At 39.4% G+C, this 63,658-nt stretch overlaps 8 protein-coding genes and 1 non-coding gene across 15 annotated transcripts in view; 4 read left to right on the top strand and 5 right to left on the bottom strand.

Moving 5' to 3' along the window:
- Positions 1 to 3,649: 3,649 nt before the first annotated feature.
- On the bottom strand, positions 3,650 to 19,010 carry LOC135598322 (uncharacterized). 3 transcript variants are annotated; one of them, XM_065091921.1, is made up of 17 exons: positions 18,741 to 19,010; positions 18,053 to 18,182; positions 16,789 to 16,935; positions 16,489 to 16,605; positions 16,334 to 16,418; positions 15,690 to 15,798; positions 15,493 to 15,560; positions 15,239 to 15,364; positions 13,969 to 15,152; positions 13,573 to 13,776; positions 13,425 to 13,485; positions 10,492 to 10,605; positions 8,638 to 8,751; positions 8,462 to 8,551; positions 5,151 to 5,221; positions 4,139 to 4,243; positions 3,650 to 3,994 (listed from the first exon to the last, which is right to left on the bottom strand). In XM_065091921.1, the coding sequence occupies exons 2-15, from the start codon at positions 18,157 to 18,159 to the stop codon at positions 5,195 to 5,197; spliced, it is 2,553 nt and encodes an 850-aa protein (XP_064947993.1). In that variant the 5' UTR covers positions 18,160 to 18,182; positions 18,741 to 19,010; the 3' UTR covers positions 3,650 to 3,994; positions 4,139 to 4,243; positions 5,151 to 5,194. The 3 variants fall into 3 exon arrangements, with proteins under 3 accessions (XP_064947993.1, XP_064947994.1, XP_064947995.1); XM_065091922.1 differs by having other exon boundaries at positions 5,189 to 5,221; XM_065091923.1 differs by lacking the exon at positions 18,741 to 19,010 and having other exon boundaries at positions 3,796 to 3,994; positions 16,789 to 16,922; positions 18,053 to 18,184.
- A 447-nt stretch (positions 19,011 to 19,457) lies between these two features.
- On the top strand, positions 19,458 to 20,548 carry LOC103989745 (uncharacterized). The gene has a single exon (XM_009408694.3). The coding sequence runs from the start codon at positions 19,592 to 19,594 to the stop codon at positions 20,546 to 20,548; it is 957 nt and encodes a 318-aa protein (XP_009406969.3). The 5' UTR covers positions 19,458 to 19,591.
- A 128-nt stretch (positions 20,549 to 20,676) lies between these two features.
- LOC103988927 (large ribosomal subunit protein uL14) lies at positions 20,677 to 23,436 on the bottom strand. Its single transcript, XM_009407620.3, has 4 exons — positions 23,359 to 23,436; positions 22,667 to 22,951; positions 21,060 to 21,101; positions 20,677 to 20,897 (listed from the first exon to the last, which is right to left on the bottom strand). The coding sequence occupies exons 1-4, from the start codon at positions 23,369 to 23,371 to the stop codon at positions 20,815 to 20,817; spliced, it is 423 nt and encodes a 140-aa protein (XP_009405895.1). The 5' UTR covers positions 23,372 to 23,436; the 3' UTR covers positions 20,677 to 20,814.
- On the bottom strand, positions 21,394 to 21,524 carry LOC135599609 (small nucleolar RNA snoR137). The gene has a single exon (XR_010481957.1). It is a non-coding gene; the product is annotated as a small nucleolar RNA snoR137 (small nucleolar RNA).
- An 8,194-nt stretch (positions 23,437 to 31,630) lies between the features above and the next one.
- On the top strand, positions 31,631 to 32,979 carry LOC103988937 (acid phosphatase 1). Its single transcript, XM_009407630.3, has 3 exons — positions 31,631 to 32,062; positions 32,144 to 32,353; positions 32,659 to 32,979. Exons 1-3 carry the CDS (start codon positions 31,671 to 31,673, stop codon positions 32,834 to 32,836), a joined length of 780 nt encoding a protein of 259 aa, XP_009405905.2. The 5' UTR covers positions 31,631 to 31,670; the 3' UTR covers positions 32,837 to 32,979.
- Positions 32,980 to 35,056: 2,077 nt separating this feature from the next.
- On the top strand, positions 35,057 to 42,355 carry LOC103988946 (heterogeneous nuclear ribonucleoprotein 1). Of its 5 annotated transcripts, XR_010481527.1 has the most exons (5): positions 35,057 to 35,391; positions 36,774 to 38,079; positions 38,683 to 38,865; positions 39,328 to 39,408; positions 40,934 to 42,355. XR_010481527.1 is itself a non-coding variant. In XM_009407642.3 (2 exons), the coding sequence occupies exons 1-2, from the start codon at positions 35,170 to 35,172 to the stop codon at positions 37,941 to 37,943; spliced, it is 1,392 nt and encodes a 463-aa protein (XP_009405917.1). In that variant the 5' UTR covers positions 35,057 to 35,169; the 3' UTR covers positions 37,944 to 38,349. The 5 variants fall into 5 exon arrangements, 1 of the variants encoding a protein (XP_009405917.1); XR_672000.3 differs by lacking the exon at positions 39,328 to 39,408; XR_010481526.1 differs by lacking the exon at positions 40,934 to 42,355 and having other exon boundaries at positions 39,328 to 40,561.
- On the bottom strand, positions 40,975 to 44,614 carry LOC103989752 (protein unc-13 homolog). Its single transcript, XM_009408707.3, has 5 exons — positions 43,929 to 44,614; positions 42,894 to 43,787; positions 42,349 to 42,810; positions 42,080 to 42,266; positions 40,975 to 42,008 (listed from the first exon to the last, which is right to left on the bottom strand). Exons 1-5 carry the CDS (start codon positions 44,475 to 44,477, stop codon positions 40,975 to 40,977), a joined length of 3,126 nt encoding a protein of 1,041 aa, XP_009406982.2. The 5' UTR covers positions 44,478 to 44,614.
- A 4,879-nt stretch (positions 44,615 to 49,493) lies between these two features.
- On the top strand, positions 49,494 to 51,174 carry LOC135597985 (3-ketoacyl-CoA synthase 12-like). Its single transcript, XM_065091499.1, has one exon. It carries the CDS (start codon positions 49,663 to 49,665, stop codon positions 51,022 to 51,024), a length of 1,362 nt encoding a protein of 453 aa, XP_064947571.1. The 5' UTR covers positions 49,494 to 49,662; the 3' UTR covers positions 51,025 to 51,174.
- Positions 51,175 to 57,390: 6,216 nt separating this feature from the next.
- The window catches only part of LOC135598321 (glutathione reductase, cytosolic-like), a 15,357-nt gene continuing 9,089 nt past the window's right edge, over positions 57,391 to 63,658 (bottom strand). The window contains exons 8-16 of the mRNA XM_065091919.1: positions 63,015 to 63,102; positions 62,826 to 62,907; positions 61,447 to 61,520; positions 61,047 to 61,154; positions 60,844 to 60,908; positions 58,705 to 58,818; positions 58,269 to 58,368; positions 58,001 to 58,054; positions 57,391 to 57,632 (exon numbers count right to left, since the gene is read on the bottom strand). Of these exons, the coding sequence (XP_064947991.1) occupies positions 57,549 to 57,632; positions 58,001 to 58,054; positions 58,269 to 58,368; positions 58,705 to 58,818; positions 60,844 to 60,908; positions 61,047 to 61,154; positions 61,447 to 61,520; positions 62,826 to 62,907; positions 63,015 to 63,102 (769 nt within the window). The 3' untranslated portion in view covers positions 57,391 to 57,548. The remainder of the gene's footprint in view (positions 57,633 to 58,000; positions 58,055 to 58,268; positions 58,369 to 58,704; positions 58,819 to 60,843; positions 60,909 to 61,046; positions 61,155 to 61,446; positions 61,521 to 62,825; positions 62,908 to 63,014; positions 63,103 to 63,658) is intronic.

Here is a 63,658-nt window from a genome sequence, read left to right as displayed (position 1 = left end):
ATGATGGTTGATAATGAATACTGGAGATGACATTGAAAGCAACGAAATGACCGTAGGTGTGTGAGCATCTTGCCTCGTAAGATTGCTTGTCTCAGGGTGTTTACCTGTGTTGAGAAGGATTTCTCGACCCAATTCCTCTTATGTCCAAGTTAGTAATTTGATATTCCTAAGTCCAGGTTCGAGTGGTCGAGCAAAAAGATCCTTTGTCTTGGGTTTAAGATATGTCTTTATACCTTATTGTAAAGGACAATAAGGAAGCTTGTGATTGTCTTTCTTATCATGATAAACAAGAAGGAAGCTTGTGATTGTCTGTTATGAATCTTCGTTCACGTAAATAGATGGATGGTGGGTGATTTGAATCTCCCGTGGCAATCACATGTTGGATGATGGATAGTTAATAATGTATTCACTATCATTTGTCATCCTCCCCCGAAGGAGTGCTTTAAGGTTCTCGCGAGAGGGGCTCGAAGTGCGTCATTAGTTCATTCGACATGGGAGCCATTTGGGATCTTCTCTTGCGGATTAGGTTTTTTCGACATGCATTTTGAGAAAATTTTCCCCTATGCCTTTGTCGTAGTGGATTTCTACTAGTACGAGTTGGGTTTTCTCGACTTACATACCTCGAGCACATTTTATCCTATGCCTTTGCCATAGTGGATGTTTGCTGGTATGAATTGAGTTTTCCTGACTTATACATCTCGGGCACATTTCGCCTTATGCCTCCACTGCAAGAGATTTCTATTGATACAGGTCAGGGTTTCTTGATTTGCATACCTCAGGCACATTTCGCCATGTGCCTCCATCGCAACGAATTTCTTATGATATAGGGCGAATTATCTAAACTTACATATTTTGGGCACATTTCGCTATGTCTCCGCCATAACGGATTTCTTCTAGCACAGGTCAGGTTTTTCCAAGTCATATGCCTCGAGCACATTTCCCCATGTGTCTTCATCGTAGCGGATTTCTTCTTGCGTGGGACAGGTTTCCTTGACTTACACGCCTCGAAGCACATTTCACCGTGTGCCTTCGTCGTAGTAGATTTCTGTTGGCGTAGGTTGGGTTTTCCCGACTTACATGCCTTGAGTACATTTTGTCCTATGTCTTCCCCATAGTAGATTTCTTCTGGTATGAGTCAAGTTTTCCCGGCTTACAGGCTTCAAGCATGTTTTGCCCTACACCTCTGTCATAGTGGATTTCTTTTGGCATAAGTCAGGTTTTCCTGATTCATATGCCTCAAGCACATTTTGTCATGCACCTTTGCTATAATGGATTTCTACTGGCAAGGGTCAGGTTTTCTCAACTCACACGCCTCCAATATATTTCGCCCTGTGTCTTTGTCATAGCAGATTTCTCTTTCGTTTGTCATAGTAGATTTCAAGTTTGTTCCACACCGTGGCGGGCCTCTTTTGAGTCCTTTCTTCGCCATAGTGGATTTCAGATCCTCCTCTGATGTGGTGGGCTTCAAGACCTTTCTCCATCTTGATGGATTTCAGATCCTCTTGCCATCGGTGCCTATTAGGAATCGTCTCGAAGAGACACTTCTCTTAATCGCAAGAGGAGAGAGATCGACTTCTTGATCGTGACAGAGAGATCAGCGTTCTCCTTATAAATCTCTTTCCCTTGTGGGGGAGAGATTCGTTCTTCCATCTAAGCCACTAGAGACTCCAGAGCCTTAGAAGCTTTCAACCTCATCCATAGAGCCTCCTTAGGAGCGTTCTCCACGTCACCCCAGTTCCTAGTAAGGCGGGTCGATCTTCGTGTCTCTCGTTTTGGGGTCAATTCTACAACAAACCAATTAGTCATCCTGCTCTTCCGCCTCAAGTTGGGATGTTTTTCCTTTCTTGCACAAGTTCTTCTTAATCTTATGGTCGTTAGTCGATCAAAGTCTATGCTCCATCTTTGGACAGTCCAAGGGCGGAGAAGGTTGCATCCTCCCCATCATTAGAGGAGGTATCTCCTGTGAGCCCAAAGGTTCTTTGGGAATTAGAATTTATGAAAATTTCGCATGACTGTAATTCATTGGTGAGCGTGCCTCTCCCAGATCATTTGCGAACTAGGTATTGTATCCCGTCCAAGTTTGATCTACAAGTACCTCAACTCGGTCAATGCCCTTTCAATCGCACTATTGGGTTTTTCTGTTTATCTTACGATGTCCTTGAGGCAAGTCTCCATCTTTCCCTCCATCTAGTGATAGTATCTTGCCGATAGTGAGAGAGATATTGTCTTCTTAAATGACATCCAACTTGTGGTGCTACTTAATAGTGTTTATCAAGGAGTGCCGACATGATGGTATTACTTCGACACGCACCCTTTTCGTTGCTTGTTTTCGGTTGTACAAGGGGAGAAGTGACTACTACCTAGTCGCTCATGAATGTTTCAAAGTCAATGGTGCCCCTTCCAACCACATGATGGAAAGTGCACTACTTTCTTGTGAGTTCAAGTCGAGATTGGGGATTCAACCTAACATGGTCGACACATTGCATTGACAACACCCTTCCCTTCTTGTCGGACGAGGAGGCGGGTCAAGTGCTTCGACTGAGGGATATACTCTCTTCCTCCGAGACAATACAGAAGATGGACGAGAACTGGCTGATCAATTCAGGTCTCAGTCCAACTCCTCGAGGTACTACCCGAACCTCCCATCACTATCCTTCACCTCTCTTTTCAATCTTCAACCTCATGATTCAATTATTCTATAAGCATGAATCTACACTCTTTGAAGAGGAAGTCGCATAGCTCCTCGTCGAGTCCAATGGAACTTTGTTCGACTCAGGCTCCTGTTCACGAGCTATCGGTAGAAGCACTGGACTCGCCTCAGTCTAGTCATCATGACGAACCTCGAGCAAGACTACTCAAGTCAATCATTTCTTCTTCATTATGGTAACCTCAAAGTTGGGGCTGATGATAGTTGCTCCTACCTCAACCTTTTGCATCTCCTCACGCTTAATTGAGACTATTTCCTCTACGACAATGTATCAATTGGCTCTCTAGAGCATCTCAAGTACCGTTGCCAGTTACCTCTCCACCAACGACCAAAAACAACGAGAGAGTTTGAGCCCTATCATGAAAGCTTATGTCACAAGCGATGGATGAGCCTCTTGCATGCCTTGGATCTTGTTAGTGAATCGAGCGACGAAGTCAAAGAGTGTTTCTTTCCCCTATCCCTTGCTTGAGTCCGAGAAGCATTACTGTCGATGGTCTTGGAAGTGCATTCCCAGGAAAATAGAGAGCTCAAACTCTTTTGTGAGCTAAGCAAAGGAGCTGATCAAAAATGAGTTCAAGCGGGTATATCATTCTAGTGTCGAGCCTCTTAGCATTGTCAAAAAGGTATAAAACATCATAACATCGGAGATGTCGTGCAACAACATCTAAGATCGATCAGGTTTTCTCCTCTGGATTATTGAAACTCTCTATCATATCTTTTCTAGGCATTAATGCAATTGTTGTAGTTGGATAGTATTGCCTCGAAATGCACACCAATGCCCGTAAGGAGAATAATATTTTTGACAAATCATAGGCTTTCCTACAAAGCAAAAAGAGGATGAGGGAATGCTAAAGAAACTCTCGACAGCCGGGGACAAAGCCCTTTTCTGCATAGGGCTCACGGTGTCAGCAATCTGTAGTATTTATTATACAGAGCGATCTCTCAAAGCTAAAACCAAATGTATAGCATAAAAATCAATTTCATGGCACCATCTGGTTTCCGAGTTGTCATCTAAAATGAAAAAAAAATAAAAATCTATCAATGACAAGAGAGCACAGATATCCATGCTCAAATTTAACTGCAGCATATGACAGCATATACCTACATATATTGGATGCATATAGCTTACAGGACCTCTAGATGAATTTTCTGGTGCATTTGCAATCATACAGCAAATTATGGTAACATATCTGGCCCTTGTGGACTCTTGCAGCCTTGTGCAACCTAGTGACGGTGTCTCTCCTTCCATCTTCATTAATCAATTTCACTTGAAAACTTGTTGACCAGCTGATGGCAATACGAAGTCAATCACTTCACCATGACCAACAAAACCTAGAGGGCTCAAACCCCGACGAATCGGGGCTTTAGCCTCCATACCTACTCTCAAAAAGCAAATTCACTTCCTAGTGTCACAGGGTTAAGGTAACTTACCAAGTCTCAAACATCACTTGAAAGAACATCTGCCGCATGATCTGTCTGAGTTCAATTACAGGTGGTTCTGACGTCTACGCTATATCTTGGAGTGAATTCAACATGCTGCAATCCATGTTTTCAATAATAAGTGAGCAAAGCGCATGCAGCTAGAACCAAGATCTAAGCATTTATTTTATAAGTTTTGATCAGAAACAAGTCACAGAAAAAACAAAGTAAAAGGGGACTCGGAATTGATACTTCGTAACTAGTCTATGTCCAAGGTCTTGTGATACTAATTATTTGTCTGCCAAAAAGGTATTTGTCGTTGGGACCTTACATGGATCAAGGTACATCAGGTGATATGCCCTGTATGGAACTTGAACCATCTGGCATAAGACAATACAGACCATTTACCGGGTAACTTTTTTATTTGTCGACTGTTATCAGGGTTTTGTGAAACCCAGTATGTGCTGACATACTGAGACTGATACAGTACCAGTCTGAGCCTTCATCGGTTCACTACCTGCATACATAATTACGAACATTGACCCTAGTGTAATTTGTACAATTGAAATAGTATATAACAGACAACAAAAGAACGAGGAAAATGCCTATGATGTAGACAAACGCTATTCATCATTACAGAAACATACAAAGTCACCACTTCAATAACTTCCACCTCAAGTTCGAATTATATACTACATGCCATTTAAATTGCAATCACCAAAATGTAACATCAAAGTAAGCATTGTATATATATATATATATATATATATATATATATATATATATATATATATATATATATATATATATATATATATATATATATATATATATATATATATATATATATATATATATATATATATATATATATATATATATATATATATATATATATATATATATATATATATATATATATAACTCTAGATGAACTCTAGATGCTTTAAGAGCTAATAGAAACATTGGACATTCACTAAAAAGCAAAGGAACCAACAAGTAAAAGAAAGGTAAGAAGCAATACCAAGAAAATGAGAACTCTTTTTAATTAACAGCACTTGCCTGCTCTCAGCATTCTAAGGCATACTTCTGGATCTACAATACAAAAATTAATAAAGAGTTCAATCGGGCTGTTATAATGAAAGAATATCAGTATTTCAATCTTTAAATTAACAAATTTGCTAATATTTAAAGGCCTGTAACCAATGAAAGTAATAAAAAAAGGATAATTTGTCCAGCACATAATCCCTTGATAGCCATACAAAGTAATTGTGTTAACCATGTCCATTAAGTGTGTGATAATTTAGAATGACTCAACAAAAACACCAAAGCTACTGTCTTTGAATCAATGTTTACACAATGGCACAAGCCAAAGAGAATTCCATATGTATTATTCTTGAAACATTAATATGACAACGACGACGACAATGATGACAACTCAACAACAAGCAAAAATGTATTAATTATTAGGGATTGGCTTTATGGATCTTTTCCCATTTTTGAATTATGTAATACAATATCTCTAATTAATTAAGAAGATTCAAATATCATCATATTATTTCTAACAAAGTCCTCTTAGATCTTCCTCAACTCCCACCACAAATCCTAATTGGCTCACATTGTTTAATCACATCAGGCACCACCTAATTTTTCTTTGAATGAAAACTCATCTCAAAATTCTCATCTCAACTATACTAACTTTGTGCATGCCACCCCTTTCTACTATAACCACTCAACTTTTACCCTATAGACAATGTCTTCATCAGTGTCTTATCCTTGTTGAATAGTAAGTCTAATATATCTACAATATTTACTTAGAAGTTAGAAACTTTTGTCCAAGCATCTTACATAAATCTCTCTGTTTTTAAGATATCCAAAGCTACATTTTATGTAATCGATCTTAGTCCTGCATAATCGAAAACCTTTAGCGCTAAGATTTGTTTCTATAACTCAAGTTCAGAATCAATCCCAAATAATTCTCATCAACCAAAACAATATCCTCAGCAAATAATATTTTACCAAACAACACTATCCTGTAATGACTAGCAAGTTTGTTTATAACTAATAGTGGAAGATAAGGACTTAAGGTTGATCTTTGATTTATTCTAAGTTATCAAAAATCCATTAGACAAACACACTATAACTCTGGCACTACTAACTATTTTATTATACATATCTTTTGTCACATCAAAATAATTACCAGATACTTCTTTCTTTACTCACCTTGTCATATATCTCTAAAAACTCTATTAAAACTTTTTCTAAGTCAATACAAATCATATATAATTTTTTTCTTTAAAAATAAAAAGCATCTATGGCTGCTTTTTTTGGGTATAAAACCAAACTAACTTTCAAAAGAATTCAATTTGTGCTGATTGTTTCTTCAATCGCAATTTTTCCAAAGTTCCATAATGTGTCTTACTAGCTTGATCCCTATATAATTAGAGTAGCTTTAAATATCTCTATTATTCCTAAACTTTAGTAAAACTAGTAAACCAAATTATGCCTTCCTCTTCTAAACTTTTTCAAATGTTGGGCTTTGGGTAGGGGTCTGAGGGGTGATACAACGTCTATAATGTGTCAGCTTTCTGTTCGACGAAAGTGCTAAGTGAACGTTAGGCCAGCATCTACCTTTGGAACCCCCCCTTTGTGTGCGCTCATGCAGCCCGTTTTCAAGACCCATTTGGGACTAATAAACATGGGTTGCTTTGTGTTGCTTTGGATTATGAGTATCTTATCCTTTTCATGCGCAACGACGACAAATTACCTGCGTGTTCGTCTTTTGAACATTTTCTTCATTGTGCAAGTCCTTTGTGGACCGCACGATGTTAAGGTTTAGGCTAATCCTTGTGGATGAATATCGCTTGGGTGTCGCACGTCTTAGGCAATCCCAACTAAAGACATGACAGAAGGTACTATCAAGTGCTATACTCACTCAAGGGAAAAAATGTGATCTCACACTACTCACATATATTGTAGGAAATGAGAATTTTCATTCATTTAGACATGAGATATAATAACATTTTTGGAAAATTACTACCATTAAATGCGAATGAGATACAACAACAAAGCCGTGAGTCTCAACCATCTGGGTCAGCTACAAGGATCTTTTATTATCATTGAGATATGTAAAAAATCATATATTTAGTTAAGTTTAAAATACTTAATCTTTATTTATAGTTTTTATTAAGATCTTTTTAGGTCTTTCTCTGTTTCTTCTCGTACCATTAACATTAATCATTTCATCTCTTCTAACTATCGTATCCGAAGGTATCCTAAGTATATGTCCTCTTAATAAATGTGAATGAGATAACTAGAATTTTTTTTCTAAACCAATAAATCCTCTTATTAAGCTTAAAAGTATTAACATACATAGGGTATATAACACAGAGAGAAATTGAGCAATTGTCTGTAATAATGCTGTTACAATAAGCTATGTTAGACTAATATGTGATAGATAAATCTCTTTGGAATATCCTATTGGAATGCTTATGATTTGTTGTATACATTATACATTTGCTTTGCAGCATAGATCAGACATGTAGTGATTATAAAATTTGAATGCATATCTACAATTCATTGATTGAAGTCAAGGCCTGAAAATATAAGTTAAGAAATCACGTTACACAGCATTATCTAACATCCTAAATCAAGAATCTGAAAAAGAGAAATGTCATATGCATGCCCATGTACTGCATTACCCTGAAGAAAAATTTTAATGGCCAAATACAATGTTGCAATTCATACTGTGTCTGGTTAGGAATGTCCAAGTTGATTTTTTTGGGCATAAAGATGTCTCAATTGAGATACATGTTTGATTATTGAACTATGTTCTCCAGAAATTTTACCAATCTTAGTACAAGGCTTCCTTCCATATTAGCCTAGAGTAAGACACCATTGACCATTCAGTTATCTTGTATGCATTCAAGAGGCTACATGTCATTTCCAAGTGGCACCAGTCCAAAGCCTAAAAGCCCTGTCGATTACTTGATTTTGATACATCTGTGTTTGAGTTTCTCAAAGAAGATACCAGCTGAACTTCCTCTAGCATGTAAAGAGTGCATGAGACTCCCACAAATGCAGAGTCGGGGAGGATCAATATATGCAGCCTTCACTCTAAATACAGAAGGGCTATTTCCGAGACTCAAGCCTTGGTCTCCCAGGTTTAAGGAAAAACTTTACCATTGTACTAAAGCCCGTCCTCTAACCTACTCTAGCATGTACAAGATAAAATTGTCAAAATAAGCCAAAAAAAAAATCAAGGATACAGAAACAGAAGTGAATTAATAAAGACGGTTACTCAAGATGCAGGAACAGTAAACCTAAAGCAATTACCTCAAGCATATTTTCCTCGATAAAAGTATTTGGTCCCATGCAACTTGTGCCATCTGAACCATCATATTGGAGAATTCTAAGTTTGCCTTCCTGTATTTTTGCCATCAAAACATTATGTAGAGCTCAAACTGGCAGTATAAGTTCCTCAAGAATGCTCCTAAAAAATTACATTTCACCTTAGTTCCATAAACTAGACCACCACCAACAGATGGATGAAAGCATGCAACATTCACCTCGTCCTCCATGCTAGGAAGAACTCTCACAAGCTCCATATCTGAAACTCGATAGACCTGGGAGAAGACCAGCAACAGAGAAATATTTTTAAAAGGTGAAGGTACTAACTGGTTGGAACATATCAAAAGAAGATACCAGCTAGCAGATGACAAACACTGCAAGGAACAGTGAAGCAAGAAAATGTGCCTTACTTGCCATCTTAGGGCCTTCACATGCTCAGAAAACAGAAGTTAAGCAACACTCATTTAAGGACAACAATGCCAACACGCAAATGCAGCCAGTAGATCTTTATTAAAACCAAGACTGCTTCTATTGTTCCCATTTTGAAGGAAAGTTTATACTTATAGGCAACATGGTTCGTTAAAACCTTTAGTCCACCAGACCCTGTTATTTCAGATGAAGTTTTCTTTTTTCTGTGAGATGATAAATAACAGATAACGTTTCATTGACAGCTTACCTTTGAAAATATTACAGAAGACAGATATCTTATCATAAATCATATTTGACAGCTTTAGTATAGAAATCAATCATTATGGAGGTTATCAGTGATTAAATATTAGATGGAAAGTTAATAAGTGACTAGAACAAGTTGAGCATTAGGCCAACAATGTTCTTCAACAAAAGATAATGCTAGAATGAAGAAGGTACATTACTAAACTGAGCATCTTATAAGGTAGTGGACAAATCAATATGCTATCCTTATATTTCTTCACAAGCTACAGTTTATTGTGCAAATGAATCATACGATATCATGGTGCACAAGAGTAGACCAAAAGCATTTATTTTGATCTCAAAATTAAACTGGCAAGAAATTTGATAAATTACAGGAATGTATGTTTACCATATATAGTAGACATTTTATTAAACAAACTCCTAAAGAACCTTTATAAGTCCTCCAATTAACAACAGACATTTAATTATGCTTTCCACTTAGAGGCACACATGAGACCTCTATGCTTTCAAGCATGATAACCTAACTAATATACTTTTCAGTTTAATCAACAAAATATAACATGACTTTTAAATTACTATTAGTCTGCTCCAAGCAGTAAAGCATAACTAAGAAACAGTATCATGATAACTGTTAGATGGGTGCCTCAACACTAGATAAGTAGCCACCTTTATCACAATTGAATGTCTCTCACTGATCCCACAATAAGAATCTTTTCAGTAGCTTAGTCTTATTTGTAGATTGGCCCTTGAGGCATTCCTCTTTGGTGAATTTGCTTTGTAATTCACTTCACTTTCTAATGGTTATGAATCTTGAGAACTTTTTCTTTTGTTCTGTCATCATGATAAGATCATTCTTTATTCTATACACATTCAAGAATATTTGGAATATCATACAATAAGTTATAATTATCCTAGGTTGTAATGATTTCAGGTCATCTGCAATTTGGTTGCAAGAGAACTTTTTTTTTTTCATAAGTCATCATCAAAGATCACTGTGTTTTGCCATGGAAAATTCGTACATGTAGCATTTCAAACTCCAGCTAAGACCTAAAGCAAATTGAAGTTCCTACTAAAGGGTTCTAACTAAATAAAAGAAACTTAAAATGCTGGTCAATAGTTCATGACATGAGGTTAAGTCCCATTTTTTTGAAGTTTTGAGATATAACCAAAAGATGCAATAAAAATAGCATAATACAAGACCTTTGTTTGAACTAGCAGAACTAACAGAAAATCAGAGCCTTAATACTAAAACCAACTTATGCAATCGGAGACCTTTGTTTAAACTAGCAGCAGGAACAGAAAAAACAGATGCCTTAAAAATAGAGTAGCTAAATAACACATACCTCTAAGATTGTATAGATAGGTATTGCAGTCTCCCCATCCGCAACAATGCTCCTAAGAAGTGAATTATGACGCCGACCATATGCTAATAGTATATGTTCTGAAGTAGGTGAGAACTACAAAGAGAAAAAAGACCCATGTTGGATGCACAAGTACTACAAAAATATAGACTTTAAGACTCATAGGAAGATTACTAAACAACAGTAAACATCATCATGTTAATGTACCACATCAAATTTAGATTTTCCAGTGACTACAATTTCATTACAATATATTAACTTTGTTAGTGGCTTAGTATGCAATACCAAATCATTTGTCAAAACAACCAAGAAACTTCTTCTATTATTGAAAGAAAAGCTTAGCTCAATAAAATACTAGCAATTTTCTTCTTGCAACATGGGCTTCGGATGAGATCCCAATCTGAACTGGGACGAAAGCTCACCTGGTATACTAGAACTAAGAACCATTGGTTGGATAATTCAGCTTCATAAATCCAAGATTCAATCAATCAAACTCCATCTGGATATGAGAGTTGCAGATTTATGTCTTGGCAAAACAATTTCATATAAATAGATGTGATGCCGAAGACATTTTTTATTTTTTAATTTCTTAACTTGGGTTGTTTGAAAATGAAGTAATTGCATAGCAGAAGAAGATAAATGGACATGGAAGAAAAAATAATCATCTTAATTGAAGATTTTGTGCAAAGAAGCAAACTAATGACATATCAAGAATATCATAGAAGGGAACACATCAAGCTTCGATCTATATGGATTGAAGCTGGACTCATGCAGATTTAGCCTTAATCTGGCTGAATCTAAAGAGATCATGGTCAGATCCATAGTTGGATACTAATGAACAAGGATTTACAACTGATTAAAAACCAGTTTCAGTAACCTATCAGGCACACTACATTAGCCGGAATCATTGAATAAAATAACAAAAACTAGAAAATGAATGTTTCTAATATCGAGCTACATTTTTAGATATTAGTACATGGTCCATTTGGTAAATACCTATCAATACACACCGCTCCAACCAGTATTAAAACTTTGCTCACAGACCTGATCTTATTTTAGGAGGTCGTGGCACAGAAATTAGCGCACCATAGCTCATGTCACAAAAAGTCGGTTCCAGTCATTCAAAAGTGCAGTAAGGCCACATAGCTTATTACAATCAAATACCCATAAGATATCATTGATAAGTGAAATAATGACAAATTTTCTTCCTTTCTAATAATAGTTTTCAAAAAATCTAGAATCATGATTATGATGTTGACAGCAGTGATGATGGTGGCTAATTCAGAAAGGCGACACATGGACAACAGAGGCAGTTGATCCTGAGTAGATGAGTGGAAGATTAGCTGAGAATCAAAGTGTGACAAGAGTTCCTTATAATCATTGCTGCTGAGTGACATTAACAACTAGTCTCAAATTGCTGAATCAGAAAGATCTTATTGCACACAAGAGTAATATAGTAGTATTATTGCTAGTGTCTAATAGTCAACAGTGGCCATTAGCATTGATTCCAATATCGACCATACTGGTCAGCATGGACCACCACAACAATACAAAGGAATTCTAATGTTTAATGACCCAAGAAATAAAGGAAAGTAGCTACTTCCTTTACAGTGGTTCAATTTCTTATGGTGGTGCAACCACCATAGCATTTACTAAGAAACTGAGAAGAAATCTATCAAGCAGTTGATTTTTTTTATTTCTCCCTTATTTTTCTCCTATTTCTTAATCAGCAATAAGCTGGACCATGACCCATCAAAATACCAAGATATATTAATGATGGTCCTTGTGGGCCAATTTCTTTTCAGAACTGATTGATCCCAGCCAATTGAAGGATGCTATATCTAAAGAACCTAACTTCTCAAGGTTTCAATTGTGCCTTTGATTCTAATCCCTATCAATCAATCTAGGCCATATCAGCTTAATTTTTGAATTCATGACTTAAAAGACATGCCAAACATATAGTACTCAGTCCTAACCTAAACCAACTCAATCCTTTTAGTCAAGATGAAGAAGATCGGGTGGAGATAAATTTGCAAAAACAAATTGACAAATACACACACTATCCTATATATAATTCATGTGATTTATTTATTTTTTTTTGAAAACATAAAACTATTCATTAGATATCATGAGACTGTAACATAGGAAAAGGCAGAAGTGCCCAGTCAAAATTGTTTCCCCAGATGGATACAGCCCTTGAAATTCACCCCAACTTAGCTAGTTTTATGCGCAGAGCAATTATTCTCTCTGCTTTCTCTGCTTACATGTTGAAATCCAATTACATTAACCTGAGGCAATGCCCAAAATAACTTTGAGTAAAGCCCTCGAGTGTCAGGGTATCTGAGTAGAGCCAGATATATACTTGGTCCATTCAAGGGAATCAGAGTGAATTAAAATCTTCCTCCATCCTTTGCTTCTTGCTCTTTGTAAAGCCTCCAGGATAGCCTGTCCCTCAGCTTGTTGATTTCTCTATGGTACAGCATAGAGAAATTACCAAAGTGAAAAAAAAAAAAAACTTGTACACAATGGACTAGGCAAAAGCAACAGATTATTCTTCACAATCAAAATGTGTTGCAACATCAGAATATAGATATATTATTTTGAAGTAATAATTTCATAAGAACTGATCCAGGTAGTCGTTTCTTGTTCTCATGCCATTCCTTGCACCCTGAGCATTCTACAATATATGTTGTAGCTTCATCTACAACTCCTCAAGAGTCCATCACATTAGATAAAAGTACTTGTACAAGCATCATAAATAGGGACACCAAAGAGAAACAACTTCATCTAGGAACAATTTTATATATGAAAAACTATGGTTGAGAGGAAGTCAAGGCGGTTTGTTTATAAAAAAACCTAAAACTAATAATCATTTATACATATAATTAATTAATTCAATAATGAAGTGTGCCAACCTGAATAGAAGTTAGGCAGTGTGCAGCTCTTATTGCTCTTGAAGAAAGCACCATACCAAAGCTACAGATCACGAAAAATATTGAAGAAAATCAATATGTAAAAAGACAGTTTTACCACTAAAATTACAAGAAAGGTTTTATGTCATACGTTGCTTCTTCAAGAGAGTAGATGCGAAGCTCATACATAACTTGCTGAGCCGAAATTGGGTGTTGCGTTGGTGATGTTGCAGCCCCTGAAGCATCATGTTGCATTTGTGACTGTGTTCCAGGATCACCTTCCACGTGAGGAAGCAAGCATGCAACACAAGCAACCAAAAATCGCCCACAAGGAGAAAAATGAGTGCCCATTTCACTGTCACAATTATTCACATGTAAGTATTTTACATAGATGCCATCAATAACCAAGAGTAGCACATTCTAATATAATGTGTTCTGCCATTATATTATGATACGAATATCATGCAGCACTCTAACATTATAATTGTTGCAAATAAGAGTCCCTAAAAGAAAAGTAATTTTTTTCTATCATGGAGAGCAAGTGCACCTGCAAAGAACTGCATGAGGTATAGTTAAACGGCATGTCTCTAGTTCCAAAGGAGCACATGGATCTTGTATATCATACGGCCATATCCTTAGTTTCACAGTACAAGGTAATTCAACAGCTGCTGCTGCAGCCAATGATGTTGGAACCTCAGATCCAATACCACTTGGACCACGACGAGGCTCAGCATCATCGGTCTGGGAATTATGAGACAAAGAAACTTGGCTGACACCTGTCGAAGCCAGTAAACGTGAATTTGAACGATGACGAGAACCAGATCTTGCAGTCACCCTAGAATGGCCAACTAGGTTTGCCATCGAGGAAGCCACTAAACGTTCTGCATTATGGCTATATTGTAATTCAGAGGTCAAGGAATTGGATCCTATTTGACGAATCATGCCTGAATTTCCTTCTAAGCCACCATTAACAGATCTTGTGTGCAAGCTGGAATGAGTTTGACCCATTAACCAGCCCTGCAGGTGAGGCAGCTCCCAGCATGGAGGATCATGGAAAGGGATTAATATGGGATTACCATCGCTGGAGACGCTTGTGGAAATAATAGGTGGAACAGCTATACCTAACCCAATCGGTTCTCTTTCAACCATTCCACTTTCCTGAGGTGTAGTCGATGAGACATTACCAGAAGCATCTGACCTCTCATGAATCTGAGCAGACGTAGTCAATGACACATTACCAGAAGCATCCAACCTCTCAGAAATCCCAGTAGAGCTTCTTGCCTGAAACTCTGGTGTAGATTGTCCTTCATTGGTTTCCGCACTTTCTGATGCCTTATCTATTCCAGTCATCGTAGAAACTCTATTATCGGTCATAAAATTCATGTCAGATGGTTCTCCAGGAGATATATCCATGGGGGCCACCAAATTATCATACTGGTTGGCAGCATCTGGTATTTGTCTCTGACTAGACAACATAGAAGAGTCTGCTTTTGGCTGTCCACTGGCTGAGCTGCTTGTCCCACCAGCATGCTGCAAAGTCCTCCTTCCATCATCATTTACAAATGTTGGCCAAAAGAAGTAAGGAGAAGGTATAAGGGGCAACTTATCCATCTGATGCTGACGGAGATCAGAATTTAAATTAGCAAAAAGAACTGTAGGCGGAGGATAGTGTAAATAACTCGATGATGTTGCAAGAGTCAAAGGTGAATCTGGAGAATCTAGATCATTAACCTGTAAAGCAAGGAACTATTACAGTTGGTACAATGTAAACATCTAAAAACATCAGTCCAACAATGAATCCAAAAAGATAAATCAACCTCAGCTGTTAACAGAAATGGAGCACCATGAGGATGAAAATGTACAGCCCTTAAGGAGCGCCGAGTCTTTAGAACAACAGTAGGAGAAGAAGCCTCTTCTCTCTTGTTGTAGTTCCATATGTACAGCTGCCAAATGTATATCACATGGAGTTTCAACACACCAAAATAAAAAGAAAATCGGTCACTGACAGACAATGGGAAGATTTTCTATTAGTGAACTCAATTTCTTCTCATGTCATCCAAAAACAACTCACCTTATGGCCAGAAGCTACAGCAAGAAGTTCTCCTTGGGCATGAAAAGCAATAGAGGCGATAGGACGATCTGCAAATAAAAAAGAAAATACAAATGTTTGAATCCGACGAAGGTAGATTATCGAGCAATCAAAAACGGTAACCAGATGTCAGACTTGTATTAAAAAGAAGTTTTCAAAAACGTGTTAAAGGGTAATACAAAAATCATGTGACCCTATACAATCTGCTGTCTCTGTGTCCCATAATCGAACTTCATGATCCAAACTACCGCTTGCAAGTTTTTCTGGGTGTAATGGATGGAACCTAACCTGGATGAGACATTAGACAGTGAAAAGAGTTTAATACAATAATCTTGAAGAAAACATACACACAAAACTAGAGTTTTTCAAGAACTCAGACTAGAACAGTGAAGATCATAATGGTAACCATGGGAAACAAATGACAGATTATACCATCAGCTTGTAAATCTAGTATCTGTATCTTGCAACTTAAAAACCAATAAGCAAATCCCTTCCAGCAAGAGAAAGTAATAAGAATGTAAAACAGGGATCATGATGCAAAACAAATTTTAACGAACAGAACAAGAAAATTTCAATGTTAAAGGAATCAACAAAACAGACCAGTCCTAGGAAGGCTGACATACTGGAGTTGTTAGAAAGGAAGTGGCAGTGAAAGTAGAAGTGAAGCGCAAGTGAACCAAAAAATGGACCAGATATTCACAGTGGCAAACTTTTTTTTTACTCAAGAATATTGTAAAATGCAAGCAAGCTCCACCCACGTCAGTTCATTATAGTAATGCACAAACATAAAGAGAAAAAACATACAAACAATATGTGCACATACCACCCAAGGTGTCCGTCGATGACCACTTAACACCTTTAAACAGTTCCCTGTTTGGCAGTCAATTATCTTGACAGTGTGGTCACCACTGCAAACATATTCAGTTAGTTATGACTGACTATGTATGTAGTACAGCTGAAGCAGGGGAATGAACTTACTGTGTGGAAGCAATTGTATTTCCATCAGAACTAAATGCTGCTGCAATTGTGGACCTTGGAGGAGGCACAAGAGGAGAATATTTAGCAGATAAATGACGCAAAGACTCTGCTTCTACCCTGAGAAAGCCAAATGCCAATAGATCAACATATACCTTCTCATACTCATGTGTACTTAGAATCATCAACTACAAATTTAGAACAATAAATTACTCCATACGATGCCTAAAAATATGGCATTATATGAAAATTTTCAAAAATAACAAGCCATTAATGAAATATAGCATACAGAAGCTACGTTACCAAGAAGCCAAAGCATTTCTAGCATCCAATTTTTCACATCTTAGTGCAACATAATCAGCACTCCAGTTTGAGCCTTCTTTCCAAAGCTGTTTCTTATGCTTAGACCGAGGAGACATCTCCCTCCATGCTAACAACTGAAAAACATTTCTAAAACAGAGAAATTCAAATGTGAATGGTCGATTGGTTTGGATCTAAAAGGACTGGATTAGTATTTCTGAAAATTCAGATTCATATCTAACACATATATGAATCGAAATTAATACACGAGTGCATCGTTATTTCTATCTCTGAAACATCATATGAAGATAGCTGCTATGATGCATCAAAATAAGACAATAAAAGCAACATTGAGAGTAGCTCAAAATCTGTATTGACAGACAATAAAAGACCAAATAAAAGGCCAATATGGATCCCAATTTTTTATCCTTGTTAGGCATAATAGATTGATCAAAGCATATGTTTAAGATTTTACATCTTGTTCTACATTATTTTTCCATTTTATTTTTCTCCCATTCTAATTATATAAATGCAAGAAGCAATGAGGGTAATAAACACTAGCACTGAGGAACAAGTCAAGAAATTGTATTTCTATGAGGAGTGGCTACCCATTCCCACTCAAAACCAATATGATGAATCAGAGTGTGTTGAAGGCATCAACCTCTCTGTCACCTCTTTTCCTTATCCCTTTTATCCACCTTAGTATCTTAAACCACCAGCTATTTAATATCTCCATTTACAGTCCAGGCCCAATCCATGATCCACCATTTCACAGTCACATTGTTCATGTTCAATCCCCAAGCCTTCTATTTCTTAATTACCTCTAGACATCATTATCCCAAACCTCTAACCTCTACTCTTCCACACCTTTCTACCATCCAAAAGGGTCCTTCTGATACTTGATTGCTAAAGGCCTATTGTCTTTGAGCGCAAACAACAAGGACTTATTTGGAGGTTGACACAAGCAGATATAACTACCAATAAGGCTATTATTAGAGGACCACGGCAACATCGCTCTCTCCCTATTAAAATCCATGGTACGTCTAACATAAACCCTGCTTTGCTTGGACATCTTCATATGCTATCTTTTATTACTTTTAATATCCATAGAGCAAGTGTCTCTATGAAGGCACCATATGAACAAGATAAGAATTATTAGAGAACTATGTAGCACATCAATAGCATACTTTTGAAGAAAGAAATTTAAAAAAACAAAAGCAATATAACTAAGAACTACTCAAATAATTATACTATAATATATTTCCACCTGTGCTTCAAATTGGTATGCGAAACATGTGGAAACACAAGGTGGGGACTGGACTGCGAAGTGGATCCAGATGAAGACTTGACATTATCTGCCCAGGATTGAGACATTTCGTTCTCTAAACATGTTACTCCTGAAAGTAGACAAAATCAAATCAACTATTCAAATTATAAAAATTCAAACTAGATACACAATAAAAAAGGAGAGAGAGGTGTTATATAGAAATCCAGAGTGTTTTGAGTCTATGATATTACTATGTGACATTAAAAGCATAACAAGATAAAAGAAGTTGAAGTCCTCATGAAAAAGAAAGAAAAACCGAACTGAAGTGTTCCATGTTGCACTTGTCCAACACGATCGGACTAGTTAAAGCAGTTTACGCCGTTTGATTGGGTCAGTTACATCGTGTCATATCACAAAAATCCACAATTTTCCCCTTAATATCATGAAAAATAACAAAAAGATAGGCGCTTTTCTTCCAATAACCATGAACGAGGCTTAAATGCTAAGACGAAAGCATTCGCAAAAAACAGAACTCTAAACTAACGAAAATCTTCGAGGAACGACTCCAGAGAGGATTGCTTCGAGATAAAGTATCCGCCCAATAAACAAAAAGCATCTAACAACACCAAAACCAGATCAAAACACCAACTCCGATCAAACAAGAGCGCGAGAGAGAGGGTGATTGTACCTCGGACTCGGGTGGGGAAGCCCGTGGATCAAGGTATAGGCGAGATCTCCGAAACGAGAGAGAATTCAAGGCAAATGCCTCAGCTAGGAGGGATCGTGACACCGAGGGGAATCGCCGGTGGAAAGGATCCGAAGGACGAGGGGAGGAGGGAAGAATACCGACGACACCGGAACCGTACGAAGGCCGCGAGCGCGAGAGGGAAGACACGGGCAATTTAGGGCTTCGAACGCTCATTTATATATGCTCGAACGCAGAACCCAGGCCGCTGGTATTCGAGACGCAACCCAACGACCCACGCGGTCACCGGCTTGCTTCAATTGGATCAGTCCCATTCATTAGTTCGAGTTTTATGGATTTAATATGTGCATTGAATATGATCGGTTCTTCTTACATTGCTTCTTCCTCTCCAAGTCCATAAAAATAAATAAATATATACTTATTTTTTAATGATTCTCACGTGAATTCACCCTAATTAGATTTATTTTTTAATTATCTAAAATAAAAATAATTGATTCATTATTTATAACATAATTATCTAAAAAATAAAGATGAGTCACACATTTATTAACACAATGCCACGGAACTGATTCATTGTAGGAGAACAGGGTTCGGGTCTGGTTCAGCCACAATGCCAATTATGTGTTGGCTATTTCCGATTGACCGGCTCGTGATAAGCGCGCGTCACGACACACCAATCGCAAGACCCGCGACCCTTTACGTGTACGCCATCAAACACCCACTTTCTCTTTACTTTAGTAGGACATGTCAGATAAAGCCAATCACAATCGTGCAGGTGAGCCGGGTGCAAATGTGGGGCAGTAAACGTGTTGCACGAGCCAAGTTTTGACCCCATGCCAACTTTAGCTCTGGCTATTCTCGGCCTCCCCAGGGCGCGTCTTCCTCCCGTCTCCTGGTACATAAGCAAGTATCGCTTCACCTTGGAGGAAAGCCCCGACATGAAGCCGGTGGATGGTGGCTCCTTCGGTCGCCATCACCACCACCATTCGACCACCATCGGCTCCCCCGTAGCAATGCATTTCCACCTCCTCGAGATCACCATCATCTCCGGCCAGGGGCTCTTCCCCGCTTCCCGGTCCTTGCAGGCCTACGCGTCCGCATGGGTCGACCCAAAGCACAAGCTCTACACCCGGGTGGACCGCGCCGGCATCACCGACCCAACCTGGAACGACAAGTTCGTCTTCCGCGTCGACGACGCATTCCTCCGCTCCGAGACCTCGGCCGTCAACGTGCACCTCCACGCCGCCCGCGGCCGCCTCAGCCCCCTCCGCGACCACCTCCTCGGCACCGTCCGCGTCGTCCTCAGCGCCCTCCGCCTAGCCCCCGGCGCCAGCCGCTGCGTGGCCCTCCAGGTGCGCCGCCCCTCCACGCTCTGCCCCCACGGCATCCTCAACCTCGGCGTCGCCCTCCACGACTCCGACAAGATCATGCCGCTGTCCTTCGACCTCCAGTCCCTGGCGGCCTTCGCCTACAAAGACCTCATCGGTGCGAAACAGGAGAAGTACAACAGCGACACGTCGCCGCCGGCCGACTGCGGCGAACCGCAGCTGGAGAGGACCGGATCAGCGGAGACGGAAAGAGACGCAGAGGAGCGGGAGAGGGAGGAATTGGAGACCAAACTGGAGACGTGGAAAGCTGAGATGACGCCGGAACATGAGACGGAAGACCAATCAAGCAGCGTAGTCGGGAGAAAGAAGGGAAGGCGACGCAGTTGGAGGCTTTCTTGTTTCTCATGCAGTGGGAAAGCGCATGAAGAGAAGGCCCACGAGGCTATTATTCAATATAGTTAGACAAGCAGTTATTAGGTAAATGTAAGAGCATTACGCATGCTCATGTTTATGAGAATAGCACCAAAGCTATTCCTACTAAAAAAGTTCCATTAGAAGCATAGTATCGACCAGCGATTTCGAATGAATACTGATACAAAGAGAAAACCGAAGATATAATTATTATTGGTTTAATTATGAAACAAGCGAAGATATAATTATTATTGTCCTAGATTTATCAAGATGAAACAAAACTCCAAATTTACGCAAGCCTTGCAAAAAGCACATCATTAAACGATGGCATTAGCAGCACTGGCAATTCTAGGCCACAGATCAGCACATTCCTTGCCGATGGGTCCTGTAATAGCAGATCCTGAGAAAAAACATGGAATAATAAGTCAATAAATTTGAAGAACACGAGCCAAGAAGCCAAAAAGGAAAACATAACAGTTAATAAATGTCCAGATAAAAAGACAATTTAAACAGAGGAATATTGACTGCCACAGCCCAAATAACGAGTTCAAAGAAAAAATACCTTTCATTTCCCCCTTTGGATTCACAATAACGCCAGCATTATCTACACAAAATATATATATAATTTTAGAAAAATAGAAGCTTTCATGCAATTCTGGAATGAATTATTCACAGAAATTAAATGCTAACAAAATTAAAAAGTAGGGGACAAGATATCAAGAGACTAGCAACAAATCTAGCTGTACAACATTTGGGTCTGATAACAATAACATGAACAAGCAGAAGCTCTCAAAAGGAAACTCTATTGAAATCTCTTTTTTTTCCAAAGAAATGTATGATTACGAACCCACTTCTCTGCTTCATTTTTTATGAAAATATTTTCAACTTTACATATAAAGTTTACCAGAAGACAGGTAACATGATGCTATTACTGAACAACATGCTGTTTAACACTGGCCATATCACATATATATGCTTCCTCTACAGAATGACCTAAAGGAGGCCACTCTTCCAGATCGGAAGCAACTTCAAAGGACCATGGGTGCATAGAGAAAATTTACACTTCAAAATAATAAATACATTAAAATGCCTCTATTATAACTCTAGAAAATCTTACTAAAGAAGAGTTAAATCATGATAAACCTACTCTGTCAAAATGAACAAAGTTTCACAAACAATAAATCTATAGACCAAAACAAAGATTTAAGCAACAGCTGTGGTTTGGTTTTTAATCAAATATTTGAATGTATGTCTCATGGCCAGTCCCAAGAGGTAATGGCAGCAACGCTGCTACTCTAGGCGATGGAATATGAGACCGCCTCAGGATGGAGAAACCCCTGCAAGGATTTACCGTACAGGGAGAGCCATCAACATCAAAAAGCTTTTTATGTGACGTTTACTTTAGAATATACAAACATAATTGGTTTGCTCCAACAAGTAAAGGAGATTTTCACCCTGAAAAGTCTCCTCCGTCAACAGATTGAAGCAAATTAAAAACTAAATGGATGAATACAATTTTTTATCTCTAATAAAAAATCAGATGCATGTGCAGTGGAGTATAAGACAAGACCCAGATAGAGGTAATCTTTGCAAAGGTATAGGCTATTCAGGAATTAAAAAAAAACATCTGAAACACTATATGATATGCAAAATAGACTTAGTTTTGAATGAAGTGAGATGTATGTCCCATGGCCAGTCCCGAGAGGTAATGGCAGCAATGCTACTACTCCAGGCGATGGAATATGGGACCGCCTTCAGATGGAGAAACTTCCCGATAAAGATTAAACTTTTCCGGGAAGAACCATCAACATCCGAAGACTTGATATGCGACGTTTACTTTTGGAATATACAAACACAATTGGTTTGCTCCGAGAAGTAGAGGAGATTTTTACCCAAAAATCACCTCCGTCACAACAAGTAAAATTCATCATTTGCCAATAATGCGAAAAATTAAGCCTTTTATGCAGACTTCTACGAATAACATAAAGAGGAAAGAGGAAAAGAACCAAAATTCTACAAACAACAAAGAAATTTACGTACAAAAGACAGAATATGAAGCAGCGAGTCCTGTAACAAGCTAATACAAACTATCGAAGGCAAGAAACACGCAAATGAACAATTAAGAATAACCAAAACATATAGTATAAAGTAAGCAGACGAAAACGATACCCTCAAAGTACATATAGACGCCATCCTTTCTGCGCCAAGGTTTCCGCTGCCTCACAATGACGGCAGGCATGACCTTCTTCCTGAGATCTGGCTTGCCCTTCTTGACAGTTGCCATTACCATATCCCCAACGCAAGCAGATGGGAGACGGTTCAGCCGGCCCTTGATCCCCTTCACGGATATAATGTAGAGGTTCTTCGCGCCAGTGTTGTCGGCACAATTGACAGTGGCAGCCACCGGTAGACCCAGCGACATGCGGAACTTATTTCCAGCGGATCCTCCTCGTCCTATGCGTCACAATAGCCAAACACATCAAAAATAACGAAATATACAACTAAAAAGTCTTATCTTTCCTATGAATTGGGTAATCATTATCACATTTGCTAAGGATTAAACTTCAACAATGGGTTCCCTTTCCATGGAAAAATGAAAACTTTTCATAGAGCATAATAAAAACATAAGGAATCTCATAGAAAATTTGTTAACAACAAGTAAAAACCATGTTCATTTCAAGAAATCCTAGATACATAGTCCTACTTCAAAAGGGCAACAGGAAACGGAGAAGGTAGCAATGCATTGAGTGATAGGACAACAAAGAGATTAATCTGATACTAGATCAAAAGAATGAAACACTAGAACAAAAACAACCATGAAAAGGAAATCAGCAAGAGATGAAGAGGAAGACGCTCCTCACCTCGCTTCGACATCTTAAAAAGATAGGGAGCGAGCGGCGACGCCGACGGGGTTTACCGAGCGGGGTCCGATTATTTATAGAGCGGTTGTTAGGGTTTCTAAGGTGTCGGTTGTGAAATTACTATAATAGCCTTCGACCGGGAACTGGTTCTCGTCCGTCTACTGCGCACCCATGACATCAACGGCTCTGATGAACCCATGTAATTGACGGTTCATGATTCATTGATGTTTTTTGCGAATCTTGGAGAAGCTTCGTCTTCCATTTTTCGGTTTCATTTTGATTTTGACTAATCAAATTACGATCTTCAATTTTTTTTCTTGAATTTTTTCTACTTTTAGTGTGCCTTTTTGATCTCGATTCTATCAGGCAAATCATGTCAAGTTCTCGTTGTAGGTCTGTGATCTCTTCATTTTGAACTTTATCTTCCAAAGATCTGAAGGTTTGATTGCGTTGATGGTGACAGCCTTTGATGATATCTCATCTTCTCAACCCCTTTTCTTCACTATCGGTTTGCACGAATTCAATTTATTTACTTCTCGTTTTTGTCATCATTTCATATGGCATTATAATGCTATGTAAGATTCATGATAAGTTTGATGATCAATGATCAATCATCAATGATCAATGATCAATGATCAATGATATTGATGCGTTATTTGAATCTCAAAATGCTTTTGGACAAGGATTTGAAATGACACGACACGATAATTGGGAATTTACATTTGTTTTCCATGACAAGATGATCAATTTTGGGTAGGTTTCATTTCATATGCAAAGATGAATCGGATTGATTTATATACGTGTGATGGTGTAGGCTCGTGCACTCGTATGATATGATTAGGGTAGGTTTCATTTCTTTTTTTTTTCTTTTTTGAACATATAGTTGATTTTATTTTATAAGTGTTTTGCAAGCTTCACTATATATATTTTTATTGTATAAATTTTTTCTTTAGAATAGCTAATCTTTTACTGGTCATAATTATATATATTATTAAGTCAAATCTTAATTATCTGATATAAAAATTAATTCTGATCTAATTGATCCTTTTATTAAGCTCATATCTCAGTTAGAACTTCTCAAATAATCGTTCGAATTCTACAAAATTATAATAAGAATTGTCAGATAGATCTCTAATGTGAAAGAGTGTCATTATATACTTGTAAAGTCCCTTTTTACGGTGGGTGTTTCATGCCATTACCTCTTAATGTTATGTTATTCATATAAACATAGGGTGTCGATATAAGACGTAACTACTTATAAACTATAAAATGTAATTACATAGTGCATTTGAGAGAGTAAACTTGATGGCTATTTTCCTCAACTGCTCAGAGATTTCCTCATGTAGTTAAGAAAATCTTATCTGCTATTATGCCCTCACAAGATTGAGCTTCTATCAAGGATGTCGATCTTGGACTAATGCAATTAAAATAGTTTACGGGCGAGAAGCTTTGTGAGTGAGTCTGCTAGTTGATCAGACATATGCACATGAGAAACACATAGTTGATGTTTGACAACTTGATCTCGCCCGAAGTAGAAGTTGATGGCAATGTGTTTTATGCGGGAGTGGAACACCGGATTAGCACATAAGTAGGTAACTCCAACATTATCATAATATAATATAGGAGTAATGGTAGAGTTAATGTTGAGTTCCTTGAGCAGATTTGTGATCCAATTGAGTTCAATAGCAGCAATGACGATGACACATTATTCAGTTTCAGTTGTAGACTGTGCGACTATCTTTTATTTTTTAAAACTCCAACATATTAGAGTAGCTCTAAGGAAAATAATATATCATGATGTGGATATTCTATCATCAAAGTCCCCTACCCAATCAGTATCAGCAAAGGCATGGAGATTGAGTGGAGCATTGTTACGAAGAAAAAAACCATGATTGAGAGTCCCTTTAAGATATCATATAATTCGTTTGACCATAGACCAATATATAATAAATGGTCGATGCATAAATTATGATAATTTAGTGACTACAAACGAAATGTTTGGACGGGTGAGAGCTAAGTATTGTAAGGAGTCAATGACTTGTCAGAATTAAGTAGAATCCGTAGAAGGGCTTCCATCACATAACTTGAGTGATTCACTAGTAAAGAGGGGAGTTGTAACTGCTTTTATATCCTGTATATTTGTTTTGGATAATAGATTTTGAATATACTTTCTTTGCGATAGAAAGAGACATGAAGATATAAATATTGCTTCCACTCCCAGAAAGTAACTTAAGTTTCCTAGATCTTTTAGGGAGAATCGATTGGCCAATTGCTTTAGGAAAGCTTGAGTCTCTAAGGGGTCATTGCTCATGACAATAATATCATTTACATACATCAAAAGATATATTGTGCATTCATTTTATTGTCGAATGAATAACGATGTATCAGACTTAGAATTGATGAAGCCAATTGAGGTTAGAAATGAGCCAAGTTCAGTATACCAAGTTCGTGGAGCTTAATGAAGTCCATAAATAGCTTTTTATAGTTTATAAACATGTCTCGGATACTGAGGGTGGATGAAGCCAAGACGTTGCTGCATGAAGAGATTGTCAGTTAGAGTCCCATGTAAAAAAATAGTGTGAACATCGAGTTATCATAAATGCCAGCCTTTTGAGGTGGCCAAATTCAAAATAAGTCGGATTATTGTAGGTTTAACAACGGGATTAAATATCTTTGTGAAGTCAACACCAGGATGTCGATGAAATCCTTTGGCCACTAGACGCATTTTATATCTGTCAACGAATCCATTTGGGTTCTGTTTAATTCGAAAGACCCACTTAAACCCGATGATATTTTGTGTGGGATGAGAGGGTACAAGAGTCTATGTAGAATTATGAATAAGGGCATCATATTCATCACACATAGTTTTACGCTAGCGTAGAGATTTTTGGGCTTGAGTAATTGTGGTAAGTTCATTGGTCTCTGACGAGGATTTTGTGATATCATGTAGGTTAAGGATTTATCATGGTTTAAAGATATCACTTTTGGAGCGTGTTGCCATTAGATATCCAGGGGCTATAAGTTATGTTGTAGGTATGGGCAGTGGAGATGTACTAACATGGGATGGAGGTACTTCAGTGTGACTGGTACCAAAAGAGGATAAAGGTAGTGGTTGTGTTACCGTGGGCAATGCTTCAGTAGTAGGGGAACATTATGAAGGAGAGAGAGGAGCAATGGAGGGAGTGAGGAGCTGTTGAACCGAGAGAAGAAGAGAGTGTAGATCTTGAAGAGAATGGCCGGGTGGTGTTGTAGGAGACTTATTTGACGAGACTGGCGGTGTACTCCAGTGATGTATAGTTGTTGGAGTAGGGCTCACAATAGGAGACTTAGGGTTTTGAAACGGAAAGGTAGATCCACAAAAATAACATGATGTGATATAAAGACTTTTTTAAGTTTAAGGTTCGTAGCATCGAAAAGCATTATGTTCAAGAGAATACCCAATAAAAATACAAGGTTTAGATCTTAATATTAGCTTATGTGAGGCATATGGACGTAGCCATAGATAACATAAACAGCCAAATACTTTGAGTTTGTTAAGGTTTGGAGATTTGTTAAATAATTTTTCAAATGGTGACCGGTGATAAGGTATATTTCGAGCCCAGGCCACGTCACAATCGATGCCGCACCACGCCATAGCCAAATCAGCAAGAGAAGCACCCCCACGCGCTGAGCCAGCAACCGTATCAAGATGCCACTTGATATGTCCCATCCCAGTAAGCCCGGGATGGCTCCGCATGGCGTCGTTCCACATGTCCTGGGATGACGGCCACACAAATGTACCATCTCATCCCTTGAGGATCGGTCGCTATGCCAAACCCGCATATGACCGACTTTCGTATAGTAGTATAAAAGCCCATAGTCGGCATCCAACTAGAGGGAGGGAAAAAGGAGGCAGAAAGTATAACGCCACACTGACTTAATTGTCGAGGGGTCACAGTCGGTAATGACCCGGCGAGGCCTTCCGTGCAGGAAAACAGCAATGTTCGAGGCGAGGTCATCCTGATCGACAGAGGCGTCCTTCCTCACGACGCGTCAATCAGCATCCCGATGAAAAAATGTCAATATTGCGACGCCAACACATCGACCGAGGGGCTCGACTGACTCCGGCATCCAACTCAAACGACCGAAGACTCTCGACATCACCCATGGACCAGGCCGTGCTGACTCTTCAGCCACGGTGCATTAGTTCATCAACAACTGGTACTAAAGAACTGGAGTGAGCATATGATTGATGAGGTGGACGACAGTTTGAAAAGTCGCAGCCCAAAAGATGGTTTGCATGGAGGCTTGATGGAGGAGTGTGAGATCAGTTTCAACTATATGTCGATGTTTGTGTTCAGCATAACCAACTAGTTGAAGAGTATGCGGGGGTGACTTAAGGTATTGTATACCACAAGCTAAGAGATAGGATGTTTGGGCTTGATATTCACCGCCTCCGTCAGAGTAAACTGTTTTGATTGTAGACTATAGGAAATTCTCAACCAAACGTCTAAAGTTAAAATAAAAAAAAAACTATTGAAACTTCATATTTATGATGAGAGGGTAGAACCATATATATTTAGTAAAGTAATCTATGAAAATAACATAAAATCTAAATTTGTCAAAAGAAATGATTGGGGCAAGACCCCAAACATCAGTATAAATAATTTTAAAATATTTAGAGTAGAGGAGATTCCAAAAGAAAGTCTATGACTTTTATTGCTTAAACAAGTATCACAATGAGATATAATGCTATTGCTTTTAAGAGTAGGAAGAGAAAATCGTGAAAGTAATTTTTGTTGGATAAAGGATGAGGGATGACCAAGACACGATGCCACACATCACTTGGAGCTGGACGGAAGAGTAGGCAATAGGCCTGGTGATTTGTGTAACTGACGACCACTCATAATGCAAGAGAGAGTTCTGCAGTAATACAGGAGAGATTTCTATAGCGATGCAGGAGAGATTTCTACAGCGATGGTGGAGAAATATGTAGCGATACTAGAGAGAGTTGCAGCAATTTCTGCAATAATGCAGGAGAGATTTCTGCGATGCTGGAGAAATCTACAGCGATGCTGCAGAAATCTGCAGTGTTGGAGATAGTTGCAGTAATGCTTGTGGCAGTTGACGGCAAGGCAGCAACGGTGGCTGTGATTGGTGCAGATCACAGCTTGCAGCCGAGTTTGGTGGCCGAAAGGGCAGTAGAGTTTTTAATAGAAGACTTTGGTTGGTAAGGGAGCAGTAATCAGCGGTAGAAACATAGGCCGCGATAGTGCTTCCTTTGAGAGCATTGCCCACGGAGAAGAGAAGCTCATAACCACTGCAGTTCTGTGAGACGTTGCGGCTTGCGGTTTGTGAGTGGCTGCGGCTTCAAATGCCACAGTGTACGTCGGGTCGGATGCAACTCGACCAGGCGGAGAAAGAGTTCAGGGGAAGGAGTCACCGAGGCGATACTCTGGGAACCCGTGGCTTATGTTTGTGTTCAGCATAACCAACTAGTTGAAGAGTATGCGGGAGTGACTTAAGGTGTTATATACCACAAGTTAAGAGACAAGATGTGAGGGCTTGATATTCACCGCCTTCGTTAGAGTAAACTATTTTGATTATAGACAGAAAGAAATTCTCAACCAAACATCTAAAGTTAAAAAAAACTATTGAAACTTTAGATTTACGATGGAGAGAGTATAATCATGTATACTTGATAAAATAATCTATAAAAATAATATAAAATTTAAATTTATCAAAAGAAGTGATTGGAGCACGACCCCAAACATTAATATAAATAATTTCAAAAGGTTTAAAGCATAATATGGAAGAGATTCCAAAATATAGTACTTTTATTGCTTAAATATGTATCACAATGAGATATAATGCTACTGTTTAAGGATGACTAAGACACGATGTCACACATCACTTGGAGCTGCGACAGAAAAGTAGGCAGTGGGCTTGGTGATTTGTGTAACTGATGGTCACTCATAATGTAGGAGAGATTTTTGCAACAATGCAGGAGAGATTTCTGCAGCGAGATTTTTAAGACGATGCTGGAGAAATATGCAGCGATACTAGAGAGAGTTGCAGTGATTTCTGCAGTAATGCAGGAAAGATTTCTGCAGTTATGCTGGAGAAATCTGTAGTGTTGGAGATAGTTGCAGTAATGCTTGTGGCAGTTGACGGCAAGGCAGCGACGACGGCTGTGATCGGTGCAGATCACAGCTTCCAGCCGAGTTTGGTGGCCGGAAGGGCGGCAGAGTTTTTAGCGAAAGACTTCAGTTGGTAAGGGAGCAGCAGTCGGCGGTAGAAACTGAGGCTTCGACTGTGCACCTTTGGGAGCATTGCCCACGGAGAAGAGAAGCTCATAACCGCAACAGTTCTGTGAGAGGTTGCGGCTTGCAGTTCTGTGAGTGGCTGCGGCTTCAAATGCCACAGTGCACGTCGGGTCGGATGCAACTCGACGAGGCGGAGAAAGAGTTCAGGGTAAGGAGTCGCCGAGGCGATACTCTGGGAACCCGTGGCAGTTGACGGCGTGGCCGGCGCTCTTGTCGGTGACGCCGAAGGGTAGACCGCCGGTCTTTAAGGAGCGGTGAAGCTGCTCATCGGGAGGATGAGGGTAGAGACTGTTGCGGCAGCAGGGGAAGACAGCTACCGTTCGCCAGGGAAGTGCTACAGGGAAAACGACCACCGCTGAAAAAGTAACGGTGGGAATCGCCTCCTGTGATCCTGCGGTGATAAAGATCGACCGAAATCGGAGGAGGAGAAGAGGGGGAGGAAGCTGTGGTTGTTGCCGATCGAGATGGGAAAGGGAAGAATCGACCACAGGAGCAGGTTATCGAAGCAAGCAGTCGCAAGACAGCCACCGACTCATACAGGAGAAGAGATCGTCGCGGTGGCACTCATCCGGACTCTCGACAGGGAGTGCAATGCTGGTCGTTGGAGCAGCAGAGGAGGCCGGTTAGAAGCCTACGGAGCTCCGACCGGAGTGGTGGCGCCGCTGCTTGAGGGCTGTACAAGTGTAGTGGGAGCGACGATACCATTGCACCACGCTGAGTTCAGGACTAAGTAACTTCCATACCTACGGCATGAATCAGATGGGGGTGATCAGTGGTGTTAATATACCTGTCACATGGAGGTTATACATTGTTTGATTTGCTACCTCTTACGAGGCTCGAGATTTAGCTACGTGGCATCGAGGTGGTGCTAGGAGATTGTCCACGTGGATCCATAGGTTCCAACAATTGAGTTTACGTGTCGGTCACATGGATCTAACATGCCAACGATAGAAGTTAGCGTGTGGGCCATGTGAGACCGATGCATACGGGGACGTCAACGTGTCATAAAATTGGCCAATTGGATCCATTTGAATCCAATGTATTCATACTTTTAGAGTCAATTATTGAACCAAACCGGTCGCGATACTTTTGGCCGGGTCGGCTGACATGATCTAATTTTATACTCAAGATAATAACAACGTATCGCATCAAATTGGATTTGCCGATTCCTTTCACGCACACAAAGCCAACCAATTGGGTCCACTTCAATCCATTCTATTTATAATTTTGATTCAATCATCGAATCAAACCGGTCAAAATTGTTTTGGCCGGATCCGCTGGTTTGATGTAATTTCCATTGTCGACACAATAAGAATGTATCACATGCTTCAGTCCTATCAATTCTTATCACTTCGCATACATCAGCTTTTTATTTTCTTAAAGAAGTAAAAATAAAATTTACATGAATTCTATTAATAATGAACTGATAAATCTACTGTATCAATACTCAAAAGAGACGGCGACCAATTTGCTATGCCCCCATTTTTTACCTCAATTATTGTCATGTCAACTTCCTGCACCGTTCCGAGTAATAAAGCTGCCCCACCCGTGACCCAACAGTAGGTGTGCAGTAATGGATCGGGACCCACCTACGACTGGAGCTGGTCTTTTTTTTTAGTCGGGACCCACCTCATGAGTCGAATAAGTCATCTTAGATCGCTGGATCCAGCTCAGGTCCAAATTGATATCTCATGTCAAGAAAAAAATAATAATAGTAATAATAATAATAATAATTGAGTAGGAAAATCCTTTGGATTAACAACTTCAATCACTATATTACCTTATTATTATTATTATTTTTGTTAAATGACTTCAGGTCATTGTGAACATATGACGTGTGTTTGACCAGAAGATCCAATGTTCCCTTTGGTCAATAAAAATATATAAATTTATAATAATAATAATAGTAGGGATGCCGACATCGACTGACTGTAGTCCACATTATATAGGCTGCTCAGTTCACCACCTCCGGCGTGTCCTCGGCGGAAGACGCGTGCAGCAGAAGGGATGATGAGAACTCAAGTGGTTTTCCTGTTCCTTGGATTCTACATCGGCCTGGTGGCCGGTGACTGGAACATCCTGGGCTTCATGGGCAGCAAGCGGGAGGAGGACACGGCGGTGGCCGCCGGCCGGAAGAACTACTGCGAGAGCTGGCGGATGAACGTGGAGCTGAACAACATCCGTGGCTTCGAGGTGGTGCCCGACGAGTGCGTCGACTACGTCGGCAGGTACGTGACCTCGACGCAGTACGAGGTCGACGTGCAGCTCGCCGCCGAGGAGGTCATCCTCTTCCTCGCCCACACCTTTCAGCTTGGCGGCGACGGCAAGGACGCGTGGGTCTTCGACGTCAACGACGTGCTCCTCTCCACCGTCCCCTACTACCAGCAGCGCCAGTTCGGGTATGCTCGCCTGCTTCTTGTTCTTCCTCGCCAGTAAAGAACTCACACTTGTGGAAGAGCCAACATGCTTTTGGGGTGCAGAGGCATGAAGAGAAACGCAAGTGCCTTCGAGGCATGGGTGAAGGAGGCGGACGCCCCAGCCGTGGCTCACATGGTGCACCTGTTCCACCATATCAGGACTCAAGGATTGAAGGTCTTCATCCTCTCCTCCAGAGCGGACTACCTCAGAGAAGCCACCGTCGACAACCTCATCAATGTTGGCTACCATGGCTGGACCGAGCTAATCTTAAGGTATGTGTACAGTAGTTGTCTCGTCGGCATCTCCTTTTCTGACATGCTTTGCAATCTCATATATCGGTCACGAGCCCATTTTGTACAACAGTAATCCGATTCCCTTCACGAAGAACATAAGAAACATATAATTCGATAATTTCTTAGAAAATGCATAATAATTAAGAATGCTCCTTGGAGAAGTACCCTTTCCATGCAATAAAATATGGTTCTTGGGTTTCCTATATGAGTTGTTAGACTATGTTTTTGTTACTAAGGTATTGTCATCTTAAGCTAATGGCATTGCTGCAACATATGACCCTCAGGTCCCCGGAGGACAACTATAGTAGTGCAGAAACATACAAGGCAGCAGAAAGGGAGAAGTTGGTGCACGAAGGTTACCGCTTGTGGGGGATTGTGGGGAGCCAATGGAGCAGCCTCGGTGGATACACCACAGCAAGGAGGATATTTAAGCTCCCAAACCCGCTCTACTATGAATACTGATGTCTTCAGTCACTTCTTCCAGCAATAAATGAGCCATCCTTATCCTTCATCCTCAAAGAAAGAAAGGATGCCTTGTAGTTCTATGATGAACATCGAAGCCTCTTTTAAGCCTTCTAAGTCTTGATGCATGAGCCATTGGTTAATCTCTCATGAGCAAATTAATGTGTGGAGTTTATAAGAATAATTATGTCATTCTTTTACATGATATAATTCATATTGAGAGTCATATCTCAATCATAAACTATCATCTTTTCTCGAGTACCATGCTTCATTTTCTATTAAACACAAAGATATGATTTTTCCTATGAGGTGTCACTCCCTCAATCAGTGTTAAAATTCATCCGAAGTTATCAATCTCACTACTATTATTATAATTAATATATTTTTATTACTATGAAAGATATCTATATTCTTCTGTAACCATACATTATAAAAGATATATCATATAATAACAATATGGTAAACCTATTCATTTACTTAAACACAAACCCCAAGTCTTTCTTTCTACTATTTTCACTCAAACACTGGACTTATTGTATTTGGAGGCAATGAAAATTTTTAATTGACTTAAGCATCAAAGAATAATTATAAAAGAATTCTTTATTATCTTTTTTATAGTTACAAAAAAAAAACTCTCGCTCAAAATAAAGATGATTCATATAGAATAACTCCGATAAACTAAAGAATATGAATCCGATCGACTTGCTTCAAACTAACACATATGAACAATTCATATCTAACGATCAAGAGAGACCCATTTATCATATACTATTATATTTTTATTCGATATTATTGATGCAACTATTTACTATTTCTTGATCTAATAATATTAGAGGCCATCTCAGCTAAAATACCTTTAAAGTTTATTCACAAAACCTTGAAATAAGCATTAAACTTTGTTTATTACTTACCTACATTAAAAATGTGCTAATCTCTTGGATTAGGTTTGTCCTAACTCAAATTTTCGTCTTTTGTGTAGCCTGAATTGCTATTATGGCCCATACAAAAGAAAACTTAGTTGTCTCGTTCTTATGTGCCATAGTTATTATTGTAATTATGTCTTGTTCTTAATTGTTTTTGGCCCATTACATGGAAGCTTTTTTCTACTTTGTCTCGAGTGAGAGGAAATAAGTTCGATGAACCAAACGTGCATCATAATCTATACAAAAATATCCATCACAAATTAGTGAAACCTTATATTATTAGACATCAATTGTTTCCTACCTTACTGAATGATTGACATTCATATCTATTTGAGGTTAGAAGCACCCAATTAATGTTATAGATAGTGCATAGTGTTGCCCAACACCTTTAAGATAAATGCTTTTTGGTGGGTCATTATATTATTTTTTTTTGGAAGATAATTAAGATGATTCCAATAATATATAAAATCCTTTGGAGTGAAGGACCACATAAAGAATAGGGTAGGTGGAAAATACCAAAAGAAATCTCCAAATCAAAATTTGTGAAGAGAAAATATACTAATATCACATGATTACATATGATCAATAATACAAAACATTCCAAAAACCTAATGATCATTGGTGTTTCAATAACTCCAAACAATTAAAATGATGTTGATTTTTAAACTTCATTCTTGGTAAAAAAAAGAAATCAAAAATAAATATATGACTTTCTTTATTATTTCAACATAAGAAATAAATGAAAGAATAAAAAGAGACAACAATGATCACAATACCAAGAAAAAAAAAGAATTGTATGATAAAAAGGAAAGAGAAAATAAAATACATCACTTATGTTTTATAACAAAATATAATTTTATAATTAGTAAGTAGAGCATAAAAACACTTAGAAACGTTATGATTATAAACACATAATTCTTCGAAACATCTAGGAAATTGTCGTGTCTTAACATAAATACAGAATAACAAAAGAGACTTTTTTTTATTAATATATATCTTCTTATATTTGTTGTAAGGATCCAAAAAATAATTACTTTAATTTTAATAATTATATAAATGATAAAATATTAATTTTTAAAATTAGAATATTATAGAAAGCTATTTTTTATTTTTTATATCCAATTTCTAAGTCGGGACTCAGCCTTAAATAAACGGCTACGATCTAATCATCAAGGATGACGGAGGCATCGTGGTCGTCGAAGCGAGCGTCGAGTCCTTGCGATTTCCGAAAGGGTAACCTTCGCACCTGTCCGAACGACAAATCTCGACCATTGGATTGGAATCAACCTCGCATTTTGTCCCTCTCCATTTGGGTTTCTCTTCTTCGGTTCCTCCCAAAGTCGGCGGCGTCACCTCTCATTCTCCTCTCCTCTTCCTCTCTGCGTCTCCTCCATTATCCCGCAGGGTGGGATGGATTCGGACGAGGGGAAGTTGTTCATCGGCGGGATTTCGTGGGAGACCTCCGAGGAGAAGCTCAGGGAACACTTCGGGAACTATGGGGAGGTCCTCGACGCCACCATCATGAGGGATAAGACCACTGGCCGCCCCAGGGGCTTCGGATTCGTCGTCTTCGCCGATCCCTCCGTCCTCGACCGCGTCCTCCAGGACAAACACAACATCGATGGCCGCAACGTGAGCTTCATCACCTTTTCTCTCTACTTGTTTTCCTTCTCGGATCCGTAGGTTTTGGATGTGTTTTGCTTGGATTTGATGTGAAAATGGGTCCATTACTTAGATCTGTGGATTATTTGGCAAATTCGTGATGGTTGTGGAGTTTCGGTTCTTAGGTTTTGATGATGTGAGAAATAGGGTTTTGACGTGTGGTCACTACTTATACTCGTTAAACTTATTAACGTTGTGTTTTTATTCTTCTGACAAAAAAATTAGCGTTTTTTCTTTGTGTTCTATGGTTTTGTCTCAGTATTTTGGACCACGAAATTGTCACGATTTGCTAGTGGTCTTTCTTTTTTTAGAAAATAATATCAGATGGTTTATTTGATCTTTCAACAATTTGGGATCTCTATCATCTTTCTGGAGTATATGAATTTTTTTTCTTGTATTCTGGTGCACTTATTTGTATGGAGTTGGATTATGGGTTACCTCAATTAGTATATTAGAGTGACATACGAAATTTGTTATAAACTGATTTTAAGGTTTGGTTCTTTCTCATGCTTAGCTGTTTGATGTACTGCTGGAACTTTCTTGGTCCATCTCTTGCGTTTGGCATATGGATTTTGTACTTCATTTATATGCTTGAAGTTGATTACTATCTTGAGAGTTTATTTTTGTTTTGCGCTTATGATTAGTTATGCTTGTATTGTGCTATCTTTGGAGACATGCGGAGCTAATTGGTTCTTGCTATTCATGCCTTTTATAAATTTGACGTGTGGTTTCTGTTCCTGATATTGTTTCGAAAATCTGGCAGTAAGAGATCTTTGTTTGGGATTAAATTCATGATGATGGACAAAATTGATAGGGTATTTTGCCTCCTATAGAGTGACATTTTATTTAATGGAAGACGATAATTATCAAGAGAACTTTTGGATGATGAGAAAGAGGTGAAGAAGATTAGAGAAATAGAACAAAAACTCGAGAAAGAAGTGACTGTTAATTTCAACAAGGTATCATATGTTTATATACTTTATCGGGGTGGTGGGGGAAAGAAGTTAATCTTGCTGCCTTAGAAAATTCTTCATAAAAGAGGACTACCAGGAATACGCTCTATGTTATATTAATATAATTTGATGTCATATGTTTTTTGTTTACTTTTGAAGATGCAATTTTGTAATGGTTTAGTTTGTGGGAGAAGTTACAGGACATTACAGAAAGTCGGATCATTTTAATCTTTTTGTCCTTTCTTTATATCTTGCATTATTTTTCTGTTGGCATTCTCTGAAAGGTTCCTTTTCTTTTGTGATGTAGAAGAGTATTGGTGAAATCTTGATACTGCGTTCTTTCTTATCTGTTGATGTCCATAGTATCTTTTTTTCTGTACTTCCTGATTTGATCACCAGGTGGAAGCCAAAAGGGCTCTTTCGAGAGAAGAGCAGCAAACATCTGTCAGGTCTGGAAACCCCCCTGTCGGGAGGTCAGTGGGAGCAGGTGCTGGTTCAAGCATCAGGTCCAAAAAGATATTCGTTGGAGGGTTGCCACCCACCCTGACAGAAGATGGATTTCGTCAGTACTTTGAGGCCTACGGCACTGTAACTGATGCAGTTGTGATGTATGACCAAAATACCCATCGCCCTCGAGGCTTTGGGTTCATCTCTTTTGATTCAGAGGATACCGCTGATGAAGTTCTTCTCAAGCCCTTTCATGATATGAATGGCAAGCTTGTGGAAGTCAAGCGTGCCCTTCCAAAAGATGCAAATCCAAACACTGGTAGCGGCCGATCAATGGCCGGTGGGTCGTATCCGTCATATGGTGGTTCTAGTGGTAACTCTAGCTCATATGATGGTAGGCCAGATGCTAATAGGTACATGCAACCTCAATCAGGAGGCGGTGGATATCCAGCCTACGGCTCCTCTGGCTATGGTGCACCTGGTTATGGGTTTGGAGCAGCAAATAATGGTGTTGGTTATGCAGGTTATGGTGTTGGGGGCTATGGAAATGCCGCTGGGGGGTACGGTGGACCTCCTGGGACCTATGCAAATCCTAATGCTCCTAATGCTGGTTATGTAAGTGGTACCCCAGGTGGTCAAAGGAACCTTTGGGGTAATCAAGCTCCAGCTGGTTATGGTTCTGCAAGCTATGGTGGAAGCACAGCCTATGGTCCAGCCCCCTCATGGAATTCTTCAGCAGCCAGTGGAGGATCTGGTGCAGCGCCAACCGGCCAAAATGGGTCCTCTGGTTACATGAATCAGGGTTATGGTTATGGTGCATATGGAGGGTCAGAAGGGCCTTATGGTAACCAAGGTGGCTATGGGTCTGTTGGTGCACGCGGTAGTGGCGGTTCAGTTACCAATCCGTCGGGAAACTCAGGTGAACAAGGACCTGGATCTGCTTACATGGGTGGTGGGTATGGAGATGCTAATGCAGGTTCGGGTTATCCAAATGCATGGAGGTCTGACCCTTCACAGGGAGGGCCGTATGGAGCATCTCATGTGAATGGGCCCCCTGGTGGTCCAGTTAGTTATGGAGGTGGTTATGGTGGTCCACAGGGCAGGCAAGCCCAGCAGCAGTAACTGCAGAAGGATTTCAGTTCCAACTGGGTATTCATGAATGAGGGTTGGTTTTCTTATTTATGCAGCTAATGCCTCTCTTATGAGCTTCTTGGGCCATTGTCTGGCGCATCGCAAAGAAAATCAAACTTCATCCCGGGTTGGACTGCTTGATCTCAGTAGTTAAACTGCAATTCTCTTCTCTTCGTAGTATAAAATAAGTATTAGTTCTGAGGAGTAGTTGATACCTCATATTACTGTTTCGAAAGCTTCCAGTTCTCAAGTTTGGCGTGATTAGTTGTGTTTTCTGCTTTTCTAGAAATTTATGCCCTAGCTCTGCCTCTAGTTACAAGCTAGAGTAGCTAATGGACCATTTCTATTTTGTGTTTTGGTAATGTAGTTTGCTAATATATCTGTGGCATTGACTTTACTTTTTTTATGAAGCAACTTGGTGGTAGTACTGGGAATATCTATTTTGGTTGTTATCACCGCCTGCTACTATGTCTGTTCTCTTCTTGTGAGTATTAAGTGTAAAGATGTGTTATTTGCCTAGCTTCCAGATATCTGGCAGATGCTGTAGAGATGTATTTCTATCAAAGTAGCATCAGTAGCTTTGACTTAAAGAGTAGGGACATACAGAGTAGTGGAGACTACTTTATGATGGAGTAAACTGTTATTTGAGTAGGGAACATGCCAATCGTAGTAGTACTTCAGATATTTGTCAATGGCATAATCGTTTCTTCCCTCTATGCCTTTTGTACAGGCGGCGCCGCATATGAAATTGCCTCCCACTCTACCAAATGAAGCTTCTTGCAGAGTAAGGTGCAAAAGCATTGAGGAAGCTGTCACATGCTTGTGGTGTTTATTGAGCCAGAACACTTAAAAACATTGATGGTTTGATGTTTCAGTTATATGGAGGTCCCTTGGCTCGCATGAGATGCTGGTGGTATGTTAGAGATGATATACATCCATCTATGAGATTTTTGGATGCATTTTCTCTATTAACGTGAGATTTAGTAAATAATTGTTATAGATGGTCACCGGTCATGAAGTAGCTGGTTTAAGTTGAATTCTGTGAAAACAAATAGGCTATCCTTGAAAAACTTGATATAGGAGCATTGCTTATTCAATAGTTTTGATCTTATTCCGTTTTAATTTCATATAAATGTTAAGAATGATAGTAAGTTATGGTTCAGGTGCTATTTATTAACGAGTTATATTTTCAGATATCTGATCTAACAAGTTATTGAAGGTAGAATAGTAAAGCCAAGTTGGCATTAAGATTTTCAACATTAGATTAATGTTTCTTAAGGTGACAACATATTTTTAGGTCTATGCAATGCATGAATTGGTTACATTCTCTAGATATTGTGAAGTTAATCTGTTGTCTATCCTGTTGTGTTAGCAGACCATTAAGAATCATGAATCTTGCCTTTTGCAAACCGGCCACAGGCTAGCGCTAGTGTCAATGATGTTCAATGCACAGCAGGTCAGTCAACCTATGATCTCCATGCAATTCATATAGCTTTAGACTGCAGTTAAACGTAGTACAATCGATGAGCACATATTAGCGTGTTTCTGGGTCTTCTTTAGGGCGACATGTGAGATCATTTTTCCAATTTCAGAAATGTTGTACGGTCCACTACAAAGCTAGAAGTTTGGATTCCAATGTCACTAATCTTCAATAACTTGTTTTTTTTTTATCAGCATTTTTCAATTTCATTAGCACTATTTGTTCTTTAAACTTTTCTGATCTCTAGCAGACAGCTTAATAGGATTAGTTTTGTAGTTAGTTGACCAGGCAAATTGTTGGTGGAGGTTGGCAAGCTGCACACCAACATCGTGTAATCAGTAGGGTCTTCACCTGATGACCCTTTCCTCTCTTCCATTAGGAATGCAAAATAATAATAATGTCATGATATCCCAACTATTTGGGATTGGTTATATGGATGTTTTATCACCATTGATTTTTATATAAAGTTATTCTTAGTTAAATTAGGTCTTTTAATTACAATATCTATTTGTTTCCAGAGGATATGTCCATATAATGTTAAATGATTCTTTTTATTTTATTTTATCCTTTGCAAGCAACTTATTCCGAAAAGCAAGCGCAATCAACACTATTGTTGTGTTTTCGTCACCTTGGCAGCAAATGAATTCCGCTCTCTTAAATCATTCTTCCTCTTCGGATTGTATTTATTTCATCAAGTTCCTGTTTTTTTATGCAATCTAAATATCCATTGCTTCACATGATTAGTCTCCCATATGTTTTGATTGTTGCACAATCTGATCTTTACAATAATATCATTTGTTTTGCATGCTCGAATTGTGTTATGGTCTGAACCATGTCTTTTTACAAAAATATTGGTAATTGTTGCTAATGATATTGTGAACTTTTTGGTCATTGATTAATTTTCAATATTTGCAAAGAAAATATCTTGAATTTAGATATATTAAGATGTCATAGTTTGGTATCAGAGTAAGTTGAGCTGACGACTAGTTTGATCTAATTGGAAGATGGGGCATTTTCAAGTAGAGAGGAGCTTCCCAAGCCTCACTTTTTTGTTTTTTTCGTGTATTGTAATTGACAGAGCGAGAGAAGTATTAAATTCTGATGTGACCACTGTCAGAATTCCTTTGCACCTCAAACTCGATCCTTGTAGTCTAGTCATTCTGAAGGGAAGATAACACATCAACAAAAACATTCATTCTTTTCTAAATGCAGGATTACAACAAAAATACGAAGGTAAGCATTCGATGAGGTGATCGATATATGTTTTCAAGACGAATTAATTAGATTAAATACGAGCACTCGAATTTTTTAGGGACATTGTTTTCTATTATGAAATATTCTTGACTGTTGGAGTACATTTTGGGTGCATTCCTTTTGTCGAATCTGATGATACATGTATCAATTATGTCATGGAGTTAGGACAACAAAATGGTCTTTATATTAGGATAATTAGAATCCTCGTTTTCTTCTATTTACACAGGCTGTTCTCCTTTTCTCGCAGCATAGTAAACACCTAACTGTGAGTACAAACAACTACTGCCTTTACCTCCTCTTCGGCAAATCAAAAGCCCTCTTCAAGAATCGGTTCGCGACGTCGTCGTTCCGGTGGCACAACACCCTGAGCACCGTGTTGGGATCGGATCGGTGCCACCTGCCGGACGTCGGCGGCATCGGCACCCGCTCCATTGACCTCCCCAGCCCGCTGGCTTCGCATGCCATGATGCTGAACTCCTCGACCAGCTTCTCGGTGGGCAGGCACATCAGCGACACCACCCCGTCCGACACCGCCGCCTCCTTCTGCACCACCTCCTCCGACAGCAGCCCCTCCCCGCTGGTGCAGAATACCCGCTTCAGGTTCGCTATGTCCTCCGCGATCATGTCGTGGTCCGTCCTCGCGAAGGCTCGCCCGCTCCCCCCGGCCAACAGCACCATCAAGAAGGCCTCGAAGGAAGCCTTCATTATCTCCTTCACCGCCAGCGGCTGCGCCCGGTCCGTGAGCACCGAGACGAGAAGCGACAGATTCTGCTTCAGGATCCGGAGGGTGGGCCGTATGCGAGCTTCAGCTACGCTGCCGACGTACAGGGAGTCGTAGAAGGACTGGGATGAGTCGAGGAAGATGAGGCGGTTAGCGGCGACCTCGGCGACGTGCAGGATGGCGGCGTGGACGGTGGAGCGGGCCAGGTCGAAGTGGGTGGGGCCGGCGGCTCGCCGCCGCGATAGCATGGGAGTGCGAGGAGACGGGGAAGGGCCGGGGCGGGAGAAGAAGGAGAGGGACTTGTCGATGGAGTGCAGGACGCCGAGGAGGTAGTGCAGGGTGTTTAGGCGCACGTAGAGTCGCTGGGTGCCGCGGCTGGCGGTGGGGCGCGGGTGGTTGGTGATGTCGCCCGCACCGCCAGGCATGCGCACCGGGTGGAAGCTGCGACGGTCTATTCCCGCTTTGCATGGAGCGTGGAGGAGGCCAGGGTCGATGCCTGCTTTGCATGGGGTGGCTGCCTTCTTCCATAGTTGCAGGACCATGGAGTCCTGGTTGCACCTCGTTAGCTGCGGGAGCGCCGGGATGTAGCTCTGCTTCGAACCTGCAGCAGAGCGTTCGGTGACCGTGATCATACTCTAATTGTCCCGTCAGAACAAAGAAGCCATTACATACCACATGACGCAACAAAAGAGATGTAGTCCTGGAACAGAGAATCCAAGCCATCTGCAAGCTTCTGCACCAGTTCATCCCTTCCTGACACTTGGATCTCGAAGAACTCGTCCACCGTCACCTTGGCCAGCTTCATCAGATCCACTGCAGACTGTGCATATGGCTCCGACTTGGACTTGGGGTTCCAAGTCTGTTGCATCGCAAAATTAACATGTATTGGTGTCAGATGCACTCTACAGGGAGATTCTTGATGATAACCATGAACCACTTACCTCTGTCTCTTTAGCTCTGAATACACACTCCCTTCCCATCCTGAGCCTCTCATCAATCCAATTCTTCATGAGGTTCAAGATGACGGAATCCACCTCGAAGGAGATCATCTCCCCCATGATCCTCTTGCCGCCGTCTTCTGCGTCGGCCGAATCCTCGACGGCCATTTGAACCAGCTTCTTCTCCAGCTTCCCCGCTGTGTGCAACACCCTCACCAACTCATTCGTGAGGCCTGTGACCCTCTCTAAGTGCTGCTTCAGCACTATGCCGAAGCAATGGTGAAGCGTCACTGCCGCCACTACCGTCGGAACAGGATGCCACCTCTTCAGTATATGGCTGTAGTTCTCCTTCTCAAACATGGCCAGCTTCTCTGTTTCTTTGGCGAGATTCACAAGTGTGTCGTTGGGGTCCTCGTCTACTTCCACCACCATGCTATCGATCTTCCCGTTCTCGTTCTCAAAGATCTGAAGTCATTGGCTTGGCTGTCAGAATTCAGTCACAAAGAACACACAGGTCTAATTGAAGGATCACATTCTTCGTCACTGACCTTGGTGAAGGTACTCTTCATGGAAGTCCTTATGTAGTGTTCGACGCGGTTCACCAAGGAGAATTTGGTTGAAGCTGGAGTCCCAAACTCGGCGAACACCCCGGCACCTCCGGCGATCGAAGAGTCCTCGCTAATTATCTTTGCCGTCGAGAGCGCCAACCGGAGCACGTTCTCCATCATCCCGATCGTGACCTTGTCGAACCAGTCGTGGTACTCGAGCAGTCGCTTCTCCGCCCACCCCTGCATCGTGGCCAATGCTGCCGACAAGGCCCGCACGTACCTGGGCTCCCTGTCGGGCCTCCTGGCGTCGTTGGCCACCTCGACGAGCATCGCGAGCGCCGCAGCGATCAGGTCCGGCTCCACTTGCCCGGTCGCGATGTATTGCTCGAACAGGACCCAAGTGAAGCACACGTTGTGGATCATCCTGTTGATCCCGAGGATGCTCCATGTCTTCTTCATCAGCTCGAGCAGCTCGTCGACCTCGTCGAGCACGACGGTCTCGTCCCGGAGATCGAAGATGGAGCGGAGCAAGGCTAGGTATAGGTACTCGTTGAGGGGGAAGCCGTCGGCCCAGTGACACACTTCGACGGGAGGCCCGATATGGGTGCGCCATGCGAGGGCCATGACGCAGTTGCAGAGAGTCCGCATCGTTTCCGAGTTCTTGCTCGTGTCGATGGGCCTGAGCTCGCTCGCACTCACGATCTCGCTGAAGCGGGCTGCGGCGGTGTTCATCCGGTCCAGGGGAATCGAGGGGTGCAAAATGAGCCCTGCCTCGAGGACCTTGAGCTGCCTCCGCTGCCATACGTGATACTCCTGAGGGTCGTTGAATTCGGACGGTTTCAAGTGGCGGAGGAGTTCGAGAGGGAGGATGATTGCTTCTGCCCTTTTACCCGCCTGATCAAGAAGAGTCATTCGATGAATTGATTGCAGGTTCATCAACATTGATTTCATATGCATCATGTTGGCGATGCACAAGCAGCGGATGCATATGGATGCAAGGAATCATGAGGGATTCGGGGGGGACGACGAACCAACCTGGCCGACGAGGGTGCGCACGAGGGTCTTCCTGAGGCGGGTTTCCCTCAGCTCCGTGACGCCCATCTGCTGCCGCATGATCTCGGCCGAAGTCATCGGCCGCTGCTTCACCTTCCCCGCCGAGGAACCAGCGCCACCCATCGCTCCCCCGCCCCCGCCCAGGCTGGACATGGCCGGCGACATCGCAGGCGATCCTAAATGCGTCATCGGGCGCATGTGGGCGGCCCTCCTCGTCCTCAATCCCAGGGCTCTCTTTATCCGGCTGCTGACCGCCATGTTCGCCCCGCCTCCGGACGACGGCCTCCCGGCAGCGTCACCAGCCGCCGCGCCGGTGGCGGTGGTCTCAGAAGGATTGTGGTAGGCCGGGGAGCGGCCGCCGAAGCCGGGAGAGGAGCGGCAGGCGGTGAAGAAGATCTCGTAGGCGGTGGCGCGGAGCTCGTCGCGGCCGAGTTCGTCGAGGCGGCCGAAGGGCCACTCCAACTCCGCGCCGTCCTCCTCGGCATCGTCGACGAACGAGCCCGCGGAGAGGCAGCGGCGGCGGCGGCCCATTCGGCGGCGGCGGCCTCGGGTCCCGTTTGCTTGTCCTTCTCTTGGGAATCGGGCGTTGGTGGTGGTGAGGAGGAGGAGGAGGAGGAGGAGGCGCAGGAGCTAGAACGAGGAAAAAGGTCGGTAATATTTCTCTCTTTTTGCTTCGTTCTGTTTGAGCTTCCCTTCTTCGTTTCGTTAAGATCCCGTGGACTCCCAAAACAGGGCAACCGCGTGGCATCTATTTGGTGGCGAAAGCGGCAGGCCCACTTGTTCCAACGCACACTTCCGTTAGTCTTGTCTGTCAAAACGGCGACAGAAACAGTCCGGACTCGGGTCGAGTGATTTCAGGGATCCGAAATCGCTCCATGGCGGTTTAAAGTCCGACCCGAATATAAATTGGTCTTCGGATTCGCCGTTCATACCAGACCCGATTTATAAATTTTTGTCGATTTCAAATATTCTGTATTTTCCCAAATATAGATTATTTCAACTTATTTATATGACAAAATTATTATTATAATATATATATATATATATATATATATATATATATATATATATATTATCAAGATTATCTTCGTTCGTTCAATACCGATTGAATTGAATATCCAAAATTAGATCGGAAGCGTTCTCAATGAATACATATCTCTACGATGCTTAAGTTAGTATTACGACGATCATAATTAATTGATGTTATAATGCGATACTATGCCAATTTTCATCCTAATTAATTTTGAAAATTTAATATAATTCAGTAAAATTAAGAAAAGTGGGTCATTTGGGAAAAGAATGAATGGATCATCCAAATTCTGATAAGCTCCCCAAAACTCTCTAAACCTGTAAAATCTCCTCTGATGTGTGAGATTGGAGAGGGTTTGAGGCAACCCTTTTCAGGCCCATGATCCATTTTTAGCTTCAAAACTACCATTTTGCCTTACAGATGTGTCATGTTGCCTGCTCCTTTTTCCTTCAAATATGATCGATAGAAAGTGATTCTAAAATCCATTGGCACAACTTTTCAGACCCTGTTGAGTCACAAGATTGCTTTTCATTACAGGACTGAACTAATACTGTGTGAGTGATGGTTGGCCTTTTAGCTGTGTGAGTGATGCACCACATAATACTGCTCCAATTTCATTTAATTCATTGACTTGTTCACTTGTGGATCTAAATTCCAGTGAGGCATGGATATATATAATTGAAGGGTTGAACAAGTCTTCTGTATCTGCATTACCTCTTGTTCTTTTGTTTACCATTCTCGATTTTTGTGAGTTTTCTTCGTGCAATATAGCAAGACCTGTACTGTATTCAGATGCATAATGGAGCTCGGTGTGAATTCTACACCATCCCATGACAGGTTTGATGGATAGATTTGACACAAGGCATCATAATTTGAAGGTGAGTAATGTTTAAACCAAGGTTTCATCTTTCCATTTGAGACCCATGTATATATAGGTCCTTAGGTGGTATGAGTTCTTTCTTATTCGAAAAGGTAAATATAATATCGTTATTTTGTTAAAACATCCGCATCGATGCTTACTAACTTAGTTCATAAAGATTTTGTTTAATTAAAACAAGTATTTGGGATTGATATAGAGGATGGGCCTAAGCTAAGTACAACGATAAGATTGTTCGTTTAAAACATCAAAGATCAATGTTTGAGTTACGAAAATTATCTATTTAAATATTTAAAGAAAAAGCTATGTATGTTGATCGTGGTTTGAATTATAAAAATAATTTTTTTTAATATTTAAAGATAAAAAAATATATTAATCTTTTTTAGATCCCGTATTGATAGGAGCTCGTGCGTATGTCCATCGTAAGTATTTGGGATTAAAACGATCCTTTACCCTTTATAAACAAGGAAAAAATCTGTCGACAGCTTTCTTTGATGGATTATTTTTAATCTGCGTTGTGCATTGGTATTTCTAATAAAAATAGTCACTGATCGAATTTAGGATTTCCAAGTATCAGATTTGAGATGATTAGCAGCTGTTGAGTCTTCAGTAGGACAGTATTAATGACTATTCCACTGCTGGCTGCATACTACATGTACTAGTTGATGAGGATAGTAATTATGATAAGACTCGGCTGATGTCAGCCGACGTCTTACGCCTCGATCGGCGTAACTACACTCGATCAACCGAACTGGAACACTGGCCGAGGCGCATTAACGCCTACTCAGGCGCGGTTCTTCACGCCATGCCAACGCCCATGTTAGACGCCACCAGCCTGCTCCCGCGGGCAGGCACATCAGGTAATACTAAATTGCCCTATAAATACCCCTGAGTTCTAAACGAGAGGGGGAGAGCACTTCTTCACTTCAAACCCCCTCCACATCCACTAACTCGATCGTCGGAGGGGTCGGGCCGAGCCTCCGACCTGACCTGTGTGCAGGTGCAAGGACGAGGTTGCTTCTTCCCGGCGTTGCGAAAAGGCTTTCCTCTCGTCGCAACGTCCCAGTCGGACCACCGTGATCGGTCGCCTGGGCAATCTCGAGGAACACCGTACCAGATCCTCGTCATTCGGACCCCAACCAAGTCACGTCGACCCCGAGACCACGACATAAAGTTGTTTACACTAACACTAGTGATAAATAATATAATAATTCAATACGTACTTAACACAACGGTCTATTATTAGTTGGATGTTAAAATTCTATTGTTAATTTTTTTAATTGATTAACCAAAAAGACCTACAGTAATAAACTTATATAAGATGACGTCTACATATTTGGTTTTTACTAGGATATATCTTTTTTAAAATCTTGATTATGTCCTTGAATTGGATTGTTTGAAGTTCAATTGATGCATGGGCCAATTCGATCCAATTGAGGTATCTTAATTCGAGTCAAATCGAAGCTCTTCGGGTTAAGTTAGGTTGGATATACAATATTCTAGTTATACTCAAATGGCAATCGAGTTAGATTCATTCACAAAATCTATTAAAAATATATTTAATTTTTATATAAATTTATTTCAAAATTATCCAAAGTAAAAAAAAATAATATACTTTTTTGGAATCATATTTTTAAATAATTATTAATTTTTAGATAATTAATTTTCTTAAAGTATCTAAGAAAATATTAATTTTAAAATAGGTTATGTAACACCCTTGATTAGTCCCACATCGAAAGTGGGTAGGATTAAGATTGACTTATAAGGGTCTTGAGTGTATTACTATTAACTTCAGCTCAAGTATTTTGGTAGTAATACTCCTGATTAGTCCCACATCAAAAGTAAATAGGATTAAAATTGCCTTAATAAGAGTCTGATGAGTGTATTATTATTAACTTCAGCTTAAATATTTTGGTCTCATGTCATAATAGGTTAGATATCGAGTTTAACTTATTTTAATTTTGAGTGTGATTAAGTCAATATATGAAATATAGGATTTTGTGATTAACTTTATGATAAATTTAGGATAATTTAATATAAAAATAATATATTTTATAACATATTCTATGAATTCGTGTAACTCAAGTATAATAACTTTTTTAGATAATTTAAGATAATTTTATAAATAAATTAATATATTTTTAAGTATAACTCGAGTTTTTTAGTCTTACGATGGTTTTAAGATAATTTTATATAAAAACTAATATATATTATATGAATTAGTGTGACTCTAAGTGTAACCCAAATGTAATTCAAGTATAACCCAATCGTAAGAATTTAAAATAATTTTATATAAAAATTGATATATTTAAAAAAATAACTTAAGTTTTTTAGTTTTATGATAAATTGAAGATAATTTTATATCAAAATAATATATATTTAATATGTTATGTGAATAAGTATAACGAATTTTCTAAGTAAATTATGATGAGGCGAAAGCAAAAAAAAAAAAAAAGGAGTGGAGGGAGAAAGAATAGAAGGATAAAGTGGAGGAGGAGGATGAGATGAGGGGGTTGAGGGAGATGGATGAAGGAGGAGGCGAAGATTGGTAGGAGTCGACAGTGGAAGTGGAGGAGGAGGTAGCTTGGGAGTGAGGGTGAGGAGAGGAAGAAGGTGATGGAGTCGGTGGAGGAGATGGGACATAATTACAAATAATAAAGAGATTATTATTTGTAATTATTGATTTTGAAATGAAGGCCCTATGAATAGTGTCAGATGATTTAAAAATAATTTATAATTATTTTAAAATATTTAAAGCAAAATATGATGTAGATATTTTAAATAATAATTTAAAATATATAATTTAAAATTAAAAATAGATAATTTATATTATAATATATAATTTGTTTTTTACATAATATAGTGAAAAAAAGAAATGATCAAAGATTTACTGGTCATATTATATTAAAAAAAGATAATTGAACTTTTTTCATGTTCATATATGCACTAAAATATTGTATAAAGATTGTGAGAAAAACTTTATCATCACCTTTTTTTTTTTTTTTTTTTTTCTTCTTCTTCTTCTTAAATACTCTGTTATCAATTGACACCTTCATTAATAAGATACATCCAGTAAAGTTTTGAATCCTCAATCTTAACAAGTTGATGTGATAAAGAACAGGTTGGATGTACTAACACTATGTTGATGTTTTAATCCATGAGCTGTAATAAGTAGATCTGATATGTCATTATTAAATAAATATTTTGGTATAGAAAATAATCATAAAAGTAGATTCGTATGATGCTATGAATGACAGGATGTATCCTTGATTGCTATATTGTGTTGGAAGCAGAGAAAGGAGAGGTGGATTCCACAAGGGGGAGAGAGAGAGAGAGAGAGAGAGAGAGCATTTACTCAAGATTGTAATGAGTGGGCATTGTTGGTTGGATGTTGAGGTTCTCCGCAAGTAAACTCAACGCGCTTAAAGCGAAAGAACTCCATGTAGGAGGAGGTCCCCTCCACACCTCTCTCTCTCTCTCTCTCTCTCTCCCTCTCCCTTGTTAGGGTTTCCAGCATGACAATCTCGTAACACCAAGGGACATTTTCGGTGGGCGGTTGGAAGCGAAGAGAACGCATTAAAAGCGGCTCTCCTCAACCTATTTCACTGCATAAATTACTCTCTCACTATCCTTCCTTCCTTCCTGTTATGGACCCAAAGCAGTAGAGTAGGAAGTGAATGTGAGATAAGAAGTAGAAGAAGAAGAAGAAGAAGAAGAAGAAGAAGAAGAAGAAGAAGAAGAAGAAGACGACTGCATTCAGTCTCCTTGCATCAGAAAAGGGAAACGAAGAGGAGCAGAAGCACCATCCCATGGAGATCCTGCAACTGTTCTCCATGGTCCTCCTGCTCTGCTCTTTCTCGTCTCTTTTATGGGTCGTCTTCGGCCGGTGGAGATACCGCAACTGCTACCTCCTTGAATACGTGTGCTTCAAGGCGTCGGACGACCGCAAGATCTCGACCGAGCTCAGCGGCGACATTGTCGAGAGGAACAAGAGGCTGGGGTTCCCCGAGTACAAGTTCCTCCTCAAGGTCATCGTCAACTCCGGCATCGGCGAGGACACCTACGGCCCCAGGAACATCGTGGAAGGCCGCGAGGAGTGCCCGACCCACGACGACGGCTTGTCGGAGATGGACGACTTCATGAACACCACCCTCGACGAGCTCTTCCGCAAGACCGGCTTCTCCCCTGAGGACATCGACGTGCTGGTGGTCAACGTGTCCATGTTCTCCCCGGCGCCCTCCCTGGCGTCCAGGATCGTCCGCAGGTACAAGATGCGGGAGGACGTTAAGGTGTTCAACCTGTCGGGGATGGGGTGCAGCGCCAGCCTCATCGCCGTCGACCTCGTCAACAGCATCTTCAAGACGCGGGGGAGGACGCTCGCCGTCGTCGTGGCGTCCGAGTCCATCGGCCCCAACTGGTACTGCGGCAGCGACAAGTCCATGATGCTCGGGAACTGCCTCTTCCGTTCCGGCGGCTGCTCCATGCTGCTCTCTAACGACCCGTCGCTGCAGCACCGGGCCAAGATGAGTTTGAAGTGCCTGGTTCGAACGCACATCGGAGCGAACAACGACGCCCACAACTGCGCGGCCCAGAAGGAGGACGACGGCGGCCTCGTCGGCTTCTACCTCGGCAGGGACCTCCCCAAGGCGGCAGTGCGCGCCTTCTCGGAGAACCTCCAGCGGCTGCTGCCGAAGGTGCTGCCCGTGAGGGAGCTCATCCTCTACGCCGCCCGGGCCGCGCGGCAGAGGCTGCGGCGTTCCAAGGCGGACGCAGCAGCGGCGGCGGCCAGGGTGAACTTCAAAGCTGGCGTCGACCACTTCTGCCTCCACCCGGGGGGGTCGGCGGTGATCGAAGGTGTAGGAAGGAGCCTGGGGCTGTCCAACTACGACCTGGAGCCAGCGAGGATGACGCTGCACCGGTGGGGGAACACGTCGGCCAGCAGCCTGTGGTACGTGCTGGCCTACATGGAGGCCAAGAAGAGGCTGAAGAAAAGGGACCGGCTACTGATGGTCACCTTCGGCGCAGGGTTCAAGTGCAACAGTTGCATGTGGGAGGTGAGCAGGGACTTGCAGGACGAGGGCGTTTGGGAGGACTGCATCCATGGCTACCCACCAGAAACCCTAGTCAACCCGTACATGGAAAAGTATGGGTGGGTCAATAGTAATGAGTAAGAAAGTAAGAATCCTCCTCCTGTGTTGTCTTCCTTTGCTTCCTCCAAGCTTGATGATGATGATGATGATTTTTTATGCTAATATGTAATGGGATCGATCCTCTTCCTCTTCCTCTTCCTCTTTGTGTTGTCTTCTGTCAATTTTTATGTTGTTACCTGATTTTAGACCATTCGAATAAAAGAGTAGTGAACATGTTTGTAATGGCTTCTTTCCTTAATGTTTTGGGACTGATAGATGAGCTTCATAATCTGCCATTGCCTGCCTGCCTGCCTGCCTACAGTGATGAATGAAGGAGAGAGAGAGAGACAGAGAGAGAGAGAGAGAAGACTGTTATCACACACACACACACCATCGTTAGTGTTTCGCTGGATTCATTCATGGCTTGCCTCTGGCATCAGAACCAACAGTGTCATGCTATAATGGACCAACCTGGAAGGAAGAGGACACCCACCCCCCCACCTCTTGAATTCAATGGCATGTGCATGTCCTCGATGCTTTCACAGCCCCGTCCATTACATCTTTACACCCATTTGGCAACACCAGACATTACATCTTTACACCCATCCGACTTAGTGGATCTCACTCACCTTCTTCAACCCACCCCAATGCTGTGCTACTACGCAGGCAGAGAATATAACCTGATGGTAATGGTGAGTAATACTCGGACACACACCCCTCTCGTTACTTGAAATCAACTGAGAGTAGCACTCGTGGGACAGTGAATTCTTGACGAGCCAAAGGTAACAACAACAAGCAACAGGTGAGTGGTCCTGTGTGGTGCTGAATTAGTTTGGCATTCGATGCATGATGACGATGATACAAAAGGAAGGCGAATCATTGTCCTTTTCATATCTAAATGATCTTGGATTCGAGTCACGGAAATAATCTTTACTCGTTAAAGGAAGATCGTATACTATGGATCTCTCTCTGCACAAATCAAAATATTAATTAGATTCATTTATTTTCATCGATCTGATTAAATGTGGTAAAACACATAATACGATCCAAATTAGTTTTTCAAAATTAATATGAATTCAAGCAAAAACAAGAAAAAAAGAAAAACCTTTGCTTGCAAGGAAACAAAGTTGGAGTCTCAATAAGCTCAAAGCCATAGAGAGAGATTTATTTATGCATATGGTATGGTTCAAAATTAACATGGATTGGAGTCAAGAAAGCAACTCCACTTATATAGATGCATGATTAGAAATATCAATCCAATTCAATATCATTCTTCCCGCTCTAAGTGATCAAGGTTTGAGTTACTTGTAGAGATAGACTAGAAGCTCAATTGTAGCAACACCAAGTAGTAGCATTTATTGATGTGATATGACTGAACATGGTAAAAGACATACAACATGGTATCATTCAAAATAGCGCACTCTGAAATTAATGTGGATTAGCATTTAAAGCTGTAGCAGAATATATATATATATATATATATATATATATATATATATATATATATATATATATATATATATATATATATATATATATATATATATGCATTAGTTGGCAACAATGCAAAGCACATAAATAAATAAATATTTTTTTGGGAGTATAAATTATACTTAAACATGTTTTTATCATGTATAAGGCACAAAGTGGGAAATTAGCAAGCATGAGTACTCTTATATAAAGAAATTTATGTACCCAAGCTAGAACACAATATTTATTGTAGTCATATAAATATAAACATAAATTCTGAAAGCTTGGTACTATTCCTGCCTCATGCACATTAATTCTCATTAAATGGAAAATGGCCCACCTGTTTGAAACTTGAGTGTTCATCTGTAGTCAACAACAACAATGAGGGGGAGCTGAGCTGCACATCACATCAAGGGCCCTAAATTTTGAACCTTTAATGGAAGCCTCTCTAATGGCACCGCAATAAATCAGATAATAATTCAGTTGTTGAAGGGTTTCCAGTTTAGATTTGTCATCCCTAAGTCAAATGGTTGCCTCAAATTAGATATCTGTGGTAGGCCATTAAGGGATGTCATTTTGTTTGAGATAAATAGCATGCATGAATTTAATTGCATATACATACTTATAATGCAGGCGATTCATGAATAATAAAACATTTATAATTGGATTCATATGTTTTATCAAGTGATAGATTATGAAAGCGGAGCTAACAATACTTAAGCTAGTTAGATACTTTCAAAATTTACGAATCCAAAGTATGGTTGATTGTGGTGTAAAAAGTTTCAAGAGGAGGATTTGAACTCGCAAGGTAATGGAAAATGGGAAATGTTGGTAATAGTTAGAACCCAACGTTCGCTTTACTATTTTGTATTGATGTATTAATAGATTATTAATACGGTATCGAGATGTACCGAGCTATATCGTATGTCAGTATAATAGGGTGTATCGACAATACGGTAAAATTATTGAAAATATTTTAATTTTTTTCAAAATAAAAAAATATTATAATTTTTAAGTTAAAAATAAATAAAAATTTAGTATAATTTTAATAAAAATAATCTAAATTAGCGAAGAATAGTGACATCTTTTTTAATTTTAAAAGTAATTTTGTGGTATGTTTCAAATAGTCATTTAGTTAATATTGAATTATTTATAAAGAAATAATTAAAAACTTTAAATTATTTTTAAATAATTTAAACTTTAAGTCTCAAATGAATCAAGTAATTAATCGATAGATAAAGATGGTTTTACAAAAAAAAAGAAAATAATGAAATTCAACAATGGTAAATCATTGTCCTTAGTCTTATGTATATCAATTTGATATGTTTATCGGACCCATTCCTAAAATTAATCCCATAACATATTATACTAATACATTGTATGTCATTGATGCATCTATGTAGTGATGGTCATAGTCTGATTGTCCTGAACCATATGTGCTCGAGGTAGCTCCTTAGGCAAGGACAATTAAGTTAAATATTTGTGCGGAGCATAGAAAACGTCAAAACTTCTACTTTCACCACTAATCTATAACTTCTATTAAAAGATCGATCATCTGTGTTATTTCTCTGAGAAGAATGACTAATTATTATTGTACTACTATTGATTATAAAAAATTTCATAATACGATGATTGTGAATATGATAACTTCGCTCTATGCCTACATCATGTATGCTTTGTCACATCTGCTCGAAATCATTCGCTGCCTTTTCCATCCTGTTTTGTATATAAACTTACTAATGTCTCGTCGAGTTCCACGATTTAAATCTTGGGTGGCACATATAAAATATTATTCCTCGATCCATGCACCACCCTCAATTTGTATAGACGAGACCATCAACTACTTGACGTGCGACTGATGTCACTATCTTCCCCTTTGCCTTTGTTTTTGTATGATTAATGGACGACCATGACGGTTGGGTATCTTTAGTTCCATGAGCAATCTAACTCGATTAAAAGAGTGAAATGGGTTGAGAGAGGATTTAATTTTTTTATTATTCAAATAGTCAAATTAATCATTTGAAATAGGGCAATCTTAGCCCTTGATATGTTACAATCGAAATCCGATTAGTACAGGTCAGTAATAATCAGATTTCCATTATTATTGATTGGTACAAACCTCGTTGATAAGACCTTAGGGTTTTATCATGGAAGAAAGTGGAGAAAAGGAAATGATCACTTCGAGAGGATCAACCTTCTTGATCACTTCGAGGGGATCGACTTCCTAGGGTTTGTAAAAAGATTGAATAATATTTTATTGTCTGTCGAAAAGAAATGATTATTTCATTGATTGCATTACTATTTATAAATAAATATTAAATAAATTTCTACCCGACTCTAACTGAACTAAATAGACTCAATAAATATTATTCAAAAGCTCAGAAAATAAAAGGGTCATAACAATTCCTCCCTCTTTAAATCAGCCTTGTCCTCAAGGCTGAGTAGCATCAAACTCGGGGAGTTTCTCTTTCAGCATTTTAGTCACGAGGTATCTATGACACATCACAACCAGTTGATCGAGTAAGTACGGTCTTTACTTCTTGATAGTGTAAGCAATAGGTTGATCTTTTGGTATTGTAGTCTTCTGAAAACCATCTCCATCTGATGACTAGTGACAGTTGTGACCTTACTTCCACGTCTTCTCTTTAGGTTTACCTATTTTTCATTAATTAAAAACTTTATAATTAATTTAAAAAAATTTCATGAAACATCACCCAAAATTGATAGTCATTCAATTCTAAGCACCACTTGAAAGTCTTCCAAGGTAGCAAAAAGAAGTTCATAAGCGATTCTTGGCCTTGCAAAGCCAGCTTAATCTTTGGGCACTTACTATCACAGGTTAAAATTTGCCCATCGACGATCTTTACTTTAAATTTGTTATAGTCTTCAATGTGGTAGGCCAATCAATCGACAACCTTACTATCCATAAAATTGTTAATGCTACCAATATCAATCAAAACTGTAACATGTTGATATTCCAAAGTTTCTCCAACTTTCATAGTTTACAGATTAAAGTAGCCGGCTAATGTATGCACTGTATGTATGATAGGTCCAGCATCGTCATCAGAATCCATACCTTTATGATCAAAGTCTACATTGTAAGCTTTTGGTTGCACCTTAATTAGTTCAATCATAACAAATTGCCCAAATTTATATCGGTGCTCTCTACTCTACTTTTCATCATAGTGTCTCATTGATTTTTTCTTGAGTTCTTCTCATGTTAGTCTTCCCGTGTATAAATAATATTTTACGATATAGCTAGAATATTTTTAAAACATTTTAGATTGGGTTGATGTGCATGTGAGTTCAATTATTGATAGGGATCTTATCCATCTTGTGCTACCCAGATAAATATTTTTTTCATCGTCAGACCATAGGATCGAATGGAAAGTTTTTAAGCCGAAATTAAAAGAAAGGTACACAATCAAACTATCAATGCTACTCGAGAGCCATAAAAGTTGACAATTAGAATCTAAAACCATCAATCTCGGATAATTAATCAAGCACATTCTATTTAACTATGCGAATTTGTACTAAGTAAATGGAGTTGCATCATCATCATCATCATCAGACAATCTGTCTGATTAGAATCTAAGCCGATTCGGACCCTCCACCACCGAACCACCAATGAATTAAAGATCATGAATGAGAGAGACGATTGGTATGGTAGGACAGAGGAGGATGCACCCAACCTCGTCCAGCATCCACTGCTCTCTGAAATGAACTGGAAAGGGCCATCGTTCCCTGCCACGGCTCTGTTTCGTCACGGACGGCACAAACACCGACCACTGGACGAACTGAACGGCCATGTGCTTGCGAGGGTAAGAGAACAGTACCCCTTAAGTAAATCACTGTGGCAATGGCGACCAAGTCTCGGATGCTATTTATTGACTCCATAACTTTACCGGCGTACTTCACTCACATGCCCCTCTTTTATCTTGGCAGATTAAAGGCTCCATTTATTGTGGCAGGCAAAGCGATTAAGTCTCGGCATCTGATGAGACGCAAGTCTCGGCGCATCCGCTTGAGCTCTCGATCCAAATCGATTGCTGTGGCCCGCATCTGATGCACCTCCCTTTAATGAACTGCGCCGGAGATTAATTCGAGGCATCCACAGGGCGTCCCATTTGATCCGGTTTGAGGACGCATTTATGAGCCCAACCGCAGCGGTACCCTCTGCCAAGTGAATAAGAACACGCAATTTGAATGGATTTTATATGCATATGGGATATGTGTGTATGAAGGAAGGAAGGAAGGAAGGAAGCAGGAGGGGAGTAAATATTTCGTCTGGGTTGACAGCCAAACATGGTATTGTTGGGCATCCAAAGTGGTGGTGGTGTTTTTGCTCTTTTTATTGAAGGAAAATTTGCCGTTTTCTTTCTCTTCCAAAGTTGTGTTTCCAACTTTGATTTTTACCTCGTTTAGGCTCTCGACAAATTACTTTTTTCAAGAGTAGAAGAGAAGGAAAGGCCTATTACAAGAGTAAAAGGATTGAAATATAATATCGTAATAAGAGTGATTAATTAGTGGTGGCTAACCCTAATAACATGTGTGGCAAATCTAATTTTTTAAGGGATATATGATTCAAATTATTATTTGTTATGTTACAAACATTTACTGATTTATATTATTTAGATTTCATAAAAATATGTATCCAATGTCATATTTAAAAAGGATTAAAAAAGAGTTTTAAAAAAAAATTCAAATGTATTGAAACATATTTCAAAAATTAATCTTTTCTGGGTCTTAACACAACGAAATATACGTTACCTAAGAGTTAAACAATATTTTAATTCTTGTCATGAAGAACATATATCGTGGCCATAGCACTGCGACATCTGTTTTGATATATAATATTTGGTCTTTATGGCTTTCCCAGGTGGAATGTTGTGACCGAAGCATCAACAATACTTGGAAACATGAATGTGCATCATAGCAGAGTTCAACAATGCAATCTTATTTAACATATTGAGATCCAAACAAAATATGAGAAGAATTCTAGCAAGGTTTTCTTGAAGGACAACAAAGTGGCTGCATTGAATCATACCATGCTTTATTTTTCATTTGATAATTCATGCTTACAGTTAGAAATTTGCCTATGGTTTAGCTCCAGCTGCGACGCGTCTTGTGATGGACCGCATGGTTACAAACTCTTCAGCAGCTGAAGGATGGATTCCCACCTGACATAACAAGCATAGCATTCAGGTTATATAACATATGTCAACATATGCATATAACTAGTATATTGTTCTGCTGCATCTCAACTCCTTTCATCAAAATCTCACTCAAATATTTATCCAAAAAGGCAAGGCCATTGTCACAAATGTAAAATGTTTCTCTCTGGAAACCTGGAAGTTCTATTAAGTATCTAATGTGGAAACCAAACAGTTGCTGCTTCTGGTTAACAACTGGATTGATCAAAGATTGATTATTCATTTATGAATGATGACATGGAACTGGTGGTAAAAGCTCCATGCCTTAGGTCAGAGTAGAAGTTCGATTTAATATATGGGTAACTTTTATGAAAATGACTGAAATTTTGACTTACTGTGCTATCAAATTGTGCTTTAGTTGCTCCGCATTTGAGTGCGACTGCAAGACCCTGTACATAGCAACCAAAAGAACTCATATTATTAGTGAAAATAATGCAAAAATGATATAAAGGTTTAAGATCATCATTGAATATGAAGGTTTAAGACAAACCTCTGTGTGTAATTTTTGTAGAAAAAAAAGGTACAACTTCAGCAGAAAATTTTCATATGATTATGTGCAGATTCTTTATATCAATTACACAGGTTATGCTTGGTCAGACATACCTGCATAATTTCAGGTGCATCTGGTCCACACATGGATGCACCAAGTACTTTATCAGTCTCAGAATCAACGATGAGCTTCATGATTGTCTTTTCTTGCCTTCTGAAACATGAAACATAAGAAAAACTAAATGAGACTGGCACTAGCATAAAATAAAAGATAAGCTTTGCCCACAAACTGGGTCACAACAATCAGACCATGACAAGCATGCACATTCACGAAAAAAACGAATATACAGATTCCTAAAACACAGTATTTCTTCACATTACTCCATGGCAACCGCTGCGGTTTAGTACTATCAGCTCATATATTTCATAGGTTATTAATGAAAACCATGCAAAGAAATGAACATTGAGATACCATGATCAGATTGTTGGAGCACCATATTATAAACTGGAAATTTCATCTATTTTGAGAACAAAAAGAGACTGCACTGACCCAGAGATAGTGTTCTTCATAGGATTAAACGAAGATGTGTAAACGAGAATATCACTCTTTGCTTGTTCCAGAGCCTGCTGCTCGCTGAGACCTACTACTGAAAGTGGTGGAATGCTAACAAACAAGCATAACACATTATGTCAAAACTTACATCAGAAAACTGAGAAAAGATAAGTCACACAGCCCCTTGAATAACAATAAATTTAATCAGATTTATCTTTAAAATAGTACAATGTGAAAACAAAAAAATATAGCAGTGCTATAAGTGAACTCATTGCAAAAGCATAGACCAAAAAACTGTAGTGGCATGGAAGCAATATACAATCCCAAAAAGTGGCCTAATCAATTAACAGTATCATGTGAAAATGAAGAGCTGATACCATTTATGATGAGATTAGTGGATGCAGCTTGGTTGAAGTAACATGCAAAGTCAACACTAACACTGTTTGATTAGGGTTTTATCAAGGTTCGAACGTCAACCTGGTAAACTAACTGCAACCCTCTCTTCTTTTTTGTTTCAGTTGCTAAAGGATGAGTTATATAAATTAGCAAAGAGGATGGGAATAACTTTAGCCTACCGTTTAGATGGGTTTTCTTATCCTGACTTCTCAAGATTAAACTTCTTTAACCAGGTCAATTCAGGTTAAACCAATATATCACCAACTGAACCCTCCATAATTGTGAACCAAATGCAGCTGATGGGTTTTATTTGGCTGGGAGGTATATAGCTCAGCTGTGGATACCAAGGTCTATTGTGGTGTGGTTAGCTGCAAGTGTCCAAGCCACTAAAACTACAACCACGATAATGGTCTGAGATGATGCAATTCAATCTAATTGGACATAGATTAAGCGGTTGTAGCTCGTGTTAGAGCTTAATTTGCTAGAGTGCAAAGTGAATATACACAAGCTGATAACTTTCTAGCCAAAATTCAGTATACATCAATACGACACTAATCATTGCTGGCTTGCTGTCTCATCTCCTTGCATCATAGTACCATACTTTCAGTTGCTGCCCTAAATTAACAAAGGTCATCCATCCCCTACCTTAGCCTCCACCTCCTAGTCCACTCAAATTCTGACAAAAATATCCTAAGTTCCCCTAACATGACTTCTGCTTCTGCCTCTGCTGTCACCCACCTTAGACTTATTTTACCATCATCTCTGCCTTACAAGGCCAGCTATCGACTAACTGCCTTAGTTCTACCAGTGAACCTAAATAACTGATTTTTACTCTCTTACTGTTTCCTATTCAAGATAAATGGATGTTCAAAGGACATGCAGATGATAGCTACAACAATAAATAATAGTGAAAAATATTATAAGGCATGAAAAAATAATTAGCATAGTCAGATTCTATGATGTTTTAGTATGACGATGTTCTTTGATTGTAATAAGTCTGTTTTTTCAGTTGAACTCGATCTTTATCCTTCTTCTCTTAAGGTCTTCCCAATAAACAGAGCATGAATTTCCTTGAAACATGATGTTCTCTCTTAAACAATTTAAGGTGGATGTCAATCCCCTTGTTCTACAGTCAAATTCTAAGATTCATTACCACATCTTTGACATATTCATCATGGTATATAACATAGTGTGTCAATTATCTTGAGAAGATAGCAAGAAGCTACATTAAATGAAGACTTTTATTAATTTTGTATGATGTCAATACAAACAACATATAAAAAAAATCAATATTCAAGTAAAACTAAGCTTCTCCCAAGCATCGTTCAGTAATATATCATATTAATAACTATTTACAAACCCAGGTTCTTCAAACATAAACACAAGATATTGAAAAAAATGACTAATTTGATGATTTTCACAGGCTTTAATGTTAAATTAATGCCTTTAAAATTACATATTCTAAAAAGGTCAAGTACTTTGCACGTATGTTGCAGTTCAGTGATAACAGATTAAAAAAAATAAAAAAATAAGCAAATACGGAAAGATGAGTTGCACTGGGGAGATTTGGTGAGAAAAAACAACCATAGAGATTCCAAATTTATAAGTCATTAGCAAAGATAGCAAAAGCAAAGGTCGCAGAACATGGAAAAGTTTTGGAGTAATATCACATGCAACTGTAATCATCCCAAATTAGAAGGTACTGACTTCAAAGAAGTAATGCTCAAGGAACAGACTTACCAAAACACAGCACAGGGTATGCTAATGTAATCAGGTTTAGTTGGCTGTCCACCAAAAACAGTTTTCTGCAACAATAACTACATATCAGTAATTGCTACAGCCAATCTTCTGCAAGATCAGTAGTAGCTATAAGAAGAAACAATCCATGTATGGAACAGAAGATAAAAAATGGTAATGTATATAAGAATAGATAATCCACTTACGGAAAAGCAAGTTCCTTCCATTAATGCCACAGGAGTCAGATTCATCCGGTTTGTAACATCACCAACAGCCCATATGTTGGGAACTGTCGTGCGAGAATATTCATCTACCTAGAAATGACGACAGAAGATGACAACAATTAGCGAAAATGTGAAGGATCCCATTATAAATTCATAAGTCTTACCAACATCCTTCTGGTTATACTGTCATTGCAGGCATGGTCCCACAAAATGCAAGTTATGCAAACAAGAAACTTAAAAGAACACATTTTAATAGTAGCTAATTTAAGGATCCAAAACCAACACTTCACTTTGAAAACAAAAAACAATCAAACATGTCTTTTATGTCATTGTATAGTAAGAATAAGTGTAGATGGCAAAAAAGAATTGAAAAGCAAGTAACCTTGATAGCTCCAGTTTTATCAACCTCAACACCAACAGCCTGCAAATTCAACCTTTTTGTGTTTGGAAGCCGACCTGCATTTCCCAATAAGACATCAGTAGGATATGGCCACAATGATATGCATTTCAGTCATGCTATGCCAAAGAAAAAGGAAAAGCATCTTTCATCAAACATGGCTGAAGGATATTCAGAATCCTAGTTCTGTCTGGATCAGGTGCAACACTATGCTTATCAAACCTTAGAAGATATGACTGACAAAGAAAAGGACTTGATTATATCACTAACATTGCCTGCTTATAAGGAAACCAAGACACAATACAATATCAACCCCTGCTTATAAATTGCTAATTATATAAATTACCAATGTTATCTCTAATTTCAGACCCAGCACTCGAATTCATTACACTGTTCCATTCACTAGTGCCTTTCAATAACATCACTTTCATTTTGTTGATTTACTATGCTGACATTCTATGTGAAGGTTAGTTCTAAAAGGGACATAATTGGTCCTTCCAGCATTTAACGATATCATGACTTTCACCATACAGATCCTTAATCATTATTCAGGTCAAAATGAATATTATATGATAATTACTTCCTTTTGAAGCTTCAAACATTACCCCAGATGGTCAGTGGCTCACTGAGCAAGCTAAGATGTCAAATTATCTGCAAGATCATATTATGTAAATTATGGAAAACAGAAATTGAGTAAACCTAAGCACCATAATAATTTGTGTGCATAAACTGATCACATAATATGCATATAACAAACATAAAAGCACAATTTCAGAGCATGGCTATCATAGATGTGTAACCAACCTTATTCTACGTGCATCAAGTGTATAAGTTAGCATCCTCGCACACCACCACAGCTACTCTATTGAATCTTAACATTATCCACATTTAAGGATCAAATCACCATCTAATCCATAAGCTGGTAGTCTCCGAAAGAAGAATGAGAGAATGAAAAGATGCACATGCATTACTTCTCCATGATGGATACAACTCAAGTCATAATTCTTCACATGATATGCCTAACTGAACTGGTAAAAAAAATGTTTCAGAACATTGTTGCAAACTAAAAGTCTACACTGATGCAAATAACTGAGTTCCTAATGTACTATAGGCTTAAGCATGCTTTTTTTCATGAAAATAGAAAGTATTCCCATCATACAGATAAAATTTTAGAAGTCCAAAGAGTTTCAGTAGAGAGTGAAGTTTCCAAATTGCTGTTTGACATTTACCTTAAGCAAAGTTTAGAACAATCTCTTTAATTTGAAAACCATGTCAAAAAAAGTTGTCATGTTTCTGAACCCTAGAACATATAGATATGATTATGAATGCCAATTAAACACAATAAGAATGGAACAGTTTCTTACCTGTTGCAAATAAGACAACATCTGCAGTAATTTCATCTCCATGGTCAGTCAGAACTCTTATGCCATCTTCACCATTCCGCAACTAATATGAAATGGTGAGAGTTGAACAGCTTTAGAGTGAAAGAACAGAAGGGTGAAATTGTAATACTGTAAGACCAAACTAATAAATATTCCTTAGGTTAACTAAACCTCAGATAAATTTGTTCCTGGGTGCAATCTTATGCCCCTTCCTTCAAGGTTTTTTGCAACAACAGCTCGCATTTCATCATCAAAACCCCTGCAAAAAAGAGGATCAAACAGAAACAGTTACACACTACAAGATCACAAGAAAGAATGATACATTAATTTAGATATAGCACAAAGAAGAAGAAATATTAAGAAGTTTACATCAAGTACTTAGACATTTTAGAAAATAGATGTTTGTTTGTCATACAGAAAGAACAAATGGATGTGTCTAGAAATTGTTTAACCAAATAGGATGATCTATCATCCAGCTTTTGGAGAACATTTAAATTTTTAATAGCTCAAAGATAATAAAAAAATCAAAATTAACAATTTGTGGCATTTATGCAATGTGTTTTCTATAGCAAAGAAGAAAATTGAACAGGAATGTTGTTTTTAGATGTTAATACAAACAATATATAGTACTTTTAGGGTTTTCTAGCAAACAAGAAATGAAGGACCACCTCCAGATGTGCCCAAATATGCTGGTGTTCTGCAATAATTTGTCTAAAAAAACTGAATAGTTTTAGAGCCTAAAACTACAAGCAGTTTGTCTTCGGTACAGTTTAATGAGACTGTACAAACATTTTATGAAGAAGTGATGAATGACG

The sequence above is a fragment of the Musa acuminata genome, chromosome BXJ2-1 (assembly GCF_036884655.1).
Source record: "Musa acuminata AAA Group cultivar baxijiao chromosome BXJ2-1, Cavendish_Baxijiao_AAA, whole genome shotgun sequence".
Taxonomy (NCBI): Eukaryota; Viridiplantae; Streptophyta; class Magnoliopsida; order Zingiberales; family Musaceae; genus Musa; species Musa acuminata.
This window is presented reverse-complemented; position numbering and strand designations above follow the sequence as displayed.

Excerpts from the sequence above, each read along its gene's own strand:
- LOC135598322 (XM_065091921.1), bottom strand. The coding sequence starts at position 18,159 with ATGTCTCAATCCTGGGCAGATAATGTCAAGTCTTCATCTGGATCCACT. Across the intron at positions 15,153-15,238 it reads CATTTCTGTTAACAGCTGAG|GTTAATGATCTAGATTCTCC; the intron begins GTTGATTTATCT and ends CTTGCTTTACAG. Across the intron at positions 8,552-8,637 it reads GTCTAGTTTATGGAACTAAG|GAAGGCAAACTTAGAATTCT; the intron begins GTGAAATGTAAT and ends GCAAAAATACAG.
- LOC103989745 (XM_009408694.3), top strand. The coding sequence starts at position 19,592 with ATGCCAACTTTAGCTCTGGCTATTCTCGGCCTCCCCAGGGCGCGTCTT.
- LOC103988927 (XM_009407620.3), bottom strand. Across the intron at positions 21,102-22,666 it reads CGTCTATATGTACTTTGAGG|ATAATGCTGGCGTTATTGTG; the intron begins GTATCGTTTTCG and ends TATTTTGTGTAG. Across the intron at positions 20,898-21,059 it reads TCCAAAGGGGGAAATGAAAG|GATCTGCTATTACAGGACCC; the intron begins GTATTTTTTCTT and ends GTTTTTTCTCAG.
- LOC103988937 (XM_009407630.3), top strand. The coding sequence starts at position 31,671 with ATGATGAGAACTCAAGTGGTTTTCCTGTTCCTTGGATTCTACATCGGC. Across the intron at positions 32,063-32,143 it reads TACCAGCAGCGCCAGTTCGG|AGGCATGAAGAGAAACGCAA; the intron begins GTATGCTCGCCT and ends TTTGGGGTGCAG. Across the intron at positions 32,354-32,658 it reads TGGACCGAGCTAATCTTAAG|GTCCCCGGAGGACAACTATA; the intron begins GTATGTGTACAG and ends TATGACCCTCAG.
- LOC103988946 (XM_009407642.3), top strand. The coding sequence starts at position 35,170 with ATGGATTCGGACGAGGGGAAGTTGTTCATCGGCGGGATTTCGTGGGAG. Across the intron at positions 35,392-36,773 it reads ACAACATCGATGGCCGCAAC|GTGGAAGCCAAAAGGGCTCT; the intron begins GTGAGCTTCATC and ends TTTGATCACCAG.
- LOC103989752 (XM_009408707.3), bottom strand. The coding sequence starts at position 44,477 with ATGGGCCGCCGCCGCCGCTGCCTCTCCGCGGGCTCGTTCGTCGACGAT. Across the intron at positions 42,811-42,893 it reads TGAAGAGTACCTTCACCAAG|ATCTTTGAGAACGAGAACGG; the intron begins GTCAGTGACGAA and ends CAATGACTTCAG. Across the intron at positions 42,009-42,079 it reads CTCTTTTGTTGCGTCATGTG|GTTCGAAGCAGAGCTACATC; the intron begins GTATGTAATGGC and ends GCTCTGCTGCAG.
- LOC135597985 (XM_065091499.1), top strand. The coding sequence starts at position 49,663 with ATGGAGATCCTGCAACTGTTCTCCATGGTCCTCCTGCTCTGCTCTTTC.